The 69,109-nt window shown below is 40.5% G+C and overlaps 2 protein-coding genes and 3 pseudogenes across 3 annotated transcripts; 4 read left to right on the top strand and 1 right to left on the bottom strand.

Moving 5' to 3' along the window:
• The first annotated feature begins 5,414 nt into the window (after positions 1-5,414).
• On the top strand, positions 5,415-11,863 carry LOC107881226 (uncharacterized). Its single transcript, XM_089053725.1, has 5 exons — positions 5,415-5,594; positions 5,743-5,778; positions 11,218-11,499; positions 11,582-11,650; positions 11,763-11,863. Exons 1-5 carry the CDS (start codon positions 5,415-5,417, stop codon positions 11,805-11,807), a joined length of 612 nt encoding a protein of 203 aa, XP_088909851.1. The 3' UTR covers positions 11,808-11,863.
• A 4,063-nt stretch (positions 11,864-15,926) lies between these two features.
• On the top strand, positions 15,927-17,426 carry LOC103331537 (UPF0481 protein At3g47200-like; annotated as a pseudogene).
• Positions 17,427-36,443: 19,017 nt separating this feature from the next.
• On the bottom strand, positions 36,444-38,651 carry LOC107881137 (KRR1 small subunit processome component homolog). The gene is made up of 7 exons (XM_089053198.1): positions 38,320-38,651; positions 38,029-38,105; positions 37,762-37,869; positions 37,476-37,565; positions 37,079-37,126; positions 36,932-36,976; positions 36,444-36,816 (listed from the first exon to the last, which is right to left on the bottom strand). The coding sequence occupies exons 1-7, from the start codon at positions 38,450-38,452 to the stop codon at positions 36,658-36,660; spliced, it is 660 nt and encodes a 219-aa protein (XP_088909324.1). The 5' UTR covers positions 38,453-38,651; the 3' UTR covers positions 36,444-36,657.
• Positions 38,652-39,487: 836 nt separating this feature from the next.
• On the top strand, positions 39,488-44,387 carry LOC107881136 (UPF0481 protein At3g47200-like; annotated as a pseudogene).
• Positions 44,388-48,812: 4,425 nt separating this feature from the next.
• LOC103331510 (uncharacterized) lies at positions 48,813-51,173 on the top strand (annotated as a pseudogene). The gene is made up of 5 exons (XR_514079.3): positions 48,813-48,992; positions 49,092-49,412; positions 49,500-49,571; positions 49,684-49,751; positions 50,470-51,173. The product of XR_514079.3 is annotated as an uncharacterized LOC103331510 (transcript).
• The last annotated feature ends 17,936 nt before the right edge of the window (positions 51,174-69,109 follow it).

A 69,109-nucleotide genomic window follows, 5' to 3' on the forward strand; every position in this document is an offset into this window, starting at 1 on the left:
TCCCTTTTCCAAAGAATTACGATTGTGCCATTTAGTTTCATTTGATCATAACTTTCTTGTTACAACTCCGATTTGAGCCCACTACGTGTCTACGGACTCATCTCAGTACGACCTATGTAATGGTACAGCCTCAATTCCCAAATTCCTTCCGAATAAAAAAAGGCCAAAATACCCCTATTCCAAGGGTAAATTCGTAATTTCACTCAAATTAACTAAAACAGGAAATAAATTTGAAGTCGGGGTGTTACACTTTATTTTTCATTGATTAAATTTATTTTGATCCATATATAGGTAAATATTATCCAGGAAAGAATTCAAAATTTAAATTCTGAAATTCAATTACAAGGAAATAATGCATTAACTTTATATTTTCAATGTGTTTTCCTTATTTACCTCAAGGGTAATATCAACATAGCAAAAGAAGTAATAAATGTCAAATGACCTATATCTAGAACAAAAAACATGTGGACTAAATCCAATGACAGCTAATCGTTTTGGACCTAGATAAGAAGTCCTAAATTGTATCAAGGTTGGACAGAAACGAGTAGTTAGTGATTACTAATGAAATTACAATTGGTTAATTAGCATTGAGCATTTATATTTTATTTTATATAAGTTGATATCAAGAAAAGATATCAAGTTCCCTGCAATCCTTTATTTTATCGTACATGAGGAGCTGATAGGATTTGCGGGGCTTACCAAAGTTCTAGCACGTGCTAGGCTTTGAGTTGATAAAAGAAAGGCTTATTTACACCAATGCTCCTTGAAACTACGATCAAATCACATTGCCCCCTCAAACTTAAAGTGGCCTACTTACCCTCTTGACCAAGGTTTGGTAACCCACTTTGCCTCATGCCGTCAATTCCGTCCAAAAGTCTGTTAACTTTGATGACATGGCAGAGGTGTTTTTGTAATTTTGTACACATGAATTATTATCCACCAATTAAATGGGTGACGTGGCAAGTAGAGGCCACCTTCACATAATTAAATATTCTAGTAATTTAAAATAATTAAAAATTAAAATACAAACATAAAAAACTATTAAATAATTAAACTATTAAATAATTCTTTAAAAAATTTATAAAATTAAATTTTTTTAAAAACAGAAAGAAAGAAAAAAAAATCCCCACTCTCTCATTCTCTTCTTCTTTCTCCTCATCTCTCTCTGCCTCTAGACGTGCTCCATCCTCCGACCGTTTTCTCAAAAACAAAAACCCCAAACAACCGCCAACTAGTCCCGTCTATGACATATGACCAGCCACCACCTCCTACAACAAATCCGATCTAAACCCCCACCCAATCACATAACCCACAACACACACACACACAAAACTTGAAAAATTTTCTCCATAAATTTCAGTAGCCCCACCCCATCTCCGACCACCTCCTTACCCCAACTCCAACCACCTCTCCCCCCCGGCAACGGCCCACCATCAACCTCTAGCACCCAACCTCAAATCACACCCCTCTTCTAACCACCATTGAAGCCATACGAACCCCACCCACAGATTCACCCCTCTTCGCCCCACTCTCTTCTTCTCTCCCTCTCTTTTTGTTTTTTTTAATAAGCAAAAACAATAATCCATATGCAGTAAACCAATGAAAACCTTTACAAATGGAGTGCACTATGCAGACTAAAAGGGTGCTAATATAAGCTCAAAGCCATCCGCAATACTATTACTGTATCTTATGCAAATCAATAGATCAACCAAGGTGGTTGGTGTGAGTGGTTCGGCACTCTCATTCCTTAAGAGAAGGTCAGGGGTTCGATCCCTGCTCTCGTATGGAGTCACCACTTTGGCCAACACTTTACCCCTTACGGGCCGACCCGGTGTGAGCGGGGATTAGTCTAGGTTGTGGTTAAGGCTTAAAGGTGCCACCCATAGTTGGGGCCCATCCAGGACCACCTCGTGGTTCAAACCAAAATAAAAAATAAAAAATAGATCCAGATAGACAATTTTGAAATTCAACATTCCATTGCATGCACAAAATAGTATAAAATCCAACCTCATAGCCATCCAATGAGATCCCATAAGAACCTATTGAGTTATCAACTAACCATAACATCTAACCCTCAAGTGTCAAACATCATAAACGAGGTCTGAAACCCATTTCCATTTCCTCATCCTCTCTCCCTCCTCTCAACCCATTTCCCATCGTCGATTTCTTCGCAGTGCCCCTATCAAAGAGGTGCTCTGGGGTGGGTCAGGCTACTGGGTTTGAGGGTTGGGGAGGTGCGTAGGTTGGGGAGATCGAGGTGGGGCTGTGTGGGTAGGGAGGCGGCTAGGGTTGGGTGTGTAGGGTTGATATGAAGGGAGGGAAGAATGCTGTTAGGTTTGGAATTTTTTTTTTTAATTCAATTTTTTTAATTGAAGAGTTATTTATTATTTATTTTGTCCACATAGAATCCATGTCTTTAAAAAATTGGGCTCCACTTGCCACATCACTGCTCAATTGGTGGATAATGATTCATGTGTTACAAAAACACCCATGCCACGTCGTCAAAGTTAATAGACTTTTGGACAACGTTGACGGTAGGGGCAAAGTGGGTCGCCAAACCATGGTGAAGTGGGGTAAGAACACCACTTTAAATTTGAGGGGGCAATGTGAGATTTGATCGTAGTTTCTAGGGGCAATAATGTAAATAAGCCTAAAAGAAAAGTTCATTGCTAGAAATTGTACACCCAGTTTCTCTCTTTATGGCAGCAACCATTCATGGATTTATAAGGACTGCTAAGAAATATATTATAATTATTCCTTTGAAAATTTTAAACCGCCATACTTAGATGGTCAACCATGAATGGGTAAGATTGCAAAGAAATCGTCAAATAAAGATTTCATTTGCTTGCTCTTTTTTCCACTACATTTAATTTATTTGGGACCATATGACATAGTTGGTGCCATCCAACTTGATGCCAATCTGTGCAGCGGAAGATTCATAGGTTATAGTCTGAGTCGGGATCTGGGTATGGGCCTGATTCAGTAACTGGGTTGTTTTGGAGATCCATTCTTCTAAGATCATGTGGAAGGTGGTAGAGGAGTTGATGGAGCTACCTTCATGGGATGTGATTGGCATGTCTTGATCACCCAAGGCAGCGACGGCTAGGGTTTAGATAGAGCAGCAACCACAAGATCGTTGCTCCGATACAATGCTAAAATAAGGGAAATATTGTGGGAATTTTCTGTCTATTCATCTCCTTGTAGGATGCACCTTGAAGGCCAGGTAACCTTGGAGGCTAAGTAAAACTATAACTCCTTATTCTAATTACAGTAGGAAATCAGAAATAGGAAAGGAAACAAATTATAATCAATCAATACGGAAAACGTCATCTCATGCCAACAATTCCCTAGCAAATTGGGAAATTAAGTCACACCAATATGATTACGATAATTTTTCTTTGGAATGTTTAGGAACATTCAAATGACTTATGTTTAATCATATTAAAAAATTTCATTATTTTTAATGGAAATCATTTAACAATAATGATAACACCAGTGGGTGAGATGAAGTCATGTATTTTCAGTCTCTGATACAAAACTTCCAATTTATATGACAGTTTGCTTATCTTCTTAGCTTTTCCCCTGACCATTGTTCCACTAGTGAGTTGGGAACAAAGGAAAATAAAACAGCAAGTACAAAAATGAGTAATAACCCCCAGTAGAGACTGGTACGATTCAATTCAACACTTTGTTCGTTCGGGTTTGATTGTGTAGTAGCTCTATGATTTGGATTAGTTTATCGTTGGATGAACTGCATTGCTGATATTGACCCTAAAAAAAAATGGTAGGTACAGCTAGTCCGTGAACACCAACCATCGATCTGTAAAAATTGGATAGGTTCTATCTATAGTCATTGGGGCCTCCTAAAAGATCTACTAAATTCATCGAGTTGTTCCAAAGGATCAAAGCGGCGATTATTAATGGAATTCCTTGTCGACTTTACGTAAAATACTGCGTTTGGATGAGGGCTTCAAATACATCGTAAGCTAAACTGTCTTTGACGAATAACCAACCCGCAATAAATAAGGAAGGTATAGTAATGTTATGAATGACCCGATGTCGAATACGGTAATAATATCAGCAAAAGAACGTTCTCTTGTGCTTCCGGACATGTTGAGCTCATATTCTTGTCTGTCGAAGGGGGGGGGTCGATTCCATAAAAGATGAAATCAGTAAATGGAAATTAACTGAAATAAAATCTTTGTGATTATTTTATACGTATTATAAAGTATCCCCAATTCTGGGAAGAACTAGAATTCCATATTTGATATGGGACAACTTAGTATTTCTTCATGCATCCCCATCCAATCAAATTAGATGTATTGGTTGAGTTAATTCTGGTTCTATTAGTGAATCTTGGGTGGGCTATGTTTTGAGGGATATTTGGCCTTGATTTACTAACCTACAGGTATTTGGTTCTTCATAGTCATGATTGGTGGTTTGCCCATCTACAGTTGTGGAGTTTCTCTTTGCTAGTGGCGGCTTGGAGTTTCTCTTTGGTTGTAGCGGCTAGGTTTCTTGTGTTTTTTTTTTAAATTTTTTTTTTTTAATAAATGTATTTTATGTTTAATGTGGGCTTTATGCCTAATGTGGGTGTAATACCTCTTTGTGGGCTATATGCCTTTATGTAGGCTAAATTCCTTCATGTTGGCTTTTGCCGTTTTAGTTTTAGTTTTAGTTTTTTTTTTTTTGCTCAGGAACATGATCTTCATGCTACACTGTGATGATTTTAGCTAGATTTGTTCCTCTTTGTTTCCTGTTGGTTTTACTGGCGATATTTTTGCCTGGCTTTATTTGTACTATTCTCTGCCCTTTTGCCCGACGCATGAATTTTGTAATTATCAATTTGTAAGATTTCTTCTTTAAAACATAGTTTAATGCAGAATATTCTATGACATGAAATCTTATAGATATTAAGAACGTGATGTCGAGTGTTCAATTAGCGTTTTTATAAATAAATTAAGCATGCATTTTCTTTGTGTATTCAAGCAAAATCAGTTAAGGATTTGTTTTCAGTTCGACAAACTTCATTGAAGTTTGTCGCCAAACTAATCTCTTTAAAACAATGGACTTGAAGGTATTTTACAAAATTTCTTTATCTATCTAATGTTATTTGAAAGCCTCTTGATGCACGGGGAAGTGCACGTTAAAAATCAAATTTAGAATATTCGATCACGTGAAATGACATGAAAATTGATAAGTTGCTTCAGTTACCTTTTCAGTTTCGTAACAGCTATATGTGTGGTCTTTGTAAATTCAGATGAAACATGTGAACGACTTGTCTGTAGCTAAACAAACTTATTTAACCCCATCATCGGCTTTATCGCCCAAATTTATATATAAGTGCCTCCCAAAATTTCTTTCCTAGTACAAAACGTAAATATTGCTCATGTATATAGGTTCTTCCTTTTGTAATGGTTATCATTTTAGAACTCGAGAGCCCGTTTTTAGGTTTTAGTGGAAGGAGATGGAGAAAAAAAGGGAAAATAAAAATTGAGATACATGTAAAATTAGTAAAAGAATATTCCATTGTAGAAATGAGTGGCATGGGAGAAATTGATGCAAGAGAGACTGCTATTGTAATGCAGCGCAAGGTACATTTATTTGCTTGTTACTTGCTTCTTTTTTTCTCAGTTATTGTCAATTTGCTCTTGATTCATTATTAGATTTAGCATAAATGCCAAATAAAGATCATGTTTGTGAGACCTTGGAAATTTTATGGTGTTTTAAAACTATTTGTAGAATTTTGGAGAAAATATTTTGGATGTGATTAAACGAGCTCTACACAATAAGGTTAACCATGCTTGGATTTTGTTAAGTTTCGAAAATTTCCTCTTTCTGAGTTAGTGACTGATTACGTTTTAATCTCTTGTTTCCAAGTGTGGCTTGGGAGAATGGTCATACTTGTTCGCCATACTCGGTGCTGGAATTCTAGTACAGTGTACATTGATTTAAGTGAGATTGTGAAGAATCTACCTACTTTGGGCTGAACCTACAGAGAACTCAGAGTAATTTTGGGTTGAAGTGGAAGTTGGGTAAGTTTCTACTTTCAAGTTTGTGGCCTTGGTAGTTGCGTGTGTTGGATAATTATGAGTTGGGTAAGTCTCTTGTTTCCAAGTGTGGTTTGGGAGAATGGTGATCACTACTAGGCAGCTCATTGAAGGTTGAGGATTACTTTGGAGCCTGTTAAGGTAAGATTTGTTTGCCATACTTGCTGTCGGAATTCTAGTACAATGTACATTGATTTAAGTGAGATTGTGTAAGTGATTTCGGATGTTATTTGATGACATGCAAATTCACTAGGTGAAGAATCTACCTTGGGCTGAACCTACAGAGAACTCAGAGTAATTTTTTGTTGAAGTGGAAGTTGGGTAAGTTTCTACTTTCAAGTTTGTGGCCTTTGGTAGTTGGGTGTGTTGAATAATTATGAGTTTGTTGAGGGGATAATAGTCATTTTATCTTAAATTTGGGACTGTTTTGGTGTTTAAAGCTGATTAGAACTGAATGCCAAAGAATGAGATGGATGTTGAGAAATCTGCATTTATGCAGAAATCTGAGTATGTGTTCTGTTCTGGACAAAATGATCTAGTCCGTGTTTATGTTTTAAACTGGGTTTTTGATGGGTGAAAAATAGACATTTCGATGAGTATTTCAATTCAAATATGATTTCATTCAAATTGGAGTTAAATTGGATTTTTGGCAAATTTTCAAAGTTGGAATTATTCTGCAGAAAACAGAAAACTCTGCAGCCTATTCTGTTTTGGATTTAGTCTTTGTCTTGCTTCCTTAACTGGAAATTTTTACGTCATTTCGAATCAAAATGGATTTTTAGTGATTTTCCAAAGTCAAGTTGTTCCTGCCTGATTTATTTAACAAAACTGAAGTTTCTGTTTTTAATTGAAGTCTTTGATTTCTTTTATTAGTCCAGAGCAGAACCACATGATCAGAGACTATCCTAAGAGCTAGAATTGGCCTAATGATAAACACATAATTATTACATATGTTATCCCTAAATTTATATTGTTTGCGCCTTATTTAGGTACATCTTTCATAAGTGCAGCCATCACCGGAGAAAAATAAGCAAACTTATGCTTGAGGTGTTGCCCAACCTAGAAAAGAAGAAGCAATAACCAGCAGATATTGAAAATGAAGCTTGGAGTGCCGCACCAAGCTTTTAAGCAAGCTCAAGGATTGAATAAATGAATAAGAAAATGGGTGCAGCCAATAAAGAAGAGGAGTCTACAACACTATAGAGGGAATTGTATAGACAAAGGCAAATGGAGGATAATAAATAAATGTACGGCTATCTGATTGTGGGCTGACGGCAAGTGGTGAGAATTTGTCTATTCATGGCAAAATATGATGCAAAAAGAGCAGTTCCCATTCCTATAAATACAGCGTTGCTGCAGATGTAACTATATTCTTTCCTCTTATAGTGTTAACTTTATTCTTATTTTCAAACCTAGCTGGGGTGGCCTTTGAAGAAGCCTGTTTTGTTGTTGGAACTTACTGTAAATTTTGTACTCTTGTGGGTTTTGTAAATAAAAGGTTGCTTGTGAATATAACGAGTTTATTTACATTTCCGCACCGTTTTCAAAGTCTTATTTCTAACTCAAAAGCCTAATGTTCAATTGAGAACATGGTGTTATAATATTTAGTTTTAACATTGTAGTATTGTGTTGTTGATAGAGCATGGCACTGTTACATGCTCATTTTCCGAGCATGACAATATTGATATCCAATCAATTTTAAATCCATAGAGTGTTAGTTGGATTGACTCATGTCTTTGATTTACTTCAAAGCGGTTCTGAGTTCAAGCCTTTATGGTAACCATATGTGTGAGTTTTTCCCATCTGCTAAACTTCCAAGAAATGAATCTTACACAAAAAAATAAAATAAATGACTTCTGAGGTATAGATGCGCTCCCACAGTTTAGCCTGTTAAGTGACTAATTTCATTATAAAAAAATTCATTTTCAATCAAATAGATGAATACAAATTCGCTAATTTCTTTTCTACAGAAGACATGAAAGGAGGATTCAGACCAAAATTCAGCCTCCAGCCCAAAGTCTAAATCTGAGTCTGCTAAACTCTGCAGGGAACGTGGCCAGAGTGCCAGAATCCTTGTAGCATCTAAAATTTGGTGCCCCAACTTTACATTTTTTTGGTTACATTGGAGGGAATCAAATCTGGGCTTGTCCCAAATCTGAACCCGAGTAAGGAATGATCCAAAGCCTCTCAGGCACGGATTTTATAGCGAACCACAGCACCAAATTATGGAGATCCTATTTCCTTGTTTCCACTATGGTCACTATAATGCAAATTCAGTTAATAGGGTAACATGTCATTAAGTAACAACCCGCGGCTTCATGAAGTTTGAAGTATTGGAGCAGATGTGATAGACGAGCATTGAGCACTACATAAAACTGAGAAGAAGGCTAGAATAGATGAGGAACGTAATAGACAACCCACATATAAGAGAAAACCGATCGAGTGTCTTTTGAGGAACTTAATTATTGATTGGCCCCATGAAACTTAATTGTCATTTTCTCAATCAAACTCAATTTGTGTCACTTTACCCTCTAAAACTCAATTTGTCTCACTTTACCTCATTTCCATATGTTCCGTCTAGAGTTTTGTCATTTTTAATGTCTATTAATTATTGTTTTTAGATACAAAATAAATGTTTATTAATTGTTAAAAAGAAAATTAGTACATTTATGCTATATGCAATCTCAGCCATTGGATACTTTTCAATCTAACGATCATAAAAGTGTTCCATAATGTGCATTGGATGTATTGGTTGAGTTAATTATGGTTCTGTTAGTGAATCTTGGGTGGGATATGTTTTGAGGGATATTTGGCTTGGTTTGTTGACCTACAAGTGTTTGCTGACCAACGTATTTCAAATCTTCATGCTATACTATGATGGTTTTAGCTAGATTTGTTCCTTTCTGTTTCCTGTTAGTTTTCTGGCCTGTGTTTTTGCATGGCTTTGTTTGTACTATTCTCTACCCTTTTGGGGGGGATTGCAATGAATTGAAACTTCGACCAAAATAAAAAATATATATATATAAAAAACCAGACGCATGAATTTTGTAATTATCAATTTGTAAGATTTCTTCTTTAAGAAATAGTCTAATGCAAAATATTCTATGACATGAAATCTTATAGATATTAAGAACGTGACGTATAGTGTTCAATTAGTGTTTAAAAAAAAATTAAGCATGCATTTCCTTTGTGTATTCACGCAAAATTAGTTAAGCATTTGTTTTCAGTTCGACAAGCTTCAAAATAATCTCGTTAAAACAATGGACTTAAAGGTATTTTACAAATTTTTTTTATCTAGATAAACTTATTTGAAAGCCTCTTGATGCATGGGGAAGTGCACGTTAAAAATCAAATTTAGAATATTCGATCACGTGAAATCACATGAAAATTGATAAGTTGCTTCAATTACCTTTTCAGTTTCGTAACAGCTGTATGTGTGGTCTTTGTAAATTCAGATGAAACATGTGAACGACTTGTCTGTAGCTAAACAAACTTATTTAATCCCATCATTAGCTTTATCGCCCAAATTTATATATAAGTGCCTCCCCAAATTTCTTTCCTAGTACAAAACGTACATATTGCTCATGTATATAGGTTCTTCCTGTTGTAATGGTTATCATTTTAGAACTTGAGAGCCCCTTTTTAGGTTTTAGTGGAAGGGGATGGAGAAAGAAAGGGAAAATAAAAATTGAGATACAAGTAAAATTAGTAAAAGAATATTCCATTGTAGAAATGAGTGGCCTGGGAGAAATTGATGCAAGAGAGATTGCTCTTGTAATGCAGCGCAAGGTACATTTATTTGCTTGTTACTTGCACTAGCGGATCTGTTAAGGAGCGAAGAGGTGCAGCTGCACCTCTCCTCGCCAGAAAAACTATTGTTGGTGCTTGAAATTGCCCATTTGCTTCTTAATTCCATCTTCAACATTTAAGTAAATGTCTTTGTCTTTTTACTTTCATTTATTTTTATATTACTCCATTTACTTAAGTTTACAATATAAATAAGGAAGTACCCCCCATTTGGATTCAAATAAAAATACTAGAAAATCAAATTCCCCTCAAATCAAAATTTGAAAAATCGGTTTTAGTGCAAAATATGATTTAGGCTAAAAACGATAGCTCATTAAGTCAATATATACTTCATAATAAAATCCCATAAAATCAAGTTTTCTTATTTGATGTGTAAGGAATAAAAGCCGCCAAAAATTATCTTGAGAAAATGATTATTCCGAAAAACCATTTTTTACTTAAGTCAATATTTTTACATAGAACAATTTTTCATGTATGATATGAATGCATGAAGGGACCTAAGGTCAATCTAGGTAAAAAGCCTTAGATGTTCAATCCATAAAGAGTTTTTAACCTTTCAAAATTGCACCTCAGCTAAAAAATTCTTGGGTCCGCCAGTGGTTACTTGCTTCTTCTTTTCTTAGTTATTGTCAATTTGCTCTTGATTCATTATTAAATTAGCATAAATGCCAAATAAAGACCATGTTTCTGAGACTTTGGAATAGGATTGAAAGGACATGTGCGTGTTGGTGATTCTTTTTTTTTGAGAAATTCTATGATTGCATTCATAATTCAGCTAAAAAAGCCACTAGCCACAAATGGCCATACAAACGAACAACAAAGGCCATTACAATAACGGAGCAGTCTAATATCAAAATTAAAAATAAGCTGGTGCGTCTCCACTAACGATCAGGTAGGATCGAAGAAACTCTGGCATAGGCATCCCAACTAAGATTGCAAACTTAGAATAATAAAAAGCTTGACAAAACTAAGCCATAACAATACAAATAAAACTCTCACAAAGAAGAGATGAAAAGCTCTCACAAAGGAGAGATGAAAAACTCTCACAAAAGGAGAGGTGAAAACTACACAGAGAACCCAAAGAGTCTTTGCAACTTATTCGAAACAGAAAGAAATTGCAAAAAAGATGGTGGTGGAGATTCGACTTGAAATGTGAAGATCCGACACGAGCCTCAGCCGCCTATAATGGTTGGATGAAAATCATAACAAAACTAAGACAAATAGGGAAAACCCTTTGTCTGTGAAAATGAGGGAAGAGGTGAAAGGAGGAAGAGAAGAGGGGAGAGGGGGGAAGAACAATGGCTTCCTCCCCCCTCAAAGTGGAAAAAGCTCTAAGAGTTGCGTGTTGGTGATTCTAAAGAGGAAAAAACAGGGGGAAACAAGTTTCTCGAGTTTCTCTTCACGAGTTTCAGCCACTTTCCATGACGCAAGGTCGGGGTCGTTACGAGTAGGACAAATATACACCAAGCCTTTGAAGGATGAGGTTCCAGTTCGGCTCCTACTTCACGACTATCTTTCCAGAAAACCATTCTCTCCCTTCTTTCTCCTTCAAACTTCTTTCTACCATAACTTTCATTCTACAACTCCAATTCTTGTGCCGCTTTCGCCTTTAGGATCGTATGAACGAGCTCTACAAGATAAGGTAAACCATTCTTGGATTTGGTTAAGTTTCGAAATTTTTCTCTTTCTAGTGACTGATTAAGCTTTAATCTCTTGTTTCCAAGTGTGTTTTGGGAGAATGGTGGTCACTAGGCAGCTCATTGAAGGTTGAGGATTACTTTGGAGCTGTTAAGGTAAGATTTGTTCGCCATACTTGCTGCTGGAATTCTAGTACAATGTACATTGATTTAAGTGAGATTGTGTAAGGGATTTCGGATGTTATTTGATGACATGCAAATACAGCAGGTGAAGAATCTACCTTGGGCAGAACCTACAGAGAACTCAGAGTAATTTTGGGTTGAAGTGGAAGTTGGGTAAGTTTCTACTTTCAAGTTTGTGGCCTTGGTAGTTGGGTGTGTTGGATAATTATGAGTTTGTTGAGGGGATAATAGTCATTTTATCTTAAATTTGGGACTGTTTTGGTGTTTAAAGCTGATTATAGAACTGAATGCCAAAGAATGAGATGGATGTTGATGAAATCTGCATTTATGCAGAAATCTGAGTATGTGTTCTGTTCTGGACAAAATGATCTAGTTCGTATTTATGTTTTAAAGTGGGGTTTTTATGGGTGAAAAATAGACATTTCAATGAGTATAAAGGGAAAAAAACTGGGAGTCTGGCACAACAAAAAAAACCCAGCTTTATTTTGTTTTTGCTTTTATACTCATCGAAATGTCATCATTGGAAAGATAGTGAACGCCCAGTTTAAAACTTGGTGTTTGGACTGGACACATTTCGATGACTGTCTTTCCAATGAATCTTACACGAAAAAATAAAGGGAAAAAAATAAAATAAATGACGTTTGAGGTATAGATGCCCACCCACGGTTTAGCCTGTTATGTGCGCTGACTAATTTCATTATTAAAAAAAATTCATTTTCAATCAAATAGATGAATACAAATTCACTAATTTCTTTTCTACAGATGACATGAAAGGAGGATTCAGACCAAAATTCAGCCTCCAGCCCGAAGTCAAAATCTGCGTCTGCTAAACTCTGCAGGAAATGTGGCCACAGTGGCAGAATCCTACGTAGCATCTAAAATTTGGTGCCTCAATTTTACATTTTTTGTTACATTGGAGGGAATCGAACCAGGGATTGTCCTAATTCGAACCCGAGTAAGGAATAATCCAAAGCCTCTCAGGCTAAGATTTTATAGAAAGGAATTATGGAGATCCTATTTCCTTGTTTCCACTATGTTCACTATAATGCAAATTCTGTTAATAGGGTAACATGTCATTAAGTAACAACCCGCGGCTTCATGAAGTTTTAAGTATTGGAGCAGATGATAGACGAGCATTGAGCACTACATAAAACTGAGAAGAAAGGCTAGAATAGATGAGCAACGTAATAGACAACCCACAAATAAGAGAAAACCGAGTGTCTTTTGATTCAGAATTGGAAGAGCTTAATTATTGATCGGCCCCATGAAACTTAATTGTATTATCATTTTTCTCAATGAAACTCAATTTGTGTCACTTTGGCTCATGAAACTCAATTTGTGCCTTATTTTACCTCATTTTTGTATGTTCCGTCTAGAGTTCTGTCATTTCCAATGTCTATTAATTATTATTAATTTTTTTTTGAGGACCTCCTATTGAGAGGGGCGATAGTATCTAAACTCACACACACTACATGGATGCTAAGACTCGAACTCAGGACCTTGTTTGAGAGAGTAAATACTCCAAACCACTACACTAGTAGGTCCTTTGCATTAATTAATTAATTATTATTTTTAGATCAAAAATAAATGTTTATTAATTGTTAAAAAGAAAATTAGTACATTTATGCTATATGAAATCTCAGCCATTGGATACTTTTCAATCTAACGATCATAAATTGGATATCATAAAAGTGTTTTGCCATAATGTATATAAAAAATGTGTCTCCCTCGATCCTAACCTATATATATATATAACGATCATATGAGCTGCCAGGTGAGGGTGCCTTATTTGAGGGATACCCCTTGTAGGGCCACTATGTATTGTATTTCACTAATCCAAACCGTCTATTTTGTAGATACTCATTCAAAGATCATCTCTACAAAAAATCACTTGAATCCGATATCATTTGACCACTCAATTGAGTTATTGAAATTTTAGTACTTTCTTGCCACCGTGTTCATTGATTTTGTAAGACACAATTGGATGTCGAAACGATTTAAAATTTTAATGAGATGATCTATGAATGAAGACCTAAAAATAGGCGGTTTAGATCACTAGAAAAAATTGTAGGTCCTAAGACCTATATATATATATATATATATATATATATATATATATGATTGTTCAATCTCCCTCTCTACCCCTTACCCACATAAAAAAAGTCTCGTCTTCTTTTTTTTGTCAATGTAAAAAGTCTTATAGTTATTTATATCAATTGACAGATAGGCAATACGTTTTTTTTCCTTTTCCATATGGGACAGATAGGTATGCAATTATATATATCACAAGAATTGCTATGAAAAGTCAGAAGCCAGTTCAATTAATTAGGTTTCCGTTATTTGGTCCTTGGTCAGCATTCTAGTACTAGTTTTTGTTTTCAAGTCCAAAGTGTGAACTACTGAATTTTATATATTTTTGGAGAGAATTACTAGAAATTAGGAGGTACTTGCCGCCACCTGGCGATAGCCAATCATGTGCATGAGTGTTTTGTGGAAAACTCTCAAAATTTGAACGTGGTTAGTTTACTTAACGCCAGTCTTTGTTTAAGTTAAGTTCTTTAAAAAAAATTATTTAAAAAATATATAAAATAAAAAAACTTAAATCCCCTCTTCTTTTAGTCTTGGTTTAACTTTAATTAATTTACACTTGCATGCCGTGATCAATATAAATAGCAGAAAGATGGATTAGAAGCCTACAAGAACAAGATTGTGGTGATCGAGGAGTAGTCAAGAACTTCTGAGTTCAGCAACTGTAAGATACCTGCCGTTTCCGTTTTCAGCATAATCTAAACTTGCAGCAGGTTCTTTACTCGATCCATTGATTTTGCTGTATTTTAATATGTTTCTATTTTCATATATGTTGAGGTCAACCACAAAGTGATTTGTGTTCTCTCTTACTCAAAACAGCTTCTTCGTTTTTTTAGTTAATTTTACTACTGAACCACTAGCTTTTTATCAAAACATAAAAGAAAAAAAATTCCCATTGTTTTTATTTTCTCTCTTGGTAACATGATAATGTATTGAAAAAACCTCCATGAAGAAACTATGTCTGCAAATGTTGTCAATGGCAACTTTGGTTGTGGAGGGATTATTAAAGTTAGAGTTGGAAAGGGCCACAAATACTTAAAATTTTGACTGAGAAAGGAAAATTATTATTTTTAAAATAGTTGAGAAAAATCAAAGTGAAAAAAAAAAAATGGGAATTTTTTCTGCTTTTTGTTTAGGAAATGCAAAACCAGATGTAAGAGAGATATGATATTGCTTCCTTGAATAAATTTCTTATTTAATTATATCTTGACTTCTAGGTTTTTTTTTTTTTTTTTTTTTGGCCTTTTTGCTGCTAAAGATCATTGAGTTTTCCTAGTTAACAATCCCTCTGGGATTTTGGGATCTAGCAAGGGCCCTATTTAGCTCAAGTAATTAAGAGCACTTACCCGTTAAATTGCTTTTTATAAACCCAATGTTGTAATTATAGATGGTTTGAATTTCTAACAATGACCAGAAAAGGATAGAAAGCAAAGGGACGAAAAGATGTCGACCGTTTGCGAGAATGTGGAGTACAGTAGTCCAAAGCAGAATAGTAACCATGAAGAGATTGCGGAGTACAATGGTCCAAAGCATAATACTAAACATGACGCCCAACATCCTCCCACCTTATACACCTCTAAGTCTCTCAATCTTAGGAAGTATGACTTTCATCTTACCATGCATATGTTGTTTTCAGAAACTAGAGGCAGCTGCAGCCATTTTTTTTTGGGTGTATGTATCCTGTGTGCGTGTGTTTATTTGTGAGATAGTTCAAGAAAGCACTTACCATGATCTAAGTTGGAGGAAAATAGTTAGTAGGATAAATGTCCTCTACCTATATGTTCTAACTTCTTTCTTTTATCCTTATCAGGCCCAAAATTTTCTGCATGACTGGAAGCCAAAAATATCACTTCAGGTCGCTAAGGTGCGAAAAGAACAAAAATATCGCTTGAAATATGTTCATCCAACATTTTCCTCTCCAAATTTTACTTCTCCACATGAGGAGTGTACAAGGTTATTTAAGGGAGATTTTGGAGAACCAAAATCATCACCCTGATACAGTTATGAATACGAAACAAAATAGGAACCAGCTCAATTTATCAAACAAATGCTGTAAATTTGTTAATAGAACATCTGTTACAGCTAAATGTTGGGGTTCAAGACTATCGATTCCTTTCTTACTGATTGTAGTTCCATTTTCAGAAGGACAAAGACTACGTCAGAAATCGCAAAGAAAACTGTGAATGAAGAAGAATGCCATGGCAAGGTACGAGTGTTGGACCAGCCAGACAAGTGGTGATCTACAGGGTCCCCAGCAAACTCCGCAAAGTAAATGAAGCAGCATACACTCCTCAATTACTATCAATAGGTCCTTTCCACCATGGAAAACCAGAACTGAAGGACATGGAAACCCATAAAAAGATATATTATGAGAATTTTCTTGCACGTTGTAAGAAGAGTAAGGATGAACTAGAGCAATTTATCAAGACTCGTCAAGAAAATATTCTTTGTTGTTATGCAGGGACCATTGAGCTTGACGTAGACCCTGCAAACATAATTGTGGTTGATGCCTGCTTCATCATCGAGCTCTTTTTAACGAACTTCTACGAAACTGAAAATCATAAAAATGATTATATATTGAGATCACCATGGCTGAGGAAAGCTGTAGAGCAGGACTTGATACTGTTTGAAAATCAGCTTCCTTATTTCTCTTCTTCAAGAACTATATCATGACTTTGCTGTGCCTGTCTCTCGCAGTTTCCAACCCTGCAAAGAAGTACAAGAACAGACTCATAGTACCAATGACCGCCTGTGCTGCTTGCCTTGCCCCTGGCGGATACCTTGCAATGAACATTCCATAGAGATTGACGAAGCCAAACCTGCAGATGACAAAGCCGAACCTGCTGATTATGATCCCCTGCTTGAGCTTACCTTTGAGTTCTTCAAAGATTACAATGAGGGGAAATCCATCAAGAATAGAGTAAAACCGAAACATTTCACCGATTTGGTTAGGCATTTTCTATGTCCTGACAAAGAAATGGATTGTGAACACAATAGTGCTCCTGTCAAAAATATATATGCTGCAAAGAAGCTGAGGGCATCAGGGGTGAAGTTTAGGCCACTTAAAGATGGACCCTTAATCATAAAGAAAGATGAGGCCACTAAATGTAAGTTCAACTTGGCATGTTTTAGAAATATGGACTTGAAGCTTACGCCATTTTGTGTCAAGGATGAGACAGAATGCGTTGTTCGGAACATCATGGCCTTGGAGCAGTTTTTGTACCCAGACAAACCTTATATCTGCAATTACTTTTTGCTTATGGATCAGCTGGTGGACACTGTGGATGATGTGGTTTTGCTGGTTGAGAACAAAGTTATTCTTAACATGCTAGGCAGCAACGAAGCAGTAGCCAAGCTGGTTAATAGACTTTGCGAGCAGATCATGGACGATAAATCCTGCTATTTTGATATCTGTGAACAACTTAATAAGCACTATGAGAATTTTTGGAACCGACATGTGGCAACCCTGAAACGAGTTTACTTCAAGGATCTCTGGACTGGCAGTTCAACTGTACTAGGAGTTGTTGTCCTTGTTTTCTCAGTCATTGGAACCATTAAGTCTCTAAAGTCGTAAGCTTTATGCTCGTTCAACTCGTGATTCTTAATAGACAGAATGTTAATTTCAGTCATTACTTCAAGTGATGAACTGAACAAATAAGTTAGCTAGTGTTATATGTTAGAATTTGGTATTTAGCTTGCTGGTTTTAGTGACTGATTTACAGAACAAATAAAACCTTTTGTAAGCAACATATGCAGAGTAGAGAAAAGCTCAGAGAGAATGAGAATGATTCAGTCTATTTTTCATGTATTGCATCAGAGCCAAAAACACACCATATGCATGACACAAGCTGCCAAAAAAACAGATCCTAAAAACTAGGACACAAGGTGTTGGTGTGTAATCCTTCAGCCGAGTTTTTGGAGCTAAAGGAATTGTGTCTGCTCTGTTTTCATTTCTTTTAGTTGTTTATTTTTTTCTTCAGCTTTATTGTGCACCCTTGGATCACAGTCCAAGTGTTTTAATCTCTAGCATAGGATTAAGTGACATGTGTAAGCATCTAATAGGATGCTAGAACTTGAGCTTATTGTAAATATGGTACAGGGAAGAATATCTCTTTTTTTTCTTCTCTCTGCCTAACGATTATAACCAAACAGTGGAACAGATATGAAATATACAGAAGCATTTTTCATTCTCTAGAGCAACGCTCTCTCTCAATTTTTCTGTGATTTTCTTCTTTGCTCCCAAAATATCCAAAACATGAAATGCTGAAACAAAGAATTCTAACAAGGACTCATCTCCAGCCATTCAAGGTCATTGGAGGCTACGATTCTTACACCTAGGCTAGAAATTGTTACAGCAGAAAAGGACTAAGACAGCTAAGAATGACAGCTGTAGAGTTTCTCAAAATAGTAAGAAAACTAGCCGTTGGATAACAGCTATTACCAAGAAAGGAAAGTTCTTCAGCTCCTTTGATTTCTTCATTCTCTTCACTATTAATCTGCAGGATTAACATCTGCAGCTTGATTCAAAACTAGTATGCAGCTTAACTCTCAACATTATAGATTTAACATAAAGTTTGTGTTACGAATTAGTTCTGTTATTGTTGTTAAAGACTGCAGAGCAGCTCTTGTGAATTGATTGTAATGAACATAATTTCCACTTAGAATTAAATAAAGAAAGAGTTATGCTCTTGTTTTCATTGCACTCAGAGTTGGAAGACTTGGATCTTGAATTTTCAGCTTCAAAGCCACTTGCTGCTTTGTCTGGTCTTTACAGCAAATAGTTGTTAAGAATGTAATTGCAGATGTAAGTCTTGTGTCTCATCTTCCACAGACAACTGTATAAGCTTCAAGTCCATGTTTCTAAAACATGTTAAGTTGAACTAATAATTACAAATATTACAGACCTGATCATCCCTTTTTATGACAAAGGTTACATCTTCAATTGGCCTAAACTTCACCCCTGCTGCTGCTGCCTTGAGCTTTTCCCGGGTGATATATATTTTTCAGAGGGCCACCAACTCCATTTGCTTTGCTTCAATTTTTGTACCTTGGATTGTATATAGTTCAAAATAAATTTCGTTCAAATAGTAGCTTACCCTCTTTTCAATCAACAAAAGATTGGATATACTTGGGATCCCTTTTAACATTAAGAAGAAAACTGCCATGAAAGTTGATCTAACTCGACCTCTTATAAAATACTCTTGCTTTTTTCTAATGGCAAACCAATAGGAGTTCATTAAATACGGAAATATATGAAGGCTTTGGTACAATTTCAAGCTTCAATCAAGGCATTAACCAGCCAGGAAGGAGGATTTACAATCCACCCAGGAGCGTACAATATTTTTACCATTTCAAGATGCTACATCATGAGCAACTTTATTATGCCTATGAGCAGTTTCGTTAAAGATGCTCTTTTTTCATACGCTATGAATTCCAACTGGGCATCCATACGCAGACCGCTCCAGACGTCTTTGAGAAAGTTACAATGGACTCGACCTCAATCTTCAGCCAGCCCTCTCCAAACTGTCACAGCCTCTGCAATGAAACTTATATGCAGTATTGCACGCAGCCTGACAATAGGGCGGTGTCAAAGATTGGGGAAAAAAGAAGAAGTGTGAAATGGATCCTGCGGTTGTTTATTTTGCCGTGTCAAAGAAACTAGTGGAGCATGCCCGAATTAGGCATGATAGGGCAATTTCGATGATCTTATTTGCAATTACTTTTTGAAAGTGTTGTATATACATGTGCGGGCATAGTATTAAATTAAACGGTCTAGCGAGTTTGTTAAACTTGTTTTAGTACGAGAATTAGGGTTGTGAGTAGTTTTCTATGTATCATCTTGTTTTCATTTTATTGTTAAAGAAGATAGAATACTGGAACTTTGGTGACCAATGAGGTGTTAGTTGGATTGATTCAAATTTTTGGTGAGCTCCAAAGTAGTCCTGAGTTCAAGTCCCAATGGTACCCGTATCACCGTGTGTGTGAGTTTTTCCCCTCTCCTTCCTAACTTTGGCACACAAAAAAAACTGAGGTGACCATAGAAAATCAATACTTTTTTGAAAAAACAATGTTTCAGTTTCTCATCATTTAGCATGTAAATAATATTCTAGCTAGATGTGTCTCTTACATCTTGATTATCTCTAGCATAAATTATAACCTCATCTATCTCTCATATAAATTACTATAACTTAATATCTATCTCGCGGATAAAGATAACAAAAAGGCTGGTGGTGATCCCAAAACACGAGCGGGTGGTTCATGTAGCGCCGAGGACGCGAGAGAATATCTAGTTGCAGTGCTGACCCTCAATAGATGGTGGACGGACATACTCGTAAGAGGGACGAGAAGCAGATGGCGTGATACAAGGGCGGAACAGAAATTTTTCAATAAGTGGGCTAACTAAAGTTATTAGCTTAAAATCTAATGATAATTTTTTTTTTTGTACTTACATTTTCTATAGTAAAATGCTTTTGGAGACAAATTAATAGAAATTTTTTTAAATTGATGTTGGGACAAACTTTGACACCAAATACAAATGTGGAAGACCTCTTTCTATGCTTATTGGTGTTGAAATTGTATATATATTTATTTATTTTTAGTTAAATTATTATGCTATAAATATATTTAATTTATTTTTTTCCCAAACCTTCCCGGGCTACAGCCAAGGGTAGCCATTGCCTTGGTTCCGCCCATGGCGACAGACATACTCGGAAGATGACGACGTAGATGGCAAGGAAGTCGACGCCACTTTCAAGATGTTCATCATCGAGCTGATCTTGATGCCGGATCTGTGCAGCCCTTTAGATCCGGCGAAAGTATGTCTCATTGAGGATTCACCTGCTACTTTCACCCCCTCGCACGACGCGATGTCCGTGGGGTGCCACATGGATGGCGGCATAGGCCGACGGCTGGCGATCACGGCCCCAAAGGGTTGTTGTCGGTGAAGCCATGCCCATGGCAGAGGGTTCCAAGAGTATCTTAATCTCCTTATTAAGATTAGAACATAATGACAGATAGTCGTCCAATTCTTGATCCTGAACTTGACACGAACATCAATTTAGTACTATCCACAATATTCGTTATTAATTGTTGACGAGTGTTTTGTCTAATCTCAGTAATGCTAGGATTAGGAGTGTCAATGTCAACAGAAGAGCACAAGATGACATTTGTGGTAACCAAATTAAATTAAAACCCTAGGTCAAATAATTCATTCCATTTGGGGATTATTTGACCTAATTGGGAATTAATCAACCTAATTAGGGGTTACTCAATTTAATTGGGGATTACCTAATTAAATTGAAGATTACCTATTTGGGTTGAGAATTGATTCCCAATTCCTACCCCGATTCTCAATTAAATGAGGAGTTACCTAATTAAAATGGGATTTGATTTGATACCTACCATCAATTAGGGATTTGATTTACCCTAATAAATCAAATCCCTAATTAATCAAATCAATTCCATAAATGGGAGGAATAATTCCCTTCCATCTATGGAATTATTCCTCTAAAACACTAGCCTCCAAGAAAACTATAAAAGGATGGCCACACACAAGGGTTGAGGTACATCCAAATCCCTACTGAAACTCTGCAGAAAATTCCACTCAAACCTTAGCCACCTCCTTTCTCTCTCTCTTTACATAAGGCTCCGGCCGCCCGGTTTACACTATAAACATATCTCCGTACCCTATATTAGCTATTGTTTTCTATACGATTCAATTGAACTAATTTAGGCATCGGAGGCCTTTAACCAACACCCCCCGGGTGTGGTCCTCTTATTGGTTCTATTTTGCAGGGAGAAGGAGGCGGGGAAGAAGAAACGGGAATCTTTCCAATCAAATATTCTCGTGGGGAAATTTGTACACTCAAATTGGTGCCTTTATTGAGAGCACGAGTTATACTCAACGCGTGCTCAAGGAATCCGCTCCTAATATTTTCCAATCCACCGAAGCCTTCCAAACAACCATGGTTGGAAGTATGAAGACGAGAGGCAAAACCGCCGCGATGGCTAAATCCGCGACGGCCCAAAGCCACTCCGCCCATGATCCCGCCACCGACATGGTGGCATCACCACCTCTCACCACCGCACCGGCCACCGTCGCCGAACATGGAGGAACCTCCCGTCAAGGTGGGCTTGTTACCACCGCGACTTAGGCCCGGTCTTGGAGCAACTTCAAGCTTTCCCTCCATTGCCTCCGCGCTCGGCACGCTCCACACACACATCCAATGAAACCCTGGCCCGTGTGCAATTGGGCTCCACACACTTCTCTCCTCCCGATCCACGAAGTCAAGCGGACCTTAGTCCGAGCTGACCACCTAGCCAGAGAATGGACGCACCAAAGCGATCGATGAGGCAACTCCTCCACCAAATCGCTTGGCTCAAAACCTTGGCCTTGGACAAGCTGGGCGAAGAGAGAAGGATGGACGAACGCCGGCAGTAACTCAATAGGTACCCCAGCGGTCAAGCAGAGGGGCGGACAAGGCGAGGACAACAACTTGATCGGCTGCCAACATGTCACAAGCATCCGCGAGCCCTACTCAGAGCAGATTAAGTTTGAGGAACAATGTGCACTAGAGGCTAGGCCCACGACTTGACGTCCACGCTCGCTTGGGCCCGCAGGGAAATGTACTTCAAAGGCTAGGCCCCTAGGGAGGTCAACCGACAACCATCGCAACGAGGATCGTGAAAAGACGCTCAGCTGTCCACTCACAGAGGAGCATTCACGAGAGGCTAGGTCCCTAGGGTGGTCAACTGGATAATCCTCACAATGGGGACCACGAGGAAAGACGCCCGCTCACCCTCGAAGAGACGGTTCTCGCCGACAAGCTACGGAAAATCTCTCGCAAGCGCAGCCACCAACACGCCGCTTAGGCAATGCAGACGAGAGGGTCGACTCACATACCAACGAGGAGGTCAGTCAACGCCGCCTCGAATCGCGAAGGTTGCCAACGTGATCGACCAACAATATGTATGGAAGATGTTGAGAAGCCTATGAATGACCGACTTCTAGATTTGAAGACTGGTGCAAACCTCAACGATGCACTATGCAAGGAGATTGACCAGGCAAACTCCACACCTTTCACCTGCCAAAATCGAGCAGGCTGCTCCCGAGCGATTCTCCATGCCTTCGTTTACACACTTCAAAGGGGACTCCGATCCCGAGAGCCACCTAAAACACTTCAAAAGTGTCATGATGCTCCACAAGGCCGACGACGTGTTGATGTGCAAGGTATTTGTAGTGACCTTGCGAGGAGTAGCCCAAGATTGGTTTCATACCCTACCATCCGGGTCGATCAGCAGCTTCAAGGAGTTGACTTACGTCTTCACCAAAGAGTACACCTCTTACCGGACGATCAAGAAGAACCCACGACCACCTGTACAACTTGTGCAAGAAGTCCGACGAATCCCTTCGAGATTACATCAAGAGATTCAAAGCGAAAAGGCCAACATTATAGGATGTGACGACCGGATCGCATCATGCGCTTCAAGAAAGGTCTTCCAACATGACTTGTACCGCGAAATGACTATCACCCTAGCTAGACTCGCAGAAGTCTACGCGATCGCGAACGCTACGCGCTCTGGGATGATGATCGAATCGCCGCAAAGAAGTCTACAAAGCAGAAGACCAATGACTAGACGGGCAGGCCAAAGTAGCGATGGATTTAGCAACAAAAATAAGGACAGGCGCAGGTCACACCCACAAGGGGACGCCAAGGCAGGAGAGAACTACACCAAGTTCACCATCCCCATACATCAGATCTTAGCCCAAGTGAAAAACAAACCTTGGGTAAGAAGGCCGCCACCCTTGAAAGGAGACCCGGACAAGAGGGATACTAGTAAATCACTGTGCCTTGCATGGGACGCATGGACACACTATAAACAACTGCTTCGCTTGGAAAGCACACCTTGAAGAACTCGTGAGAGAAGGTCACCGCACGGAATTCGCTATGGCAGGCCATCCAATGGATTGAAGATCGAGACACCGTCAAGGAACCGCCTAAAAGGTCATAAGGATTAACATAATCCAAGCCGACGCCAAGGAGTCGTATGACCAAAGCAAGGAAAAGAAGAGGAAGATCAAACAGCACTATGATCTCCCAAGTCTCGACTAACATTCCACCACAGAAGACGATCCTCAGAATCGGCTTCCAAAAGAAAGATCTGACGCCTCGACATGCCACATAACGATGCCCCGCAAAAGCATACAAATCGCCAGTGCCATGGTTGACCGAATCCATGCAGATTTAGGGCAACGCCAATATCCTGCGCATGGGGTCATCCGCAGATGGACTTGGAGGCAAAGATCAACAAATCAGCCGGATCACGACGGCTTTAATGGTGCAACAACGGTTGTGGGCACAATAGACCTCGACGCCTACTCCCACCGTAGTCCGCTTGCAAACGCTCATGGTCATCAATGAGGTTTTACCCTACAACAAAGATTCTAGGCGTGCCATGGATCGGCCAGATCAACGCCATCACCTCGCACACATCAAAATCTGGTACCCAATCGGGCGTGTTGGAAAAATCAATGGATCGTGTAATGGCGAGGAAATGCTCCGCCAAGAGCCAAGAAAAGCAAACAAGCTCGGTTCCTCCCAGAAGCTGTGCAGATCCAAGGAGGTGGAACAACCGAACCTTACTCTCTTATAGCAATCAAAGCGTCATGACCAAGTCAAGAAGTCTATCCGCAGGTCTCTCCAAGAAGAGTGGAAGCCCGAGGAGGACGTCGAGTTAATACCCTTGGATCCCGACCAGCCTGACAAAAAGGCGCGGATCGGCTCGCGCCTACGCCCAAACGAGAAGGTAGAGCTTACCACCTTCCTCCAAAACAACAAAGATATGTTCGCATGGTCGCCGTCAGACATGCCTGGTATCGACCCGAACATCATATGTCACCGACTCCACATCAACCCTGCCTACAAACCAGTGGCGCAGAAGAGACGCAACTTCGCACCCGAGCGGATCGCCATCATCGGAGCCGAGATTGATAAACTCCTAGCCTCCAGCTTCATTGAAGAGGTCTCCTACTCGGAGTGGCTCGCTAACGTTGTTCTAGTGGCAAAACAAGAGAAGGGAAAGTGGAGAGTTTGCGTCGATTACACCGACCTCAACAAAGCGTGCCCAAAAGACAACTTTCCATTGCCGAGAATCGACCAACTAGTGGATTCCACTCGCAATCGCCATTACTCACTTCATGGACGCCTACCCGGCTACAACCAAATCTTGATGCACGAGGATGACAAGGCGAAAACTTCTTTCATCATCGAGAGAGGGACCTACTGCTACAAGGTCATGCCTTTTGGGTGAAGAACGGAGCAACCTACCAAAGGCTGGTGAACAAAATCTTCAAAGAGCAGATCGGCAAAACTATGGAGGTGTACGTGGACGACATGTCTTGTTCAAGGCCCCAAAACGTAGATCAACTTAAAACCTCACGCCGAGGCATTCACCGGCCCCGCCGATCGCATGAAGTTGAACCCAAGTAAATGCACATTTGGTGTATCCTCCGGCCGATTCTTGGGATACTTAGTCACACAACGAGGTATCGAGGCACACCCACGTCAGATCAAAGCTATTCTCGAGATGAAGTCGCCTTTCACAGTGAAGGAAATACAAAGTCCGACGGCAGAGCAGCGGCCCTCAACCGGTTCCTCTCAAGATCAACCGACAAGTGCAAACCATTCTTCAAAGCTTTGAAGAAAGGACAAAGAGACAAATGGGATGAGGAGTGTGAAGTAGCTTTCCAAAGTCTGAAAGCTTATCTCACTTCAACTCCTCTGCTTTCAAAGCCAGTCCCGTGAGGACTTGTTCGTGTACTGGCAAGGTCCAACTCAATTTGCCACCTCTCATCAAAGAAGAGCTGGAGGCCCAACATCCGGTATTCTACACGTCAAAAGCTCTCCTCGATGGAGAGATTCGTTAGCTAAAATTGGAGAAACTCATTTTGACTCTTGTAGTTTCTCGAGAAAGCTACGACCCTACTACCAAGCTCATTGAGTCATCGTCATGACCGACTTTCCTTTGAGATCAATCCTTCACAACCTTGATGCTTCTCAGCGACTCATGAAGTGGGCTATAGAGCTAAGCCAATATGACCTCCCTATCGGCCAAAGTCGCAATAAAAGCCCAGCTTTAATCGACTTCAGAGCGGAGTTTACCCCATCGGCCAAGAAGAGAAAATGGTTAACTAAAAGAAGGAAAGTTCAAAAGCGGCACGGACCTCCGAACCTAGGCAACCTAAAGACACGCGTGGCTTGAGGGTAGACGGAGGTCAAACCAAAAAGGAGCCGGAGTGGTGTCGTCATCATCACCAGATGGAACCTTGTTGGAGCAATCTATCACGCTTGGCTTCCCGACCTCGAACAATGAGGCGAATAAGGCACTACTACGGCCTCGCGCATGCGAAGGAACTCGCAATCAAGAAGCTAGCCATCTATTCAGATTCTCAGCTAATCACGAATCAAGGCGTCAGGTGAATACATGGCGAAACACCCAAGGATGATCTTGTACCTTGACAAAGTTCGAGGAGTCGCTGAAGGTGTTTCTACCTTCACCATCCAACAAGTACCCTGCAAAGAACGCGCATGCGATGCACTAGCCACCTTAGGTCGCGCTGATACCCGATTGACGCCCATCCCTGGTCGAACACCTTGACCGGCCAAGCATTGAAGAAGTAGAGCCAATCAACACCATGCAAATTGACGAGGACCCCAGCTGGCAAGACCCCATCATTGACTACTTAACGAATGGAAACCTACCCGCGGACAAGTTCGAAGCTAGGAAGGTCAAGTGAGAAGGTCTGCGAGATACTATATGCAAGACAACAAGCTTATCCGCAGATCATACTCCGACCCTCACCTTACCTGTATAAAGTACCCTCAAACAATTGAGGTCTTTTACAAAATTCACGACGGCGAGTGTGGCAACCATTCTGGGGGCAGGTAAAGAAGGCTCTAAACATAGGCTACTTCGCCTACCATGCGCCACGACTACCAATATGTCAAAAATGTGATCGCTGCCGCGATAAAATCGATCCCTAATTTGCCTGCCGAAGTTTACTATCCGCAAAGCAGTCCATGGCCATTCATGCAATGGGCCATCGACTTAGTGGGTCCCTTGCCACCTGGCGCCCACCAAGAAAGAAATGATGATCGTCGCCACCGACTACTTCACTAAATGGATCGAGGCCGAAGCTCTATCCTCTACTAAAGAAACCGATGTGAAGTGATTCATCTGGAGAAACATCATCTGCCGATTTGGCTGCCACATACCGTCATCGACAATGGCTCACAGTTCATTGGCAAGCATATCACCGCTTTCTTTGCGAAATACAAGATCAAACAACACCTGTCCACTCCAAGGTATCCACAAGGAAATGGGCAGGCCAAGGCATCCAACAAAGTCATATTGGACTACTTGAAGAAGAGGCTAGAAGGTGCCGAAGGGAAATGGGTGGATGAACTCCTGAGTACTATGGGCTTATCGCACCACCAAGCGAAGGTCGATTGGTGAAACCCCATTCTCCTCGCCTATGGGACGGAAGCGTTCATCCCTCCTTACATCACCCCTCTCCATAAGCCTCGAGGTGGGCAGTGTTGATCAGAACTCCAAGCAAATGAGGCTCAACCTTGACCTACTTGAGGGCAAACGTGAGAAGACCATTATTCGAGTCGCCTCCTACCAGCAAAGCAGTTGAAGTCTTACTACGATGTAAGAGCTAAGGTCGATAGCCAACCAGCGACTGCTAAGAAAGGCTTTCATCACCGTACCAAGACAAGGGTCGAAAAAGATGAATTCTAATCGAAGGCCCTTATGTGATCAGCCGGTCCGGGGGCAGAGGAAGCTACACATTGGACACCATGGATGGGAAGCAAATACCACGACAATGGAATGTTCACCATCTCCGAAAGTATTATCCATAATGCTTCCTCATGACTGCTAGAGTTTCAAGTTTTGTACTCGATTATTTTCATTTTCGAATAAAGGACTGTAATCTTATGAATATCAATATAAGTTCAGTTTCTCATTCCAAAATGTCTTATCCGCCTACAAAACACAAACAGTTGCTCATAAATAGCGTCCTAAGGGAGAGCGGCGACAAAGCGTCTTCAGAGACGCCCATAAAAGCGTCTAAGAGAGACGCAGGTGCGCCAGAATTTCTTAAAAGGAGGTCTCTATGCCTTCTCGCAGAAGTATCGAGTTCCTATCCGTTTCCTAAGGGAGGTGGATAGACACGCAGTGCCTATAAGCTGCGCCCAAAGGGAGACGCAGGCGGACGACCAAAGCATCCTTCGGAGACGCACCGTAAAAAGCGTCCTAAGGGAGACGCAAGGTGCGCTAGGAATTTCTTAAATGAGGTTTCCATGCCTTCAAGGAAGTATCCAGTTCCTATCTGTTTCCTAAGGGAGGCAGATAGACACACTGATTGCCCATAAGCGCGTCCTTCTGGAGACGCAGGCGACAACCAAGGCATCTAAGGGATGTGCGAGAACACGCCGAGCCTCTTAAGGGGGCCTTGGCACTCGCCATCTTCTTAAGGAAACCCATCCTAAGGGATGTGTAGGACACGCCCGGAGCCTCTTAAGGGGGGCCCTAGCACTCGCCAACCTCCTAAGGGAAAAACATCCCCAAGGGATGTGCGAATACGCCGAAATCCCCAAGGGAACCCTGTCACTCATGAATCTCCGAAGAAGATGTGCAATCAAGACACAGGCTGGTTACTCAAGTAGTTCACAAATCAATACGCAAATTGAAATGAAAAACAAACTGAAATTTCCATAACAAGCTGACCAATCGGCCAAAGTTCAACAAAGAGAAGATGGTCAAATAAGACCAATTATTCTAAACAAGAAAGCAAACTACAAAAGCGAAAAAGAAACAAAGAAGTCTTCATCTACTCCGAGGCGCCAGTGAGGAGACCTGAGTTCTGACCTCTTCAAGATCCACGATCGGCTATGCCTTCAAGACCTCATTTGCTCGCTCGTAACATCCGCCATCATCTCATCTCTGCGTCCTCCTCCGCCCCTGCCCTTCCAATTGCTTGCTCTTGGTTCCTCATTCCACACGGGTGAATCGTGGCAGAGTGTCTCGATGTCTACATCGTCAATCGCATACAAGGGAGTAGTGTCATCCACACGGTCACGGTAGCCCAACTTTTATGCGAGAGGGGCACAAAGAAATGAGTTTCAATGGTCTCGCAACAAAACCAACTTTTTGAATCGGATGGAATGTCACTTCCTTTGTTTTTCCAAGGAAAGGCTCGAAAGTGCCAAGATCGCGTGCACGGACGGATGTGATCAACATTTCACCAAAGACATGAGGACAGGTTTGATAGGAAATTCGCCTTGAGCGGATCGGACACGCATGCATCCCTTGCGAGGCTAGACTTGTCCACCTTGGGAACGACCGTCGTCGCTGAAGAAGAACCCTTAGCCCAGGCAGATGACTCTCTCATCTTCTTAGCTTCCGCCAACTTCATCTCCAAAGGAGTCAATGATACTGAACCAACTCCACACTTGACGCCCACGGGTCAATAGCTGGATCATGAGCGGACCTCCCACTTCAATCTCCATCTTTTGACCGATGCAGACGACTCGAACTTCGAGGAGGAATGTTTACATCTCTTTGACGCCTTTCAGCAGAACTAGGCCGGGCACGAGCCGTCTCATAAAGCATGTCATGGTTTTCGAGCACGCGTCAGCCAGGAGGCTCGGCGAGAACACCCCGATCGTGCATACCACCAATCTTTGTGCTATCTGCACCTACGAGATGCTTGACCCGGCAGACGATGATGGAGCAGACCCTACTTAAGTCTTCTCGCAGAAGGGAGCCTTGGCTTCTTCCTTGATGGAGACCCATTCTTTATGCGTAAGAAGCAGCTTCACCTCTTGAAGATTTGGTAGCAACCTTTCTCTTTGGCAAGCGGATCGTCGGTCGACCATTCTGCTTCCACCTTCGACATCCTCGGCAGGGGTAGACCACCGTCTACCTCTCGACTCGGCTCAATAGCCAGCGCCACTCGTGAAAATTTTGAGGGATGTTCAAAGCACGACGGACCTTAGCCATGTCTGGTCCAAGCTCCAATTGCTTGTTGATGTCATTCACTATAAGCAGAAGACAGAAGTTGGTCAACCACACTTTAAGAAATTCAAATAAAAAGGAACATATCAAAAATCGCAAAAGACATACCATGGCAATAGGTGATGGGAACAAGTAGGCCGTCACCAACGTCGCCTTCCCATCGTCCGCTAACTTCTAACACGTCGTCATGCCAAGCGTGATCTCCCTGACTAAGACCGTCGAACAGCTTGGTCTTGTAGGTGCGAACTTGGGCATACTGCTCAAAGTGCCTCACCTCGAAAAAATAAAAGAACTCACGCACTGTCGGCTCAACGTGAAGAAACGGCTCGATTCTCGAAGCACATGATTGCTCGTAAACATTGGGAGTACATCGCTTGGAGCACACTCCATGGCAGAACACCTCCTTGAAGAGCTTCGACGGGGAATTTGAAGCCCAAGGACAAGTAAAAGGACGGAAGGTAATGACCTAGCATCGGGATCGCTCGCATCTAGCAAAGGCTAGTTATCACCGAGACTTCAGCAGCTTGACTCGCATGTCATCTGGAATGGCGACGTGAAGGCGACGCCACTCGAATCGAAGGCGTCGATCGTCACGCGGTGCGGGTTGGCACGAACTTCTTGCTAGGCACTAGGAGCCTCCCACAAATATAAAGGTGCTTGAGAGCTTGGAGCCTTGCTACGTCCCCGGAAGACATAGTAGGTCAACGAGTAGCTGCAAAAAGAAAAATTCTACAAGTTAGAATACAAGAAAAATCTGCAAGCAACAATAAAATAATAAAAATAATAAAAAAATCCTAGAAGCTCGAACTAGTCCAAGCTCGAGTAGAATGGGGTAGCCCAATCTGCCACTTCCTCAAAGCCTGGTCAAGACACACCCGACACCAAGTCAGAACGGAGGACCGCCAGCGCTTGGCCCGTCGCTCCCAAAAAGCGGCGCGGCCCAAGTCTCGCGCAAGGCCCAACTCCAGCGCACGCAGCCCACACCTCGCACAAGACAGCTCCAACACCTGCCCCGCATTCCATGCGAATGCCCAGCGAACGCCAGCTCCAGCGCCAACCAGCCACGGCTCGAGCCTACCTTGAATGCCAGGCTTAGTGCCTCCAGACCTCCATGCTCGAGCCCAAAGCGTGCAGCTTCAAGCCTGCCATGCTCCAGCCCGTGGGCACACCTCACCAACCACGCCCCATGTCTCACAGCTCCAATGACCAACTAGAAGACATGGACCAAGCTGCCAAAAGTCAGAGACACAAAAATTCTTCCAGGCTAATTACCTTGGATGGACAGCAAAGATGAAGTTTCAAGCACGCTGGGAAAGCCCTCCAAAGTTTTCTCTCTCTCTCTCTCCCTTACGGAATCGGTGGAATAGACTTTTGATGTGAAGAATAAATTGGAGGAGCCCTACATTTATAAGGATCAAAATTCCTTGACCTACAAGGAATCGCCAACCCTTTCCAACTTGGGAGTTCATAAAATTGGCAAGTCAAGCACCTCCTCTACTCAGGAGCCCAGGTCCATGAAGGAAGCCCAGTTACACTGGACAACCCAACGGATCATTTACATCTCCTACATGCCACCACGCGCCATGCAGAAACTGGGGGGCATTTGTGGTAACCAAATTAAATCAAAACCCTAGGTCAAATAATTCATTCTATTTGGGGATTATTTGACCTAATTGGGAATTAATCAACCTAATTAGGAGTTACTCAATTTAATTGGGGATTACCCAATTAAATTGAAGATTACCTAATTGGATTGAGAATTGATTCCCAATTCATACCCCGATTCTCAATTAAATGAGGAGTTACCTAATTAAAATGGGATTTGATTTGATACCTACCACAATTAGGGATTTAATTTACCCTAATTAATCAAATCAATTCCATAAATGGGAGGAATAATTCCCTTCTATCTACGGAATTATTCCTCTGAAACCCTAGCCTCCAAGACAACTATAAAAGGATGGCCACACACAAGGGTTGAGGTACGTCCTGAAATCCCTACTGAAACTCTGCAGAAAATTCCACTCAAACCCTAGCCACCTCCTTTCTCTCTCTCTTTACATAAGGCTCCGGCCGCCCGGTTTACACTATAAACACATCTCCGTACCCTATATTAGCTATTATTTTCTATACGATTCAATTGAACTAATTTAGGCATCGGAGGGCCTTTGGCCAACACCCCCCGGGTGTGGTCCTCTTATTGGTTCTATTTTGCAGGGAGAAGGAGGGGGCGAAGAAGAAAGGGGAATATTTCCAATCGAATATTCTCGTGGGGAAATTTGTACACTCAACATTCATCTTAAATTTCTGATTGGGTGCATGTCTGTGACTCTCTGGAGGAAAGTGTACACCGCTGGTGCAGCAGATGATGGCTGCGCTGGTCGGGCCGCGTGGCGATGGCTGCCTCCCAATGGTTCGAACTCAAAGAGCTCAATGCGTGAACTAGATGCAAGCCCTTCAATGCTCTCAATTCTAAGCGAATCTTCATCGAGATATTGGCGGTTGAAGAATAGGACTTGCTGGATTGCACTTATCCGTAGTAAATTTTCAATCTGGTTCTTTATGGATGCCACATTCCCAAACTTGTTCACTTCAATAACTTCGTCATTATGCCCTTTACGCACCACAACCAACTTGTAGCACTCCCTGAAAATCATTAAGAACTGTTTGAGAAAGGTTGTCCTATTTATTTTTATAGAAAATATATATAGAATTAAACATTTATAAGACAAATGAAAAATAATAAAATAATACTTAAAATTTGTTAGGATACATACCTGACTGTCTCCGCCTTCCCGTAAGTTGATTGTCGCAACCTCGTTACCATCACGGGCTGGTACTCGCCCTCGACTCATGATCGCCGCCAACCACGTTACCATCATTGGACGTTGCCACTCCTTGACCGTGATTGGGATCATCGCCAACCACGTTATCATCATTGACTTCTACTTGACCCTCAACAACCGTCCTACAACCGTTTAGATCATCTATGAATAATAGATCCACATCTTCAAGTTTTTTGTAGAATGATGGTGATTCTTGTCCAGGTAAATGTGGTTGTTCATCCATTGTACGTAAAATCACAAACTATGAATGTGATGTAAGAAAGAAAAAGGAGCAAAAATTGAAAAGATATGATCGAGAAGCTTGATGTGTGCATGCACTATCTTAAACCCGAACACAATGGGGGTAGAGGACTGTATATATAATAGCTCTGTGAAAAGGTTCTTCTTTTTCCTTTTGTTTTGGGATAATAGGTCCTTACTTTCCTTTTGATATCCCAGTTTGTTTTGGGATAGTAGGTCCTGACTTGCCCTTTTGGATATCCAGATTGGCGGCTTGGGATAGTATAGCTCCTCACTTACCCTTTTGAATATCCAGTTTGTTCTGGGATTTGATATCCCAGTTTGTTTTGGGATAGTAGGTCCTGACTTGCCCTTTTGGATATCCAGTTATGGCGGCTTGGGATAGTATAGCTCCTCACTTACTCTTTTGGATATCCAGTGTGGTTGTGCACGTACCCAAAAAAAGATTTGCTCCAAAAGCGATTCATAGAAGCCCAGATTTGTGCTAATAGTTTTTTGTTTTGGCTGTTCTTAAAAAAAAAAAAAAACAAAACAAAACAAAAAAAAGAAGAAGTGTGAAATGGATCCTGCAGTTGTTTAGTTTTCCGTGTCAAAGAAACTAGTGGAGCATGCCCGAATTAGGCATGATAGGGCAATTTCGATGATCTTATTTGCAATTCTATTCTGTTGCATGGTTTGGTTTTTTCCTTGTTCTTTGAGCTGTAATTTGTTTGGTTTGCTCTCCTGCTAATGAAAGTTTCTTTTTGACCAAAAAAAAAAAAAAATTTGCAATTACTCTTTGAAAGTGTTGTATAATATTTCAATGAGTTGATTATACTTTTCATATCGAATTATATACATGTGCAGGCATAGTATTAAATTAAACGGTCTAGCGAGTTTGTTAAACTTGTTTTAGTACGAGAATTAGGGTTGTGAGTAGTTTTCTATGTATCATCTTGTTTTCATTTTATTGTGAAAGAAGATAGAATATTGGAACTTAGGTGACCAATGAGGTGTTAGTTGGATTAATTCAAATTTTTGGTGAGCTCCCAAGTAGTCTTGAGTTCAAGTCCCAATGATACCCGTGTCACTGTGTGTGTGAGTTTTTCCCTCTCCTTCCTATCTTTGGCACACACAAAAAAACTGAGGTGACCATAGAAAATCAATACTTTTTTGGAAAAAACAATGTTTCAGTTTCTCATTATTTAGCATGTAAATAATATTCTAGCTAGATGTGTCTCTTACATAAATTATAACTTGATTATCTCTCGCATAAATTATAACCTAATCTATCTCTCATATAAATTAATATAACTTAATCTATCTCGCGGATAAAGATAACAAAAAGGCTGGTGGTGATCCCAAAACACGAGCGAATTGGTTCAGCGCCGAGGACGCAGAGAATATCTAGTTGCAGGTGCTGACCCTTCAATAGATGGTGACGACAGTACATACTCAGGAGAGGATGAGGAAGCAGATGGCGACAGTACATACTCGGAAGATGACGACGTGGATGGCAAGGAAGCTGACGCGTCACTTTCAGTATGTTCATCATCAGGAGCTGATCTTGATGCTGGATCTGGTGCAGCCCTTTTAGATCCGACAGTATGTCTCATCGAGGGATTCACCCTGCTACTTTCACCCCCTGCCGCCGACGCAGATGTCTGTGGGGGGGCTGACGTGGATGGTGGCATAGGGGCTGACGTGGCGATCACGGCCCCAGTGGTTGTTGTCAGTGAAGCCATGCCCATGGCAGAGGGTTCCAAGAGTATCTTAATCTCCTTATTGAGATTAGAACGTAATGACAGATAGTCGTCCAATTCTTGACCCGAACTTGACACGAACATCAATTTAGTACTATCCACAATATTCATTATTAATTGTTGACGAGTGTTTTGTCTAATCTCAGTAATGCTAGGATTAGGAGTGTCAATGTCAACAGAAGAGCTCAGGATGACATTCATCTTAAATTTCTGATTGGGTGCACGTCTGTGAGTCTCTGGAGGAAAGTGTACACCAGCTGCTGCAGCAGATGATAGCTGCGCTGCCGAAGTCGAAGCCGTGGCAGCGGCTGCCTCCCCCAGTGGTTCGAACTCAAAGAGCTCAATGCGTGAATTGGATGCAAGCCCTTCAATGCTCTCAATTATAAGCGAATCTTCATCGAGATATTGGCGGTTGAAGAATAGGACTTGCTGGATTGCACTTATCCGTAGTACATTTTCAATCTGGTTCTTTATGGATGCCACATTCCCAAACTTGTTCACTTCAATAACTTCGTCATTGTGCCCTTTACGCGCCACAACCAACTTGTAGCACTCCCTGAAAATCATTAAGAACTGTTTGAGAAAGGTTGTCTTATTTATTTTTATAGAAAACATATACAGAATTAAACATTTATAAGACAAATGAAAAATAATAAAATACTATTACTTAAAATTTGTTATGATACATACCTGACTGTCTCCAGCCTTCCTCCCGTAAGTTGATTGTCACGAACCTCGTTACCATCACTAGCTGGTACTCCCTGTCCCTGACCATGATCGTCGCCAACCACGTTACCATCATTGGTTGCTACTCCTTGACCGTGATTGGGATCATCGCCAACCATGTTATCATCATTGACTTCTACCTGACCCTCAACAACCGTTCTACCACCGTTTAGATCATCTATGAATAATAGATCCACATCTTCAAGTTTTTTGTAGAATGATGGTGATTCTTGTCCAGGTAAATGTGGTTGTTCATCCATTGTACGTAAAATCACAAACTATGAATGTGATGTAAGAAAGAAAAAGGAGCAAAAATTGAAAAGATATGATCGAGAAGCTTGATGTGTGCATGCACTATCTTAAACCTGGAACACAATGGGGGCAGAGAGGACTGTACATATAATAGCTCTGTGAAAAGGTTCTTCTTTTTCCTTTTTGTTTTGGGATAATAGGTCCTTACTTTCCCTTTTTGATATCCCAGTTTGTTTTGGGATAGTAGGTCCTGACTTGCCCTTTTGGATATCCAGATTGGCGGCTTGGGATAGTATAGCTCCTCACTTACCCTTTTGAATATCCAGTTTGTTCTGGGATTTGATATCCCAGTTTGTTTTGGGATAGTAGGTCCTGACTTGCCCTTTTGGATATCCAGTTTGGCGGCTTGGGATAGTATAGCTCCTCACTTACTCTTTTGGATATCCAGTGTGGTTGTGCACGTACCCAAAAAAAGATTTGCTCCAAAAGCGATTCTTAGAAGCCCAGATTTGTGCTAATAGTTTTTTGTTTTGGCTGTCTTAAACAAAAACAAAAAAAACAAAACAAAAAAAAGAAGATGACAGTTTTCTATTTGAAATTTTGAACCCAGCAAAGGTCTTTTCAGCATGTGTTCCAAATCCACACCAAATCCAACCCACCGCACCGTCATATGCGATGATATATTTGTCCTTGCTTAATACAATCCGCAAAATTATTTTGTTTCTTTCTTTCCTTTTTCTTTTTCTATCTGATCATATATATATCTTCAATATTCTTTAAATGCAAATAGATAATAAAAACTCTACTCTGCGTATATGATATTGATTAGTGAAGGAATTAAACACGTCATTACATTTAAACACAAATTAAGCATCTCAACAAGTAGATAATATATATTTCTTAAATGCAGATTCTGATGCATCCATCTGTAGTATAGTGTAAACTAATGGACTAAGCGACCACAACTGGAGCAGCAGAGCCCAACATTAATTCTGATTACTCATCATAACCTCAATGCCTTAACTCCCTTAATTGTTTGAGCATAAGTTGTAAGCCTCTTGACACGGGGTGCCGGAGGCACATTATGAACAATGCAGTCTTCCACAATCCTTCTGACTAGTTCCAATCCTTGAACTGGACCCATAACGGCAACCAGGTCATCCTATTTATTTACAAGCAAGTTAAAATCATTAGAAGTCATCTTTCTCTTCCCACTCCATCTGGGCATGTGGGAAGATCGGATAATACAACCATCAAAAGTAGAAAGAAACACTAACAGATGGGCGGAGATAAATGTCACAGCCTGTCAATTTTTCAAGTGCCTGCATCCCAATTACATTGTGAAAAAAAAAAAATTATATATATATATATATATATAGAAATGACAAGTAGAAAAAAGCGTGATCTAGAACACTTTTATTTACCTGTACTGGGAGAGTCATGAGTACTTTCTTCCTGGAAACATACTTATCCTGCACGCACACACATACACAGTACAATATATTAAAAATAAAAAAAACACACACATATAATTGAGCTTTTGCTTTTGTCCAGCGGAAGAGAGCTCTTTGTCAGACTCTTCATGGGATAGAGAGCATAACACTGGAAGGCCCATATTCCTCATATTATTGTCATATTAGTTGTTGTGTCACTACACCCTAATCAGTTCTAAACCTTTCTAAAGTCAAACAACTCTAAATGCCATGCTATAGTACTCCTTAAATTTAAAGTTCCTGCATCATAACTAAAGAAGAATGCTTAAAAGAACAAAAATAATTATACGAAACAAAAATGGAAGGAAATTACTTAAGAAATACCTACCATCTTGATCCCAAATCTTTTGCAAAGCCCACCTATATGATACCCAGTGTAGATGAGGTGACATGGAATTCCATTCAATACTTTTACTGCCTGGATCAAAATGTTGCGCACTTAAATCAAAAGTTTAATACATAGATGAAAAGGATAGGTAAATTGGACATAAAATTTTGATTGAAAACCGGCCAGCAAATATGATTGGCATGCTTGACATTGAAATCAATTGAACTTGAATAATAACTGAGAGGTTACAGATAACAAAGAATAACAAAAGATTTGACATTGGTACCTGAAGTGCAGGAACAGCTGCGGACAAAAGTCGAAGAAGATATCTAGACTTGAGAATAGCATATGGGTCCTTAGTCCTGGTTGTCGTGAATGTGATGAAATACCGATCCTAACCATGATTTTTAAAAAAAAAAAAACAATTTAACATGTACATAACTAAAAGAACTCAATATGAACACAAAATCTTACATAGTTTGAAAAAAAAAAAGCAGATTGCAACACCGGCCAATGCACATGAAATGTAAAACCAACATTTATTATAACATACCATATCCAATGCACATGAAATGTCATACTCTTCTAAAGCAGATTGCAACACCGGCCAAGCTTCTTGCAAATCTGTTGCTGTGAAAAACAATGCAAAGACTCATAAGTAAGAAAGCTTATTCATTCTATTTCATAATTATCATAGTAATAATCATTACTGGAATGAAGAGGAAAAGGAAATTTCACATTATCATATATAACTCAAACGAAATAAGAAGAGGAAAATTTCTTTTCAGTAAATTCATGAGAAGGCAAACAAAAAGGAAAAATAAGAAGAAAGAAAGAAAGATACTGATGCGTCTAAGAAAGGGCATGCGGAGAATGCTGTAATCAACTGGGCTATCTTTGTCAGATGCAGGGGTAGACTTGTCGATAACCATGCGGTGGACGCTTCGATCCTCCATGCCATTGACGTGGTTACTCATTGTAATTAAGCTCTCTGTTGCTAATGTTGGTTTGGGTACTTGTTGAAACCCTTGGAATAAACAGAGAGAGAATGTGTTGGGGCCTGTGAAAACCTTAGGCACAGATAGAAGAGAGAGAATGAGGCACCGACACAGATAGAGAGAAAGAGAGTGAGTTTCTTGCCTAGAAAATTGGACGCTCGCTGTTGTTTTGGGTAATTGTCGAAACCCTAGCTAAGCAGAGACACACGCACAGAAGAAACATCAGACAATGGAGAGGTTATTGCCTAGGAAATTGGGCTTTGCTTGTCCCCTAAAAAAATACTATTGGGCTTGGACGAAAAAGCCCTAAACCCTGAAACTCCATGAATATTATTTGAGTGCAAAAAACACAACAACATTTATACCCACCATAAAACATAACAACATTTATCGCCCATATAACATAACAACATTTATCAAAAAACCTAACAAACATTTATCGCCCATATAAGCCCTAAACCCTACTACACCACTGTGGTAGTCGACTCAAGAACCTCAACAGATAAAACTTGCAGGTTTGATTTCCTCCATATTTATTCAGTTAATTTGCAAACTTGACTTCTGTTTCTACTTACACCTTGGTCAGTGAACAACATTGCTTGCAAAAGTATTTTAATTTCGATACTCCTAGCTGTTTTCTTTTTCTTTTTTCAATTTGAGAGCAAAACTATTTTAAAAAGGTACTACTGTTCTTAGGCCTGGAAATAGGAAATGCAAAAACAGATGAAAGAGAGATATTGCTTCCTTGAATAAATTTCTTATCTAATTCTTGACTTACTCTTTTTTCTTTCCTTTTTTTTTGCCTTTTTGCTGCTAAAGATCATCGAGTGTTCCTAGTTAACAATCCCTCTGGGATTTTGGGATATATTAAAGTATTTTTTGGAGATCTTGCCCTATATAGCTCAAGTAGTTAAGAGCACTTACCCGTTAAATTGCTTTTTATAAACCGAATGTTGTAATTATAGATGGTTTGAATTTCGAAAAATGAACAGAAAGGATAGAAAGCAAAGGGATGAAAAGATATCGATGGTTGGCGAGAATGTGGAGTACAGTAGTCCAAAGCAGAATAGTAAACATGAAGAGATTGCGGAGTACAATGGTCCAAAGCATAATACTAAACATGACGCCCAACATCCTCCCACCTTATACACCTCTAAGTCTCTCAATCTCAGCAAGTATGCCTTTCATCTTACCATATGTTGTTTTCGGAAATTAGCAACAGCTGCAGCCTTTTTTTTTCCGGGTGTATGTATCCTGTGTGCATGTTTACTTGTGAGATAGTTCAAGAAAGCACTTACCACGATCTAAATTGGAGGAAAATAGTTAGTAGGATACATGTCCTCTACCTATATGTTCTAACTTCTTTCTTTTATCCTTATCAGGCCCAAAATTTTCTGCATGACTGGAAGCCAAAACTATCGCTTGAGGTCTCTAAGGTGCGAAAAGAACAAAAATTTGATGACATCACAAATTATCACCATATTGAAATATGTTCATCCAACATTTTCCTCTCCAAATTTTACTTCTCCCACATGAGGAGTGCACGAGGTTATTTAAGGGAGATTTTGGAGAACTAAAAACATCACCCTGATACTGTTATGAATACGAAACAAAATAGGAACCAGCTCAGTTTATCAAACAAATGCTGTAAATTTGTTAATAGAACATACAATCAGAAGTTTTAAAATGAGTTCTGCTAATAGAACATTTGTTAAAGCTAAATGTTTAGGTTCAACACTATCGATTCCTTTCTTACTGATTGTAGTTTCATTTTCAGAAGGACAAAGACTACATCAGAAATCGCCAAGAAAACTGTGAATGAAGAAGAATGCCGTGGCAAGGTATGAGTGTTGGACCAGCCAGACAAGTGGTGTATCTACAGGGTCCCCAGCAAACTCTGCAAAGTAAATGAAGCAGCATACACTCCTCAATTACTATCAATATGCCCTTTCCACCATGGAAAACCAAAACTGTAAGGACATGGAAACCCATAAAAAGATATATTATGAGAATTTTCTTGCACGTTGTAAGAAGAGTAAGGATGAACTAGAGCAATTTATCAAGACTCGTCAAGAAAATATTCATTGTTGTTATGCAGGGACCATTGAGCTTGACATAGACCCTGCAAACATAATTGTGGTTGATGCCTGCTTCATCATCGAGCTCTTTTTAACAAACTTCTACGAAACTGAAAATCATAAAAATGATTATATATTGAGATCATCATGGCTGAGGAAAGCTGCAGAACAGGACTTGATACTGTTTGAAAATCAGCTTCCTTATTCTCTTCTTCAAGAACTATATCATGACTTTGCTGTGCTTGTCTCTCGCAGTTTCCAACCCTGCAAAGAAGTACAAGAACAGACTCATCGTACCAATGACCTCCCGTGATGCTTGCCTTGCTCCTGGCGGATACCTTGCAATGAACATTCCATAGAGATTGACGAAGCCAAACCTGCTGATTATGATCCCCTACTTGAGCTTACCTTTGAGTTCTTCAAAGATTATAATGAGGGGAAATCCGTCAAGAATAGAGTAAAACCGAAACATTTCACCGATTTGGTTAGGCATTTTCTATGTCCTGACGAAGAAATGGATTGTGAACAAAATAGTGCTCCTGTCAAAAATATATATGCTGCAAAGAAGCTGAGGGCATCAGGGGTGAAGTTTAGGCCACTTAAAGATGGACCCTTTGTAACACCCCGACTCCAATTATTTCCTATTTTAATTAAATTAAGAGAAATTATGAATTTATTCTTGGATTGAGGGTAATTTTGGTCATTTTCTTATCCGGGAAGATTTTGGGACTACGAGTGGTTTGGTTGCGTAGGTGGTACTAAGACGAAACCGTAGACAGGCGGTAGGCTTGAATCGGAGATTTAATGAAGTTTTGGCGATCAAAATAAGCTCGATGGCGGAACCGTAATTAATTTGAAAAGAATTTGGGGTAAAATCAGATTTTTCACTTTTACCCCTCACTTTCTCTCTCTCTCTCTCTCTCTCCCGCGAGCACAGCTCTCTCTCTCTCTCTCTCTCTCTCTTCCGTTTCTTTCTCCCGACACCGACTTTCTCTCTCTTCAATTCTCTCAACTCCGCCACGGAAAGGGCCGGCACCGGTCCCGTTCGACTCGTCGTGAAGTCCCAATCACGACCCACCCAATTTCCGCCGAAACCTCAATCCCGACGCCGCTGGATCGTTCGAACCGAAGTTTCCGATCGCTGCGCCGCCGCCACCACCGTCCGTTTCAGGTAAAATTGATGGGCTTTCTTCCTCTTTTTACGTGTTCTAGCTGGCTATTGCATAGGAATTGATCGATGTGCGGTTTAGAATCTCGATTTTGGAAGTTAGGTTTTGGCCAGTTTTCAATGTGAAATTCCGGCCACTTGCTGTCCGAATTGGACTTGGCCGTAGTTGAAAAAGATGCTCCATTCGTCGAGTAGTATCTAGGATAGGAAGGGTGGCTCGTGATTTGAAGATTTTCCATCGCCGGAAATTTCTCTACACACCCACGCGCTGCCGGCGCGTGTGGCGGAGCGTGGGCAAGGCTGGTGAAGTTGCTTTTTATCTTGATGAGATCCTTAGGTTGTCACGAGTGCATAGGATTTTGCGGATCTCAATTTGGGTGTCGTTTGACTATCGAACGGATTTCGCATATTGTGCGTTATCCGGGTTCGATAAGTTCTAACCGTTGGATCGTTTCCAAACTGAAGTATGTTGATCTAGGTACTCTTAGAAACCTATAGGAATTCGCGGATCATGAATCGGAGCCCCGGATGTCCCGATTCAATAATTTGAAGTTTGGGAAATTGCGATAACCGTACGATGGGAAGCGATTCCCAAACCGTAACCTGATCTTAGGATATTTCTTTGGACGTACACGCGCCGGGAACTTGGAGATTTAAGTATTTAATTTTGTGAATTTCTATTTTTGAAGTGCGTTATTTTAATCAAGAGTTCGTATCTCGAAATAGGTACTTCATCGATCATTCGCAGCAGGCAGGACCCTCTCGGGGCCGAGCAGCTTGGGATTATTTGTGAGTGGACTTTGTTTTAAGCATATGCATGGTTTTATTGATAAAAGACTTGTGCATATATTTTAAATGGTGATTTTGATTTAATAATTATCTGGTTGATGGATTTGAATATTCTTATGCGTATTGGCAATATATTTTGAGTATGGATATCTTTGAGTATGATCAATATGTTTATATGGATTTTGGGATGTCTAGCTATATTGCCTATGTATAGAGTATGAGGAGTTGTTGTGGTGAGATTGTGGAAAGATATGAGTTTGAGGGATGGTTGTGAGATGTATGAGTATGTTAGGTGAGTACCATTCCCTAGTTACTAGGCTTCCCACACACGTCGTTGGCAGTGCCGGTGGGGTGGGAAGGCCATGAGATTGTGGGTCTCACACATGGCGTTGGCAGTGCGGTGTGGAGACACTTCCCATACGTGTCGTTGGCAAAGGCCGGCGTATGGGAAGAGTATGTATATTGCTTAGTATTATCACACACATCGTTGGCAGTGCCGGTGGGGTGATGATACTGTCTGCGCGCGTAGGACTTGTTATGAGATTTGTGAGCTACACGTGTCGCTGGCAGTGCCGCGTGTGAGCTATGGAGTTCCGCCCCGGTTGGACTACTCATCCCGGACGCAGGTTAGTGCTCGAAAATCCTGCGTACTAGCTAAACAATCCCCCGGTTGGATTGTTTCCCCGGTACATTAGTATGGAGAGAAGTATATATTATATTATAGTTACAGTTATAGCTAGTTATATATATATATATATACATATAAGTGTTTACGGGTTGATGAGAGTTGCATATTCTTTGGGAATGGACTTGTGATTTGAGATTTTGAGATTTATTGGATTTTGGGATATTGTGTTTTGAGTATTTGGTTTCTGAATTGTGAAATTGCATGCTAGAGCATTATTTTTACACGGTGGGGTTATTATGTTGATTTAAAATGTAAACTTTATTTTTGTCCACTCACATATTTCTGTTTTGCGCCCCCCAGACAGTAGTTGTTTTTGGAAGCGTTCGAGCAGGTTGCGAGCTCCAAACATTTCATCCGTAGATAGGACTTGTGTAAATTCCTTCTACTCAACTGTTTGTTATAAACCAATTCTGTTAGATGCTCAGTTATCGCCCATGTTAGGTTGTTACTTGAGGTCGGAGGCCACTTTATTTTGGATTGTTGTATGTTGAAAGCATGCTGGCAGTTGGAATTTATATTATGTAAAATATGCAGGTTGAGTATTGTTGGGTTTGAGCATTTTACAGGGGAGACTCTGCCAAAATTTTGGTAGGATGTCTTGGGTTTTTAGTAAGTGGGCCCGGCATCGGTGTGATGTCGGCACTAAGACGGGTCCGCCTGTTTCAGGGGAAATTCTGGGGCGGGTCCTGTCACCCTTAATCATAAAGAAAGATGAGGCCACAAAATGTAAGTTCAACTTGGCATGTTTTAGAAATATGGACTTGAAGCTTACGCCATTTTGTGTCAAGGATGAGATAGAATGCGTTGTTCGGAACATCATGGCCTTGGAGCAGTTTTCGTACCCAGACAAACCTTATATCTGCAATTACTTTTTGCGTATGGATCAGCTGGTGGACACTGGATGATGTGGATTTGCTGGTTGAGAACAAAGTTATTCTTAACATGCTAGGCAGCAACGAAGCAGTGGCCAAGCTAGTTAATAGACTTCGCGAGCAGATCATGGGCGATAAATCCTGCTATTTGGACATCTGTGAACAGCTTAATAAGCACTATGAGAATTTTTGGAACCGTCATGTGGCAACCCTGAAACAAGTTTACTTCAAGGATCTCTGGACGGGCAGTTCAACTGTACTTGGAGTTGTTGTCCTTGTTTTCTCAGTCATTGGAACCATTAAGTCTCTCATATCGTAATCTTTAAGCTCGTTCAACTCGTGATTCTTAATAGACAGAGTGTTAATTTCAGTCATTACTTCAAGTGATGAACTGAACAAATAAGTTAGCTAGTGTTATGGCTTTAACATAAAGTTTGAGTTACTAATTAGTTCTGTTATTGTTGTTAAAGACTGCAGAGCAGTTCTTGTGAATTGATTGTAATGAACATAATTTCCATTTACAATTAAACAAAGAAAGAGTTATGCTCTTGTTTTCATTGCACTCAGAGTTGAAGACTTGGATCTTGAAACTTCAGCTTCAAAGCCACTTGCTGGTATCTTTGTCTGGTCTTTGCAGCAAATAGATGTTAAGAATGTAATTGCAGATGCAAGCCTTGTATTAATATCGTTCAAATAGTAGCTTACCCTTTTTTCAATCAACAAGAGATTGGATATAATTGGGATCTCTTTTTAACATTAAGAAGAAAATTGCCATGAAACTAAGTTGATCTAACTCGACCTCTTATAAAATTCTCTTGCTTTTTTCTAATGGCAAACCAATAGGAGTTCATTAAATACGGAAATATATGAATCCTTTGGTACAATTTCAAGCTTCAATCGAGGCATTAACCAGCCAGTAAGGAGGATTTACAATCCACCCAGGAGGTTACAATATTTTTACCATTTCAAGATGCTACATCATGAGCAACTTTCAACCGCCTACGAGAAATTTCGTTAAAGATGCTCTTTTCCCACGGGGCATCCATACGCAGACCACTCCAGACGTCTATGAGAATATTACAATGGACTCAACCTCAATCTTCAGCCAGCCCTCTCCAAACTGTCAGCCTCTGCAATGAAACTTATATAGTATTGCACACAGCCTGACAGTAGTAAAGCTCAAATATCATCTCCACACACACAAACACCAGATCGCTATTGCCTCTGATTGCTCACACCATACAGCATTGCACGTTAACTTCAGCAATCCTCAAACTCAGACAACTCCAGCTCAACTCACTCAGCAGAAACCCCTTGAACTGGATTCTAAATGTTATACTGCCTTATAGCGTCTTTACCATGCACACAAACAAGTCTTCAGAGCAAGTCCACCCCAAAAGGCTAAGGCAAGGCAAGGGCTGCCACTATTCACGTGAGTAGTGTCAGCCTTGCCTTTTTTGGTTCCACCTCAAATGGCAAGGGCAAGGACAATTACTATTTATTTTAATTTTAATTTTTTATATATTTTTTATACTTAAACCATTAATTTTGGCATGAGAAGTGAAAAATATGACTAGCTATTTATATATAAAAAAATTCTGAAAATTTTGGTATTTTTTTCAATTTTTTTTTATAAAAATTTTGTTACTGACGTCATTAATGACGTTAGCAAACCCACGCAAGAGCCTAAGCAAGATTTGCCTTTGGGCCTGCCCAGGCTTGTGGCCCCATCAACGCCTGATCTTGCCTTTGTGTCGGAGCTAAAAGTCGGGCCTAGGCCCCTCGCTACTGGGCAAATTAGCAGCACCGAGGTGCTTCTGTGGTCAGTAACAGTAAGACTACCATTAATAGACTTAAATTCTTTTAGATGATGGTAGCCACAAGTTGCTATTACTCTGCATGGTCATGGCACTCGTTCTAGAAGGCATGACCTAAGCATAAATGTTATGTAAAACTACGATTACATTGCGGATACGTAGAAGTTTTTCTTTTTCTTTCTGAGCTATTAGGACTGTGCAAGCATGTATACAATGCAGTATGCTCAATCTCGACTTCATATCCTCTATCCCCAATTTCTCTATACCCCATCTATCTCCTATTTCAAATCTTGACATCTGTCTCTCTACTTTGTTGAGACTATTTGTCCCACATTAAAAAGTTAAGGAACTTAATCTGAGTTTATAAGGAGTTGAACTACTTTCCCCATTGCCAATTAATTTTGGAGTGAAACCTCAACTTCCTTTACAATTAACACCACTTAACTTTGTTAAGCCTGAATTAAATTTAAAATGAAATAAAAACACAAAAAACAAAGAACCCAGTCAACAACCATGGCCCCCATTCCTAATTCCTCTGACAGCTAAGGCTTTAATTGGGTATTAATTGGATGGACATGTGTCAAGTTATGACATGGGAGATAGAGATATTGGTGTCTGAGAAATTATAGAATGATACGGTATCACCACGTCATCTAGTGATACTTCCATTCAAAATGCGCCATATGTATTATTTTTTAAAGAAAAATTAATTATTTATACAGTTGGATTTAAAAATCTAATTTTATAATTTAAAACCATAAAAAAAAACTCATTAATAATAAAAATTCCCAACAACCACTTCCCTGAGCTCGCGACTACCCACTTTCTGCCATGACTCCTGTCGTTCTTTCATTTTTCCAATCTCTCTCTCTTTCTCCCTCTCCATCCCTCCTCTCTATTATGGATTTAGGGTTCATGGAATTTTCTCTCTATGATGGCTTTAGGGTTCAAGGAATTTAGATAAGCTTCCAAAGTCCTACAGGGTATATGGCCATTGAGATTATCGACAAGAAAAGCAAATTTTATAGGTGAATAGGAATCCAATCTTGGTTGCATAGCTTTCTATGTATCAATAGCCGAATCAATTTTTTTTTCCTAATGATTGTGAAAGTGGAATCATCCATGTGTTGGCGTGTCATCAAATTCACACAGAGAATGAGGGTTTAGGGAAGACGGTGAGAATGAGGGTTTAGGAAAGACAGTGGCGGGGGATCACTGTCGATGAAGCGGGTGGTTTTTGGGTTTTTTTTATTTTTAAAGTTTTTAAAAAATCATTTTAATTTTATTTTAAAAGGAAATAGATTTCTCTCTCTAGCCTTTTGCACGTTTAAAAAAACCCTAATACGTGTCACATCCCGACCGCCCACCGTAGTACGATATTTTCTGTTTTGGACCCCTCTCTACCCACACGGTTTTGTTTCGAGCTCACGAGCAACTTCCTGTGGGTCACCCATCCCGAGATTGCTCTAGCCCCACCCGCTTAACTTCAAAGTTCCCACGACTTCGGCCGTGAGCTCCCAAAAGGCCTCGTGCTAGATGGATGCGGGCGCACATATAAGGCACATCACCCTCTCCGCTGGTCGATGTGGGATCTACAATCCACCCCTTAGGGCCCGACGCCTCGTTGGCACACTAGCACCACACGGCAGAGTGGCTCGATACCAAATTGTCACATCCCGGGACGCCCGCCAGAGCACGATATTGTCCGCTTTGGGCCCCCTCTCGCCCTCACGGTTTTGTTTCTAGGAGCTCACGAGCAACTTCACAGGGGGTCACCCATCCTGAGATTGCTCTAGCCCCAACTTGCTTAATTTGAGTTCCCACGACTCCGGCCTGAGCTCCCAAAAGGACTCGTGCTAGATGGATGCGGGCGTGCACATATAAGGCACATCACCCCCTCTCCGTTAGTCGATGTGGGATCTTACATCCGTGTCTTCATTAGTATACACATAAGATGGGTATGTGCACTATTATAAGCAGAGAGAGGACCCGTTTCCTAGTGAAGCCCATAATCAATTACCACCCATCACAGTAATAAAATAGGAAATTACTTCTCTTTATTTGACCAATATAATTATTCTGAATAATATTTATTAAACCAATTAAAAAATTTATTTACCGCATAGGTCACTTCATGTGGGCCACACAGAATATTTATAAAATATTCTTACAACTTACACCACTGTGGTAGTCGACTCAAGAACCTCAATAGATAAAACTTGCAGGTTTGATTTCCTCCATATTTATTCAGTTAATTTGCAAACTTGACTTCTGCTCCTGCTTACACCTTGGTCAGTGAACAACATTGCTTGCAAAAGTATTTTAATTTCGATTTTGAAGTCAGTCTAATAGCAGGTTGTATTTCAATTTCTGACTCCTAGCTATTTTTTCTGTGTGGATTCCATTTTCTCATAGATATTAAGAACATGACGTATAGCGTTCAATTAGCGTTTTTTTAAAATAAAAAAAAATTTAAGCATGCATTTTCTTTGTGTATTCACGCAAAATTAGTTAAGGATTTGTTTTCAGTTTGACAAACTTCATTGAAGTTTGTCGCCAAACTAATCTCTTTAAAACAATGGACTTGAAGGTATTTTACAAAATTTCTTTATCTATCTAATGTTATTTGAAAGCCTCTTGATGCACGGGGAAATGCACGTTAAAAATCAAATTTAGAATATTCGATCACGTGAAATGACATGAAAATTGATAAGTTGCTTCAGTTACCTTTTCAGTTTCGTAACAGCTGTATGTGTGGTCTTTGTAAATTCAGATGTAACATGTGAATGACTTGTCTGTAGCTAAACAAACTTATTTAATCCCATCATCGGCTTTATCGCCCAAATTTATATATAAGTGCCTCACCAAATTTCTTTCCTAGTACAAAACGTACATATTGCTCATGTATATAGGTTCTTCCTTTTGTAATGGTTATAATTTTAGAACTCGAGAGCCCCTTTTTAGGTTTTAGTGGAAGGAGATTGAGAAAGAAAGGGAAAATAAAAATCGAGATACAAGTAAAATTAGTAAAAGAATATTCCATTGTAGAAATGAGTGGCATGGGAGAAATTGATGCAAGAGAGATTGCTCTTGTAATGCAGCGCAAGGTACATTTATTTGCTTGTTACTTGCTTCTTTTTTTCTAATAAGTTACTGTCAATTTGCTCTTGATTCATTATTAAACTTAGCATAAATGCCAAATAAAGACCATGTTTGTGAGACTTTGGAATAGGATTGAAAGGACATGTGCGTGTTGGTGATTCGAAAAAGGAAAAAACGGGGAAACAAGTTTCTCGAGTTTCTCTTCACGAGTTTCAGCCACTTTCCCTGACGCAAGGTCGGGGTCGTTACGAATAGGACAAATGTACACCAAGCCTTTAAAGGTTGAGGTTCCAGTTCGGCTCCTCCTTCACGACTCTCCCTTCTTTGTCCTTCAAACTTCTTTCTACCATAACTTTCATTCTACAACTCCAATTCTTGCGCCGCTTTCGCCTTTAGGATCGTATGAACGAGCTCTACAAGATAAGGTAAACCATTCTTGGATTTGGTTAAGTTTCTAAAATTTTCTCTTTCTGAGTCAGTGACTGATTAAGCTTTAATCTCTTGTTTCCAAGTGTGTTTTGGGAGAATGGTGGTCACTACTAGGCCGCTCATTGAAGGTTGAGGATTACTTTGGAGCTGTTAAGGTAAGATTTGTTTGCCATACTTGCTGCTGGAATTCTAGTACAATGTACATTGATTTAAGTGAGATTGTGTAAGTGATTTCGGATGTTATTTGATGACATGCAAATACACTAGGTGAAGAATCTACCTTGGGCTGAACCTACAGAGAACTCAGAGTAATTTTGGGTTGAAGTGGAAGTTGGGTAAGTTTCTACTTTCAAGTTTGTGGCCTTGGTAGTTGGGTGTGTTGGATAATTATGAGTTTGTTGAGGGGATAATAGTCATTTTATCTTAAATTTGGGACTGTTTTGGTGTTTAAAGCTGATTAGAACTGAATGCCAAAGAATGAGATGGATGTTGAGAAATCTGCATTTATGCAGAAATCTGAGTATGTGTTCTGTTCTGGACAAAATGATCTAGTTCGTATTTATGTTTTAAACTGGGTTTTTGATGGGTGAAAAATAGACATTTCGATGAGTATTTCAATTCAAATATGATTTCATTCAAATTGGAGTTAAATTGGATTTTTGGCAAATTTTCAAAGTTGGAATTATTCTGCAAAAAACAGAAAACTCTGCAGCCTATTCTGTTTTGGATTTAGTCTTTGTCTTGCTTCCTTAACTCGGAATTCAATGAAATTTTGATATGTTGAATTTTTATGTGTCTACTTGTGATCTGGAAATTTTTACATTATTTCGAATCAGTATGGATTTATAGTGATTTTCCAAAGTCAAGTCGTTCCTGCCTGATTTTTTTTAACAAAACTGAAGTTTCTGTTTTTAATTGAAGTCTTTGATTTCTTTTATTAGTCCAGAGCAGAACCACTTGATCAGATACTATCCCAAGAGCTAGAATTGTCCTAATGACACACAATTATTACATATGTTATCCCTAAATTTATATTGTTAGTGCCTTATTTAGGTACATCTTTCATAAGTGCAGCCATCACCGGAGAAAAATAAGCAAACTTATGCTTGAGGTGTTGCCCAACCTAGAAAAGAAGAAGCATTAACCAGCAGATATTGAAAATGAAGCTTGGAGTGCCGCACCAAGCTTTTAAGCAAGCTCATGGATTGAATAAATGAATAAGAAAATGGGTGTAGCCAATAAAGAAGAGGAGTCTACAACACTATAGAGGGAATTGTATAGACAAAGGCAAATGGAGGATAATAAATAAATGTATGGCTATCTGATTGTGGGCTGACGGCAAGTGGTGAGAATTTGTCTATTCATGGAAAAATACGATGCAACAAGAGCAGTTTCCATTCCTATAAATACAGCGTTGCCGCGGATGTAAAAACACACCAAGCTCACAATCTTTTCTTGAGCTCTCTCCTTCGTTCAATTATTCTAGTTCTATGTTTTAGTTTTATTTTATGGGGAATTAACTCCCTAGCTAAGGTTAGGGAGAAAGCTTTTAATCTAAGTGTGTATTTTTTATTAGTTTGATCCAAACTTAAGCTTTAATGTGAATTTATAGTTTTTGTTCAAATGGAATTTGTAGTTTTTATCCAAACTTGAGCTTTAAGAGTTATCCTAAGAAGTGGATAATTGGTTTAACAAACCCAAGAAGCGGAAGTGTGTTGTAAATCAAAGTGATAATGTGAGTTGGAGTTTGATGTTGATCCTTGTTGTTTATAAGGATTTCTGACTCTCTTGGAGCTCTACTGTGGCAATTGGTCTTACGGTTGCTTGGACACAAGGTAGGGGTTCTTCTTGACCCAAAAAGGTAGGGGTTCTTCACGCCTTGTGAAAATACCTGCAGGATGACTCAAAATGCCTAGAGGAGGTGAATAGGCCAATTTAAGATTCTAATCAAATAAATAAAAATAAACTTCGGTAGCAGGATTGATATGGCTTATCAATCCTGTAACATGCTGGGCATAAAATAAAAGAACACGCAGAGAATTATTTTACGTGGTAAAACCCCACCTCTGGGGAAAATCCACGGGACTCCTCAGTCCAACACAAATCCACTATAGAACGATGATTATAAGAAGTACTCACACACTTATCCTAGACACATTCTAGATAATGTTTACCGACTTTTCGTAACTCAACTTCTGTCACGGGATGATCTACGACACTCCTTATGTTGAACGCAATACTCGCCACGATTGCTTCAAGCTCACCGGAGGAAAACCGCCACCACGGTCTTGGTGCCTTCAACTGTATGAGTCACCGACATGCATATGAATGCAATATGAATGATTAAAATGTTTGATAAATCACCAAGTAAACATCGAACACTTGATGATTTATCTCAAATATATGCACAGCAGCTTTCTTGGAATTTTGGATGCTCAAACCAACTATATGAAAAACTCTGCAAACTAAAGAGATGCACACAAAGATTTATACAAAACTTATTCTCCACAATCCACGTGAAGGCCCACAATCACAACACAATATCTTGCCATGCATTCAATCTGATAGTCTTAGAATCCTATATGATTTCGTCATATTCTCCATTGCACTACAATCAATTGTTTATCCAATTAAACAATATATATCAAGATGTAAACACGAAACCAAATAGGATATTAATTAAAACATCCTTTCCAAGTCCAAGATAATGAAAACATAATATTTTGATCTAAATCAAAATAGAGTCCAACTAGGAAAGTAATCTCAAGAGATAAAATATAATAATCCTATTAAAAATAGAATTAGCATAAAAATACTTGAGTGAAAATAATTCCAACTAGGAATCCTATAATGAATGCATGATTATGTCATGATTTACCTGTTGTCAAGTTTCTCATATGGTCAGGTCATGCCTCGGAAGTGTGGGGTTGAAAGAGTAGTGACAAAGCGTTCAATAACAATTCCTCACAAACTAATTTTCACCCTATACTAAAGTCTAGGAAATGTCAATACGAATTTCGTACTAACAATCTCCCCCTTTGGCATTTCCTAGACAAAACACCTATTACAACTCAAAAGAAATTACATGGGATTTAACAAATGAATTCTTATTCTAAGCTTGAAGCCCTGAATCCCTGCACATTATGAAACAACAAAACCAGTGAAGCATGTGGGAGAAGAAATGTAATTCAAAGCAGAATTACAACACAACTCCCCCTTAATTCCATAACACAATTCTCTCCCCCTTAATTCCACAACACAATCTCTCCCCCTTTTTGTTAGGAAATCCAAAGGGCAAAGAATGAACATAAGGGAGCATATATAAGAGGGAAAGAAAAATAAAAATAAATAAAAAATCAGATTGCATTCCAAACATATAAAGACATAGAGAATAACCAATAAAGCATGTAAGAGGCTTTATCTTGAAAACAAACAGAAAATTCTTTTCTTTTCTTTTTTTTTTTTTTTTTTTGTTGGGATAAGCGACAGGAAAATAGAGAACTAAAAAGAATAAAGAGAAGTTGTTAAGAACCAAAACATACAAAAACAAAAGTAATACACTCAAGACAGAAAGCTCAAAACAATCAAGACATAAAACATACTGTAGATGCAGACCCAAAGTTCTCTTGAAGATATAATTGTTTTCCATTCATAAACATGCCAAGTTTGTGGGTAAAGAATGAAAGAAGCAACAAACCCTTTGCTGTCTTGAACGCATGTGAAGCAAAGCATGTCAGGGACAAACACACGACAACACACAAGACTCACAAACTCACAGAGAACAGTAGAGGCATACCACAGTCATGGTGAAAGATAAAAAGGCATCAAATGAGTCTACCATCAAGGAGCAAATGTGTTAAATGAACTCTTTTTCAATTAAGCACAAAAATATGTCCACACAAAACGAATCCCACCAAAGATTGCACATGACACTAAGTGCATAGTAAGTATAAAAAGATCAATTTTTATATATATATTTTTTAATACGAATTTTGTGGCTCACTTTATCTAGCTTTCGACATGATCCACGTAACGGATGGTCAATCAGTGTGCTTACGTCAGATGATTGGAGGCAACTGGGTGATGAAGCACCCCGGGAAATACTGATCCGAATCATGAAGGCTCCAAAGATAAGCAAGGATAGCAAACCATCACAACCTGTTGACTCGAACCTCGACGTTGGTTAGACAAGAGGCCCGGTTACTGAGCAATGAGTGGTTGACACCCTTTTTTTTTAAAAAAAAAATTTTAAATTTATTTTTATAAACAGATCAAGAACTTACGCACAGTAGTGTTATGGCAATCCAAAGAGAGACAAGTGCATGATAAGAGATATTCAAAGGACTTCAAGGAAAAGAGTGTGGTGTGCAAAATAAAAATAAATAGATGGATAGATCATTTAATGAAGTTTATAATGCACCAAGACAATGGAAACCTTTGTGTGAAGCTGAGAGTGTAAGTTCTTAATATAGTGCAATGTCAGAGCCCAATCTAAGATCAACAAATACGTTCAGACAGTTACAGGATTGATACACCTTAACAATCCTTGCACGAGCTGGACAGATTTATAAACACAGAAATTAATTGAAATATCATAAAACATGAAAGAGGCTTTGGCATGCAATAGACTCCAAATTAATCTAGAGCACATATACCTAAAGACTTTCTAAGAGTGTCAAATCGAAGATTATCCAAGGGTTTTGCAGCAATACATTTAAGATCCAAACTTTCTAAAGCAACGGGTTCATGCACAACATTAATGGAGGAAGACATACAATTATGATTTTCCTTTTTCCTCCAAACTAACTTTGTCTTAGTTGATGGCAAACAATGAAAAGAAGATAGTTTGGATAAGCGGTTTACCTCTTTCATAAGATTTGAAATCTTATGTTGGATACTTACTTTTCCACCCATGCCATGAAAATTTGAACAAACAAATTCGTTTCGAAGCTTATTGCATCTCGGTCTTATGTGCCCACGAGTTCCACAAAAGTGACAAATTGGAATAAGTTTCTTGACTTCATGAGAGGCAGAAGGTTCAATAGGTGAAGTGGATTTGACAAACTTTGTTTTAGACACAGCCGAAGACTTATTACTTGGTTCAAATCCCAAGCCTCGTTTGTCACCATCTCTTCGTCCCATGCTAATCATCTTGTCAATTTTTTCTGCACCAATGGTTAAAGAAACAATCCTTTCTTTTGAATTTTTAAGTTCAAGTTCAAGGGCTTTGTTGTCAGAAGTTAGAGAAGCAATTAATTTATTCTGATCAGTCAATTTTTTCTGCAAAAACATCAATTTTTCGTTCATACCTGCACTTACCTTTTCGGAATCTGCATCAGGGGATTGAAACTCGTTTGCAATCCTGCAATTTTCCAGCTTCAGCACAAAGCAACTTCTTTAACGAGCTCACTATTTTGTTTACTGAGCTTCTGAGATGCAGCCAACAAATCATCATATTTGTTCATGATAAACTCAATATTTATACCTTTACAATCATCATCCTCACGTGATTCATTCAAGCTAACTGTGGTTATAAGTGCAACCGTCTTTTCATCATTCTCGCATTCCGATTCACTATCACTCCAAGTAGTATGCATTGCCTTATTCTTGCCATCCTTTTGTTTCTTTAAGGTGTTGGCACATTCCGAAGATATGTGTCCATAGCCTTCACATTCGAAACATTTGACCTTTTCTCTTGGATTCTTTCGCTCATTTAACTCGAAATTTAGATCCACCATCAGTATAGTTAACAAACCTATTTTTAGAATTTATACCTTTTGAATCTTGACTCCTTGGATTCTGATTCTTGAGAAAGTTCATGAATCGTCTTGTGAGAATCGTTAATTCCTCATCACTGCAATCTTCATTTGAATGCCCATCATCTTCTTCATTCACAACCTTGAACGCAACATTTTTGCTCTTTTTAAGAGGTAGATGTTTCATCTCATAGGTTTGTATGGACCCTATGAGTTCTTGAACTTTCAAGGTGTTCAAGTCACGGATCTCTTCAATAGCCGTGATCTTTGGTTGAAACCGTTGAGGCAAGGATCTCAAAATCTTTTTCACAACTCTATCTTCTGGAATTTTTTCACCTAAACCTGAACAAGCATTCACAATTACACAAAGTTTATCATAAAATTCAGAAAAAGTTTCATTCTCATCCATCATAAGTGTCTCAAATCTGTAAAGTGTGCATTTGAAGCTTGGCTCCCTTGACAGTATCTGTTCCTTCATGAGTAACCTGCAAAATATCCCAAGCTTCCTTAGAAGTATCACAAGCACATATATATTCAAATTGATCGGAAGAGACAGCAGTAAATAAAGCATTTAACCCCTTTTGATTATTAGTGTTGTGTGTGACTTCTGCAGTGGTCCACTCCTCTCTAGTTTTGAGGACTGTGGTTTCTTCATCTCCTTTTCCGATCGTCTTTGTGGGTTTAGGAAATCCATGAACCACTGTGCTCCATACACGTTCATCTAAGGACCAAAGAAACGACTTCATTTTGGCCTTCCAAGCGCCATAGTTGTTGCCATCGAAATATGGTGGATGTGCAATTGAGCCCGAGGCACGATCCATCCTAAGGTATGTTAGATCTTGCTGAGTATGTCCAGCAACCTGCTCTGATGCCAATTGAAAATACCTGCAGGATGACTCAAAATGCCTAGAGGATGGTGAATAGGCCAATTTAAGATTCTAATCAAATAAATAAAAATAAACTTCGGTAGCAGGATTGATATGGCTTATCAATCCTGTAACGTGCTGGGCATAAAATAAAAGAACACGCAGAGAATTATTTTACGTGGTAAAACCCCACCTCTGGGGAAAATCCACGGGACTCCTCAGTCCAACACAAATCCACTATAGAACGATGATTACAAGAAGTACTCACACACTTATCCTAGACACATTCTAGATAATGTTTACCGACTTCTTCGTAACTCAACTTCGTCACGGGATGATCTACGACACTCCTTATGTTGAACGCAATACTCGCCACGATTGCTTCAAGCTCACCGGAGGAAAACCGCCACCACGGTCTTGGTGCCTTCAACCGTATGAGTCACCGACATGCATATGAATGCAATATGAATTATTAAAATGTTTGATAAATCACCAAGTAAACATCGAACACTTGATGATTTATCTCAAATATATGCACAGCAGCTTTCTTGGAATTTTGGATGCTCAAACCAACTATATGAAAAACTCTGCAAAACTAAAGAGATGCACACAAAGATTTATACAAAACTTATTCTCCACAATCCACGTGAAGGCCCACAATCACAACACAATATCTTGCCATGCATTCAATCTGATAGTCTTAGAATCCTATATGATTTCGTCATATTCTCCATTGCACTACAATCAATTGTTTATCCAATTAAACAATATATATCAAGATGTAAACACGAAACCAAATAGGATATTAATTAAAACATCCTTTCCAAGTCCAAGATAATGAAAACATAATATTTTGATCTAAATCAAAATAGAGTCCAACTAGGAAAGTAATCTCAAGAGATAAAATATAATCCTATTAAAAATAGAATTAGCATAAAAATACTTGAGTGAAAATAATTCCAACTAGGAATCCTATAATGAATGCATGATTATGTCATGATTTACCTGTTGTCAAGTTTCTCATATGGTCAGGTCATGCCTCGGAAGTGTGGGGTTGAAAGAGTAGTGACAAAGCGTTCAATAACAATTCCTCACAAACTAATTTTCACCCTATACTAAAGTCTAGGAAATGTCAATACGAATTTCGTACTAACACCTTGGTTAGAGGTTTTCCTTGGTTTTTGGTTGCTAGTATGCATGTTGGGGAAATGGATTTGATTTTTAGAGGTTTTCCTGTGTATTTTGGTTGCTAGTATGCATGTTAGGGAAATGGATTTGATTTTTCTAGCATGCCCTTCTTGTTATACAATTGATACTTAATTTGTGACCTCAGAGTGAAAGGAGCCGTCTGACTTTGGGTTTAGGGGGTCTGACTACTTTGGGTTTCTTTACGGACGAAATTGTACTAATGTAAAAGATACGAGTTTATGTGGACGAAATTGTACTAATGTTAAAGATACGAATTTATGTGGTACGGCGTTAAATGACACTCTCGCTAACCCGTACTGTTGTGTTGAGTTAATAATCAGGTATGGATAGTTGGTCTGTTGGAATCGGTCACAGGATTTGTGGTTGTTGAGGCCTCGCATTCTATCATCTTGCTTAAGCATGAAAGCTAATTTGACTCGGCCATATTAAATAATAAGAAAAAAAGAGTGCATTTAATGATTATTTGTAATTTTAAAGTTTTAATAGGGACAAAATAGTTATGAAAAATGTGCATTGAATGTTGACGTATTTTCTCAAACTTTCCCATGATGAGGGAAAATAAAACCCAAGTTGAGAGGAGGGCTTCACTTTCCCTCCTTTCTCATGTGCCAGGCAATGGCGGAGCCATTCCTCTGGCCCCCCATTTTCCCCCATTTTTTTGACATCTCTCCTATATTATATAATGTAATATATACAACTTACTAATAGAAAACCTGCAATTTAAATTAAAGGCCCTTTCAAAAATAATATATACTTATGTTTTCTATTTCGGCCCCCCAATCTTACAATTCTAGTTCTACCTGATGCCAAACAACCATTACTCATACCTAGACTTACCAAGTATGGGAGAGCAATTGATTTCCGATCTCCAAGTCTCCTTTCCTATGAACCAAAAGGAGCCTAAGTTTTTTCTTCCTTGTTCATATGGGACAGATTGGTATGCAATTATATATATCATAAGAATTGCCATGAAAATTCAGAAGCCAGTTCAATTAGGTTTCCGTTTTATTTGGCCATTGGCCAGCATTTTAGTATAGTTTTTGTCCGAAGTGTGAACTACTACATTTTATATATTTTTAAAGAGAATTGCTAGAAGGTAAGAGGTACTTGGCCGCCACCCTGGCGATAGCCAATCAAAATTTGAACGTGGTTATTTTACTTAACGCCAGTCTTTGTTTAAGTTAAATGAAATAAAAACGTTTAAATCCCCTCTGCTTTTAGTCTTCGTTTAACTTTAATTAATTTACACTTGCATGCTGTGGTCAATATAAATAGTGGAACGATGGATTAAAAGCCTACAGGAACAAGATTGTGGTGATCGAGTAGTTCTCAAGAACTTCCGAGTTCAGCAACTGTAAGATACCTGCTGTTTCCGTTTTCAGCATAATCGAAACTTGCAGCAGGTTCTTTACTCCGATCCATTGATTTTGCTGTATTTTAATTTGTTTTTAAGGTTAATTGTTTTTTTAGTCCCTGAACTTAGACCTTATTTGCATTTGAGTTCCTTAATTTCCAAAGTCATTCCTGTGGTTCTTTAACTTCACTTTCGTTAGGACAAATGGTCTTACCGTCAATTTTGCTAACTTTTTCTGTTAAATGCAGGGGTAAAATGATATTTTTTATATTAAAACCAAACAAATGAATAAAAAATTATATCTTTAAAATAACAATAAAAGAAAATCAAATAAAAAACCTAAATAAATAAATAAAGTTTGGGGGGAGTAGAAATCGGGATAGAGGGGGAGAGATAGTTTAATTTTAATTTTTTATTCAGATTTTAATCAATTTTTGTACAAAAAAATACCGTTTTGCCCTATATTTAACAGAAAAGTTAATGATGGTAGGACCATTTGTGCTAACGAAACTAAAGTTGAAGGACCACGGGAACGATTTTGGAAATTGAGGGATTTAAATGCAAATCTAGTCTAAGTTCATGGACTAATAAAACGATTAACCCTTATTTCTAATGAATGCGGGTATATGATATATCTAGCTACTTACCTTCTATTGTGGCTCAACCATAAAGTGACAAGTGTCCTCATTTTTATTTATTTTTAACTATCAAAACAACTTCTTCTTTTTTTATTTTTTTATTTATCACTTTTATTGAACCACTAGCTTTTTATCAGAACATAAAAGAAAAAAAATTTCCCATTGTTTTTATTTTCTCACTTGGTAACATGATGATGTATTGAAAAAGCCTCCATGAAGAAACTATGCATCTGTCTACAAATATTGACAATGGCAACTGTGGTTATAGAGGGATTATTAAAGTTAGAGTTGGAAAGGGCTACAAATACTTAAAATTTTGACTAAGGAAGGAAAATTACTATTTTTAAAATGATTGAGAAAAATCAAAGTGAAAACAAAAAGCAATGGGATTTGTTTTATTTTTTATTTATTTTATAGTTTGGGCATAAAGCTAGGGGTTAAGTAAAAGTGAGAAAAAGAAGTTGTTTTGACTAGGGTTGGGCATCAAAACCGGAAAATCAATACTGAACCCGAACCATGCCAATCTTGTATCGTGTTGTTCGGTGTTGCATAGTAAATAGTATGATACCGAACCCAAACCGTGCCACTCTTGCATCGTTTCTTCGGTGTTGCATAGTAAATAGTATGATACCGTATCATACCGTTTCTATTTGACACGACACCGGTTCCATATTTCTCATACCGTTTGGTGTCATACAGTACCGTATAGTATCCATCTTCTCTATTTTTTTATTTTTTTATTTTTCTAATTCTCTCTCTTTCTTTACTTTTGTTTAATATTTCACCCTCTCTTTTTTATTCTCTCACTCTCTCTCTTTCTTTATTATTTTCCTCTTTGTCTTTTCCTTCTTCTTCCTCTCTGTTTCTTTCTTCCCAGTCTCCCCCGCCACCTCCATCCCCACCTATCTTTACCCTTTTTTCTTTCTTTTTTTTTCCTTTTCTTTTTTCTTCTTCTTCTTCTTCTCTCTCTCTCTCTCTCATTTTTCTTCTCCTTTCCTTCCCCATCACTTTCTCTCTCCATTAGTTATCTTTGTTTTTTTTTTCTCCCATCTCCTTTCTCTTTCTCTGTTTCTTTTTTTCTCTCTTTCATCTCAGTTTTTTTTTTTTCACTTTGTTCATCTTTCTCTTTTCAGATCTATAAGATCTTAGGCGTTGAGCTTTTTGTATTGTCTAAAGTGATTATTGGACGGGGTATGCTATTTCTTCTGATTGCTATGGGTTTGAAGTTTGAAAATCTTGGCCATGAAAAATCTGTTCAGCAACAATGGTACCGAAATGGTACCGTGTCATACCGAAACCAATATGGTCCGGAATGATTCGGGACCAAAAACCTAAAACACCAATCTCATATAGTGTTGTTTGAAAATTACGGTATCGGGAGCGGGATGTGGTCAATACCTTACCATCCCGTACTGTGCCCATGCCTAGTTTTGACAATTAAAAAATAGAGGACACGTGTCACTTTGTGGTTTAGCCACAATAGAAGGTAAAGAGGAGTCTATAAGGAGGGAAATGTAGAACAAGTTTTGATGCAGCTAGTGAAATTTTTTTGAGAACATATAAATATTTTTCTTGAATATATTTTGTTATTGCAACTGTACTTTTTGGAATCTTCCTTTTAGGATCATTCTTCTGAACAAATTACAAAAGTGAATCCTTTCCTAGATGCTTGGCTGGAAATTTAATTACAATCACTTTTGCAATAATAAAACACTGTTGTATTCTTGTGGTCACCAGGACAAAGATGATGGCTTCACAAAAGGCGAAGAAAACTGATCAAAGTGAAAAAAAATGCAATGACCCGTTAAGTTCTCGGAAAGCGGTGGTGTATCTACGGATTCCTAGCAAACTCCGGAACGTAAAGATGAAGCTTACACCCTCAATTGATTTCAATAGGCCCTTCCACCATGGCAATCCAAATGGCGGACATGGAAAGCCATAAAAAGAAATATTATGAGAATTTCACAATGAACTTCGAGGAAAAAGATGTTGATGCTCTTTTTCGGAGAGGGTCAACTTAGAGAAAAAGGGACTTGCCTTCAGCAGGGAAAGGGTCTGGGCCTTCAATAAAGGCTAGCTGCAGAAGACAAAAATAGGGAAGCGATCGTCAAGCTCCGGCACCGTGTGGTGCTGCCAAGGCTCTCCGATGCTTAAGTCAGCTAAGAAGGGTAACTTTTGCAGAGTAATAGTAAAAGGCAGAAAAGTAGTTACCCTCTTACTAGGTACTGTTCCCTTTTTATAGGGAAGTGAAAGTGGGAGGTTGGTGTAGATTTCCGATGTGGGACTCTGTGCAAGTTGCCGCGGTGGTGACACGTGTCATGAGAATTAGGTTTAACAGTTTGTGAGCTTTGGCAGTCGGGAGTTTCGGCAGGTGCTTGGCACCTCGGAAGAGTGTCTTCCTTCGGCAGGAGAGAAGGCGTGTCTGCCTTGGTGATAGTTGTTTTGAGACTGGATATGCTCGGTTGATTATGGTGTAAACAGTAGTCCCCCAAGTTCGCGGTCAAGAAGTGACTTCTGGGTTGGGAACTTGTAAGTTTTTGTGTGATCATGACCGAGCATTCCAGTTCAGTGGGAGCCGTAGGGCAGTCCTTAGTCCCCCAAGTTGTCAAGCTAGAAGTGGCGTTAACACTTGGAAGGTATAGGAAAAGCTGTGTTAGCCTCAGTGTCTGTTGGTAGCTGGGTACCTTTAAAAGAAAAGTAGACTTGGGTTTTTGAAGCTTCAGTAAGAAAATCTGTGGGCCTTAGTGTTTATGACCCGGGTCCTGCCGTTTGGTAACCAAGTGATGATTTTGAGTAGCAAAGGCCTGGGTCCCAAAAGATTGGGTTGAAGCTTGAAGGAGAAAAGAGTATGGGCATCCATGTTTCCATTCTCCTAGCCCCCTTGCCACTCGGGGCCCCTTTTTTTTTTTTTTTTTTTTTTTTGTTTTTTTTTTTTTTTTTGAATGGCCAAGTGGTATGGGCTTTGAAAGAACAAGAGCCTAAGAGAAAGGCCTTTGGTTTGGCCTAGGCAAAGGGCCTGGCGAAATTGAATGGTGGAGCTGGGATTGATAAGTTTTGGGAAGGTTGTTTAAAAGAAGCAAAAAGGGAAAATATGGCCTGGGGTCCCTTTGTCATTGGCCTAGCTAATTGTTGGGGCTGGGCCGTCAGTTTTAGCCTAGGTATGACTTAGGTAGTTGCTAGGGTATTGAGGGGAGTAGCGCCCTTTTTTGGTTTTTATGAAACCTGCGTTCGGCAAGCAATAGCTAGGACTCTTGAGCAAAAGGGGCTAGGCGAAAAGGTCGGGCTGCTCACAGCCTCAAGGGGATTTTTGAGCAAATCTTGGAGCATCCATTTTTAGTCCCCCATTTTCCTTCCACACAGCCCTTGCCGTTCGGCAAGGGTGTGTTTTGTTCTTGAGCTGGCTCTTGAGAGTTGAGTCTTGGGAGGAAGAGATCGGGGCTGGTACCGTCCGGCAAGGAGGAGCCTGGAGGGAGGCTGGTTTCATCTTGTTCACCCCTCCGCCTGGTGAGCTCGAGTTCGGCAAGGGTGTGTTGCCGGGCCGTGGCTTCGGATAGGTGTAGCCGGGACCTGCATGCGGTAGCTTGGCCAGGCTTTCGTGTTGAAGACTCGGTCAGAGTTTGAGTGAGCTTGGAGCTAGGACCCGTGAGCGTGGAGCTAGGAGCCGGGACCTCTGAGTTTGGAGCTAGGACCCGTGGTTGTTCCTGTGCCTTCACTAGCCAAGGTTCAGCCCTTGCCGTTCGGCAAGGGTTGATTGAGAGTTTTTGTAAGGCCTCATCGTTTTTGGTTCGGAAGATATGGGTTGGGTCTTGGGTAGAAAGAGCCGGGTGCGTTGATCAAATTTGGAGCTGGATCTCTTTGCCATTGGGGTGGTTTGGCTAAGAGTTGGAGCTGGTCCAGAAGGTGCCGGAGTTTGGCAAGGTTTGGCTGTCTCAACCATTTGGCAGAGCTGGGCTTTGGGAGTGGGCTATCCGGTTACTTGGCAAGTGCCAGGCAAGTCTTGGCGATTTTGGTTTGGGCTCGGGGACTTGGTGAGCGGTGTGTTGAGCCAACCTTGGCAGGAGCAGATTTCTCGAAGGGTTGGCTGGGTGCCTTGAGCTTGTAAGGGAGCAGCCTGTAGTTTTAGTAGATGTTCGTTCCTTGGCAAGCTAAGCCGAGTCGGGCAGACGGTGTCTCCTTCCGTCTCAACGGTGCTTGCCGCTCGCAAGCAGAGATTTGAAGGTGCCTTGAGCACTTTGGTTGAGCCGCACTGCCCAGGCCCTTAGTGGTTTGGCATCTTTGCGCTTTGGGTGTCTTGAGCAAATCGGAGCAGGGGCTGGGTGATTTAGCACTGTGATTTTCGTGAACTGCCGCAAGAGTGGAGCTTGGCCTGTCGGGCTGTGTCAACAAGGGCCGCACCGTGGCTGATTTTGAAGAGGGACGTGGAGTTGAGCCGAGCCGTGAGGGTGGATCGGAAAATTGAGATTCCTTTGTTTTTTTCTTTTTCGCGAGTCTTGGAGTGAGATTTGATAAGTGGGTACCTGGGCTTGGGAGGTTGGGTGCCTTGATCAAATTGCTTGAGGTAAGTCTAGGGCTGAAATTTAGAGCTGGGCTTTCGGGAAGAAACAAGCTGGGAACTTTGTGAAGCCCTCGATTTTCTTGCTCAACCCGTGATCAAATTGTTTGACTCTGCTCCGACTTGAGCTGGTCGTGCTTCAGCACTTGGAGCTTGGCCTGGGCAATCCTTGTAGACGTGGAGCTGGGTCTTGTGAAGGTAAGGAATTTTGGTTGCCTCCATTTTATTGTGCCCATCCCCTACCGCTTGGCAAGGGTGTTTGTAAATTTTTGCTGGCTGACCTGATTAGAGCTGGGTCTTTCGGGGTTTGGAGCTGGCCCAAATTGTAGCTATTTGGTTGGGCAAATTTGGGTGGATGTGGGGGTTGGGCCCGTGACTTTGGGCCTGGACTAGGACCAGTTTGGGCTTGGGTGTGAATTTAAATGTAGGAAAGCTGGGCCTTTATATTTAGAACTGGGTTTTGGGCTTGGCTTTTAACCAAGGCAAATTTGGGCCTAGCCTTGTACTGGGCTTGGGCTTCTTAAGTGCTAGGACAAGGGTCGGGCTCCAGCCATCTTGTTGGGCAAAATTGAATTGTGAGCTAAACCTTGAGCTGGTCCCTTCAACGTCCTCCTTCGTTTTTTTTTTTTTTTGACTTAATTTGAAATTGCAAATGCTGTGTAGGTATTTTGTAACCCTAGGGCCTAGGGTTTGGGAGGGAAGGTGAAAAGGTGCTAGGGTTTCTCTTGTAACCCTAGGGCCTTATAAATAGGAACGTGGAGTGACGTAGGCATCATACTTGGAGATTTTTTGAGAAAGATTGTCAGAAAGTGAGAAGGAGAAAAAGATTTCTGGTGAGATTTTGGTGGTGGTGCAAACAAGGTTAGACCTCATTTCCCTTGAATTCTTGAAATGAAATTCAACTTTTTGTATGAACATGTTGAAGAGTATGATGAACACCTTGAGCATGAGTATGAACATGTTGAATGTATGCATCTAGAACAAAAAGCATGTAGAGGCTGTCCAATTTTGTGTTTTTGTGCTTAGATCCTCTTTGCATGTGCATTAGTTCCTTTTTCTTGTTTCTGCATGTTGTAGATGTCTGAGAGTGAAGAGGCCAGTGAGTATGTTTGTTCCAAGAGGAGAGTTCCAGCATGTATAGTTTTGTAGAAGGGCTTATAGAAGCTTAGATGGGAGTTCATGAGGTGAGATGGCAGCCATCGGTGAGAGTCTGGGCCGAGGCATATAGGAAGATGCGTAAGAAGTATAAAGTGTTAGAAGCCGTGTTGATCGGGTTCTAGCCTTGGCACATACACCGGAGGTGGGCTCGAGCAATCGACATCACCATCAGAGTCTGTGGGTATAGCCATGGTTTCAGCCTGAGGGTGGACATCCGTTGGTGTTCCGTTGGGAAATCGGAATACACTCACAGGAGCCAAGTTGGTTGAGCTTCGGACAGATTATAGTGTGCCATCCTATGTGGGCCTGAGGTTACCTAGTGTTGCGGATGTAGTGAGATATCCTCCGGAGGGTTCAGTGATGATATTCACCGATATGTACCAAAGATGGTCTCGCATCACCGCTTCATCCCTGGGCAGATGATGCCGCAAGTTGGGGTATGCGCCGGGGCAATACAATCCCAACTTTTGGCTACTTCTTCATGGAGTTTACATTGCTTGGTGGTTGGTTGGGTTGGGGGAGCCAACATTTGAGCAGTTTATGTACTTGTATTCGATCTCCAAGCAACAGGGACCTTTGGCTGGTACAAGCCAATTGCTTGGAAGGCAAAGGAGAGAGGTTACTTTATTGGGCATAAGAGTACGCAAGTCTTGGCGGAACAGGTGGTGCTTGGCCTATGGTGATTGGGAGTGTCCTCCAGGGAAGACCGTCTCAGACGTATTCCAACCCACTTCCAGTCGATAGGTCCTTAGCCCCATCCTTTAAGACTAGTTGTGTTGTAGTGTTTTGATGCTTGGGTCTTTATTTATGTTTTATTGTTTTGCTTGTGCAAGTATAAATGGCTAAGTTGATATCTGCGAACTGTGGTGCAGGCTCGGTGAAGTGGGGACCGATCTCCAAGGAGCGAGAAGACGAGGTGGAGAGAGTGAGGTCATCTGTTGTCTGAGACCCAGCGTGAGCGTAGAAACTTAGTCACCTGAGAAGAACTCAGACGAGTCCGACTCTGCAAGGGAGTAAGTACTGGTCATTGTTGTTGTTTGTCTTATGATTCATTTTGTAGTTGAAACTGACTTAGCTTTTGATGTGTAGTGGCAAGGATCATAAGGGGGAGCACGAAGGTGGCCATGGATCCTGGATGATCCCGAGATGCGTAAACGGCCAAGGAGTCTCGCCAAGAAGGCAGAGAAGGAGGTGCCCAACAGTCTTTGGAGGCGTCCCTGAGATGATGAGGGCCTAGTCTCTGATGTGCTGGGAAAGAAGAGAGCGCTGGAGGAAGCTCACCGGAGCGTGATGGGGACAGGGCCGAGGCTTCCTCCTCTGACCTGCAGCACCGCCGAGCTTCCCTTTGGTATGGATGATGTTTACGCCGATGGGGTAGAGAAGGTGGACTTCTGCGGCCTGCGTCGGGCAAAAGAAGGAGGTGAACTGGCCATGCATCGCAGGAGGTTCCTTGGTGAACGCCTTCCGGAAGGCGGAAGAGTGACCAGGTTCGGGCGAGGACCCCGCACCTCCTATGCAGTCGGGCCCGAAGGACGCCCCGGCATATGTAAGTTGGCTTGCCTTAAGCGCTGTTCATAATCAATTTGCCTTTAATCGATCATGCTTTGTATTGCTGCGTGCTTACGGCGAGATGTACGGAATATGGCTAAGGCGATAAGGAGATCCAGAGGTTGGAAGAGGCGCAATGAGATGGCCAAGGATAAGATAGCGAGGCGCATGAGGCCATCCAAGAGAAGAACACCAGTGTGCGCAGAATCGGCGGCGGCCAAGGAGGTGGAAGAGCCTGAAGCTGCCGAGGGCCGAGGTAGTGCTGCCGGGTCGAAGCGATCAGTCGCGGGTTCGGATGAGCCGAGAGCACATCATGGATCGATGGTGGCGGCTGGGTTGGGAGGAGAGGGTGGCGGCGTTCAACCCTTCGGAGATTAACTTTGACACTAGTGGCGAGCCTCCTCATCTAGTCGCACCCGATGCCGCTCGAGGCAGGCCGGAGCCGTACTGGATGCTCCATCGATCGAGTCCTGAAGGCGTTGCCTTCTTTATGTATTCTAGCTTTTAGTTTAAACACTTGATGTTTATTTTGGTTATGTATGAACATTTTGCCTTGCCTGGGGCAAGGTTATTTTGATGTGCTATGATATGAGACTTGTTGTCATTTGATATCAATTGTGCTTAGCAAAATGGGAACCATGTGATTGATGAAAATGAGCCAGGGTCGGGCGTTCATTAAATATGTGCCGGAAGGCAAAAAGTACAAGAGTTGGTTGAGTCAAGGCTCGAGACCAAAGTATAAGAAAACATAATAGCCTAGAGTCTAGGTAGTTTTACTTATAGTAGTACTTGAGGTGATCAGCATTCCAAGGATGAGGCAAGGTCTTGCCTTTGGTGTCACGGTCGATATGCTGAGGCGGGCGACTTTGGTAACCTCATAGGGACCTTCCCATGTTGGGCCCAAGGTACCTTCAGGGGATTCTTGGTGGCTAAGGAAACCTTTGCGATGACCTAGTCCCCAAGTTTGAAAGCACGGGCTTTGACTCGGGAGTCGTAGTACCTAGCGATGCGCTGTTGTATGCGACATTGCGCATGTTGGATTGGTCACTGAGCTCGTCAATGAAGTCGAGGTTCGTGGCTAGCTGCTCATCATTGGCCTCCGCCTCATAAGTGGAGGTGCGGTATGGGCTGGCCAACTCCACCGTGCTTCGTACTAAAGGAGAGAGAAGGTGTTTCTCCGCTGAGGTCCTAAGGTGGGCGGTAAGACCAGAGAACCTCGGGAGTAGCTCCGCCAACAACCCTTAGCTTTGTCAAGTTTAGTTTTTAGAGTTTTCGATGATCTTGTTCACAGCCTTCCACCTGGCCATTAGATTAAGGATGGGCTGGGGAGGCGAAGCAAAGCTTTATCTTGAGGTTAGAACAAAATTGTTTGAACTCGGGCGCTGTCAAATTGCCGCCATTGTCTGGCGTGATTTATGGTGTTGGGGATGCCAAAGCGAGTTATGCATTTATGTTTTGCCAAACAAAAGTTTCGATCGCGGTGCTCTGGTGATGGTGGCTAAAGCCTTCACCAATTTCACTTTGTGAAGTAGTCCACGCTACAATCGCATACTTGATTTGGCCCTGCCTCGGGCATAGGTCCAATGAGGTCAAGTCCCCATTGGGCGAATGGCCAAGGATGACCATGGTTGTCAATGGCTCACCGAAGTTGTGGGATGTTGGCAAATCGCCCTGACACTTATCGCGCCGGTGAAGGCACGGGCATCGCAGAAGTGATGGCCAAAAGTATCCTCAATGATCTTGTGTGCTAGGAGCGAAGCGCCGAGTGGTTGCCACGATACCCTCATGAATCTCCTCGGGACATAGGTACCTTCCTCTCACGGGGTCAAGCACCAAGGTGGGGAGGCAAGCCGCGCTTGTATAGGGCACCATTGATGATTAAGTATCGGGCGGCGATGGCCGGGCAGCGAACACGCCGCGTGCTTGACAAGATCGCAGTAGTGTCAGCCCGCAAGAATCGAGTGATAGGTCCATCCATGTAGGGCTTTGATCGATGACACAGATGAGTGGTGCCGTGTACCTTGGGCTGGTCCAAGAACTCAATGTGGATGTCTCGACCTATGCCCGCTTCCATCGCCGAGGCTAGCCTTGCTAATGCATCAGCATGGCTGCTCTCGCAGCGCGGCACCGCCTATGAGATAAGCATTGAAAGTTGTAGTGTGGCGGGTATGTTGGAGGTAAGCCGCGGAGATGTCCTGGTCGTGAAGTCCTCGTTGACTTGGTGGACAACAATGCGCGAGTCGCGAATATTTGATTTGCTTGGCGCCCATCTCCTTGGCTAGGCGAAGGCCGGCTAAGAGTGCTTCGTATTCGGCCTCATTGTTGGAGGCGTGGAATTTGAAGCGGAGGGCGTACTCAAGGGCAACCTTGTCTGGGGATATGAGAACGAGGCCAGCTCCACATCCCAGGCATTGGAAGAGCCATCCACATACAAAGTCCATAAGGGCTGAGTGAAGTCTAGAGAGCCGTTGCTTGGCGACGCGGACCTGGATTCGAGGTAGGAGTAGGCGTGATTGCAATCGAGGACCGCCAGAGTATGGGGTTCGTGAACTCTGATATGAAATCGCCGGCACGCTGGCCTTTGCAGCTTAAGGGGTTTGTAGTGGATATCA

Source organism: Prunus mume, linkage group LG5 (genome assembly GCF_029339155.1).
Source record: "Prunus mume cultivar Tortuosa linkage group LG5, ASM2933915v1, whole genome shotgun sequence".
Classification (NCBI taxonomy): Eukaryota; Viridiplantae; Streptophyta; class Magnoliopsida; order Rosales; family Rosaceae; genus Prunus; species Prunus mume.

Excerpts from the sequence above, each read along its gene's own strand:
- LOC107881137 (XM_089053198.1), bottom strand. The coding sequence starts at position 38,452 with ATGAGTAACCACGTCAATGGCATGGAGGATCGAAGCGTCCACCGCATG. Across the intron at positions 38,106-38,319 it reads GCCCTTTCTTAGACGCATCA|CAACAGATTTGCAAGAAGCT; the intron begins GTATCTTTCTTT and ends TGTTTTTCACAG. Across the intron at positions 37,566-37,761 it reads CAGCTGTTCCTGCACTTCAG|GCAGTAAAAGTATTGAATGG; the intron begins GTACCAATGTCA and ends ATTTTGATCCAG.
- LOC107881226 (XM_089053725.1), top strand. The coding sequence starts at position 5,415 with ATGGTTATCATTTTAGAACTCGAGAGCCCGTTTTTAGGTTTTAGTGGA. Across the intron at positions 5,595-5,742 it reads CTATTGTAATGCAGCGCAAG|AATTTTGGAGAAAATATTTT; the intron begins GTACATTTATTT and ends AACTATTTGTAG. Across the intron at positions 11,500-11,581 it reads AACGAGCTCTACAAGATAAG|TGTGTTTTGGGAGAATGGTG; the intron begins GTAAACCATTCT and ends CTTGTTTCCAAG.